This window comes from Callorhinchus milii, unplaced genomic scaffold (genome assembly GCF_018977255.1).
Source record: "Callorhinchus milii isolate IMCB2004 unplaced genomic scaffold, IMCB_Cmil_1.0 Scaffold3, whole genome shotgun sequence".
Lineage (NCBI taxonomy): Eukaryota > Metazoa > Chordata > Chondrichthyes > Chimaeriformes > Callorhinchidae > Callorhinchus > Callorhinchus milii.
The window spans coordinates 71,891,353-71,963,441 of NW_024704744.1; the positions used below are offsets into that span (position 1 = coordinate 71,891,353).

Consider the following 72,089-nt stretch of genomic DNA (forward strand, 5'->3'; position numbering starts at 1 on the left):
TGAAACCTGGTGTGGGAGAAGGCACAGTTCTGGATGGTCTGCAGCTTTCAGAAGGAACAGGTAAGCAGTCCAGTGAGAGTTGGCAAAGTCCAGCTTGGATGTGATGAAAGCATGGTTAAGGGTTTCAATGGCATGAGGGGAAAGGTAGTGGTGGAGGCGGGCAATGTTTTTGGAGGTGGGGGAAAGCTTAATGAGTCAGAGCATATAGTAAGCATTTAGAGATCTGATTACAGGGCGATTTAATGCACCATATACCCTTTTAAAGATGGTGAAGACTAGTCACATTTTAATACATATAATAATAATAATCCTTGCAATTAATATAGTGCTTTATCACATCTTCGAGACGTCTCAAAGTGCTTCACAGAATATACTGGAAAGTGAATTGATTGCGGCAGCCAATTTCAAACAGCAGTGTCCCACAAACAGTCATGGATTGAGTAACCAATTTTTTTTTTTTTTTTTGAAGGCATTATTACCCCCGGAAGCGTGATCCACCAATCGACTAATGACTGGGTTCCAACTTATTGCTAGGTAAACAGAAGCGTGTGGAGTAAGGAAACCTGCCTAACGTTTTGCCCTGCTAGGAATCAAACCTAGGTCTCTCACTTACGAGGCGAGCGTTCTCACCATTGAGCTGCAGGACTCGACATATTCGAGAAAGTCAAGTATCGCAGACATGTGATTGATGTGTGAAAAAATGGATGTTTGTAAACTCAGTCTAGGTTAGTTATGCTGTGGCTGCTGATTCACAACAACCTAAGAAAAAAACAATCCTTGCATTTGATATAACATCCTTCACACTGTGAGGATATCTCCAATCACGTTCCTGGATTCACTGTAAAATGCACTGATTGCGTATTTTGTAGTTGAACATGGAAGCCAATTTGCAGATAGCAATGCCCACAAACAGCCATGAAATGAATGACCAATTTTATCTCAGCAATTGTTGACCAGGAATAGTGCCATGGGATCTTTAATGTTGAATTAATATCTTTCAGAAGGAATGGCATCACCAACAATAAAGTGCTCTCCCAGCATTTCATTGGAGTGTCAGCTGAGACTATGGGAGTTCAAAGTCCCTATGTGGGGCATGCACCCATAATCTTTTCACCCAGACGAGAATGCTACAAACTGAGCCAAGCTGACATCTCAGTGTAAAAGGAATCCAGTAGCTCAGTGGTTAGAGCACTTGCCACGCAAGTGAGATACCTGGGTTTGATTCCCAGCAGGGCCAAACCTTGGGTAAGTTTCCTTACTCCACACGCCTGATAGTAATTCCTCAAGAAAAAAAACAATAATAATTTGGTCACTCAATCCACGACTGTTTGTGGGACACCGCTGTGTGCAATTGGCAGCCGCCTTTCGTCCACAAATATACAGTCAATTCACTTTACAGTATATTCTGTGAAGCGCTTTGAGACGTCTAGAACACACGAAAAGCGCTAGATCAAATGCAAGGATTTATTAAAACATACTGATGCATTGCACTGGTAAACTGCAAGGTTACCATTAAGATTCACTCCCCACCCCATTGCAGTCTTTTGACCATTTTGACCTCCAACCACTAAGTAAACAGTCAGCTTGGAAATGTCCCACTGCCACATTCAATACTGGTCTGTATTCATTCAGAAGAAGCCAATGATCCCAAAGCAAAGAACCAGGTCATGCCAGAATTTGTACAATCCTCCATTAAGTGACCAGCCAGAAGCTGACAAAAATCACCCAAACTTCAGGAAGCAGGTTTGAGGCCAGGACACAAACTCACGACCTTCTGGTTGGGAGTCAAGCACTCGACTGACTGAGCTACTGGGCTGCCCATTACAGTGCTCTTTAATTAAAACATTTCATGCACGCTGTACTGAACAAATACTTTGGACAGCAATAAAGTACAAATTAGAACAGCTATTTCCTGTGGTGAACATTGTTTTGACTATTGTTAACATTGAAGTGATGTTTCAAAAAAAAGTATTAGAAAACAAGCTAACATATTTAGTTTCATGAACTCTAGCAATTGTTTGTAGGATTACATACATGTCACACAAGCCCAATTGGAATGGTTTAAAATACTGAAAGACTCAGAACATCTTTGAAGCACAAACTTTGACAAAACTAAAATAGCCTCTTAAATAGGAGTCTACATTTCTCTCAAGTAAGCAAAGTCTTGCTAATGGTCTGTGAAAAATCTAGGAGTCTATTCTGATTGCTGCTAATTCTTTTACAACTTTCAGCTTGTGAACCCTCAATTCTTTCACAAGGTATCTGTGATGTGAAATGGTTTGACAAGTGGACCTGTGGGGAATTTCAACCAGTACAGTGTACAATAATTTTTGTTACTTCCTAATTAGCTGTCAATTGTTCGTCTCATTACTGACCATTAAACATTAGTCATACACATCACAGAGCATGGATTGATGTGCATGACTAATGTGCACACAATGACTGGTTTGTTAGTGAGGCCTGTAAAGACTCACCACTGAAATGCCCTCATCCATCTGTGTGTCTGTGTGTTTGTCCAAGCTTACTTTAAGGACACACTAAACTTATGGATGTGGAGAGTGCTCCCTCCCTCTGGGCTTGGGGGTGCAAACAGACTAGTAAAGGCCTCAAATGAATGTTAAATTCCTGCCATCGGTATTTTACTGGGGATGGCCAGAGGCATGTCTGTGCCAAGTATCTTGCTGGGGCACAGATGCAATGGATGGAGCCTGTTTATCCACTGCGTGTAAGGCACTACCAATTCCTGTACTTTCATTACAAGAGATATCTCTTTGGCTGCTCACTTTAATTCCTGAGTCTTGCAATGTTTCATGCAAACCATGAAAGCTCTGAGAGATTTGTTCCATTTGTTGTGGAGGAGCTTCAGATAGGAATTCATTCCCCTCAATTCCTCCCTCTCCCAGCGCCTCTCGCTGAGGTTCTGTCTCACAGATCCTCTCACTCTGATCCCAATTTCTCTCAATCTAATCCCAACCCCTCAGTGCTCTAATCCCAGCCCCTTTTACTCTGGTCCTGTCTCACACACCCTCAATCTAATCCCAGCCCCTCACTGCTCTAACCTAATATCCCAGATCCTCTCACTCTAATCCAAATACACTATGAATATATAAAATTTATATATTATATGATGCTGGTCTACATTACCAAATAAATTGATTTCCTGCAAAGTGGATGGATGGGTACATTTTTCTCTCCTCTTGCGAAATAGAATACTGAATATAAATGTTTACACACCACCTCCTTCCCTGCCTGCCATTGCCTAATTAGTTGACTCCAGATCCCCAAATGTTATTCAGTGTTCCAGTCAGGCTGGACCTGGAGTCGTGTATACAGTTTTGATCAATGCTACATGGAGGTCAATCAGGATGTAGAGGCAGGATATGGAGAGACAGACTGGTCAATAATAATAATAATAATAATCCTTGCATTTGATATAGCACTTTTCGCATCTTCTCAACACCTCAAAGCGCTTCACAGAATAGACTGTAGAGTGAATTGACGGTTTATTTGTGGGCGAAATACGGCAGCCAATTGCACACAGCAGTGTCCCCCTAACAGTCATGGATTGAAATGACCAATTTTTTTTTTTTTTTTGAGGGATTATTATCAGGAGTGGGAAGTAAGGAAACTTGCCGAAGCTTTCGCCCTGTCGGGAATCGAACCCAGGTCTCTCGCTTGCAAAATGAGTGCTCTAACCACTGAACTACAGGACTCTAACCATAGGATCAGGGATTCTTCCCACTCAGGTCTTGGTATTCCGTCAAGCTCAAACCCTAATTGATAGGGTGGTCTTAGCTGGACAAATGCAGTAAGATTGCGAAACAATGCTCTCAATGGCAAGCTATGTGTTCTAGCTGGGTAGACTCCAGCAGTACCCCAACACACTCTCTGGGATTCCCAAGCTTTGGCTTTCACCAACCTGTTTCTAATACTCTTCAGAATTAGGGAAGCAGGATATGTCCCTCCAGAGAGAGAGAGTGCACACTCCCATTCCAGGACATGGGTAAGCGGCATAAATTTGTGGAACGCTGTTGTTGAATAATGTTAGGCATGGTGATGGGTTTCTGCAACTGTCATGTACCTGGCGGTCAAACCCCTCCCGCCACCAAATTGAAAGCCTCATGGAAATTGATGAAACAGAAATGGATTTACATAATAATAATAATCCTTGCATTTGATATAGCATCTTGTCATCTTATCACAAAGCGCTTCACAGAATATACTGTAAAGTGAATTGACTGTAAATTTTGTCTTATAATGTTCTGAAATCCCAAGCCAACCTACAACCTGTTCATGCCTTTTTTGCAAGAATCAAATGCAGCCTGTTCCTTTCTGATCAGACAGATCTCCGGTGCATTTCCTATACGCACTGTAACAATGCAGTCACCTTCACAGAGATTGAATTCAACTACTGTTTCTTTGCATTTTAATTGAAAAAACATTGTTTTAATAATAATCGTTGCATTTGATATAGTACCATATTACCTTGTCAAAACATTTCCAAGTGCTTCACAGGATTTACTGTGGACTGCATTTTAGACAAATGAGGTAGCAAATTTATGCAAGGTAATGTGCTATAAACAGCATTAAAGTGAATGACTAACGTCATTTGGAGGATTATTGGCCAGGACAATGGGAGAAAGTCTCTTCTGTTTTCATCTAGTACCATGGGATATTCAACGTCCAGGCAAACTGGACTTTGGTTTAATATCTCGTTCAAAGGACTACACCTGACAATGCAACAATTCAGCGTAGACTAAGAGCCCCAATATGGAGCTTGATCTCACAATCTTCTGACTCAGATGTAAGAGCAATGGCAGCTGAGCCTGGCTGATAACTAATATCTTTAAAAATGAATGCTTCCACAATGTAACATACCGAAGTGAATAAAAAGGGGGGTACCTGGTTTGCCATTTTGGGAAAACATAAATGGATGGTGTTTACATTACATTAAAAAAAATTTGGGATACCCACTTAAAACCATAATGGGGTGAAAATTCTACACAAGCCTAAAGAGCAGGTTTCCATTACTCTCAGCCCTAACCCTCATTATAAAACTATTGGTTTAGCTAGTTCTAACCATAATACTGTAGAAAGTTGCAACAACAACAACAAAATTACATTTGTATAGTGCATTTCACATCGGAAGGACATCCCAAGTGCTGGACAGATAGAGTTCTGGACCCGAGCTGGGGGTCGGGATTCGGGAGGGTGGACGGCAGGGGGGGAAGCCGGGAGATTGAAAGCACGGTCAAAGAGGAGGGTCTTGAGATTGGTTTTGAAGGAAGCAACGGAGGGGGCGAGGCAGAGGGACTGCGGGATGGAGTTCCAGAGGGTGGGGGCAGAGTGGCAGAAGGCCCTCCCACCAATAGTGGGGTGAGTGAGGTGGCGGTGATGAAGCAGGCAGGAGCCCGCTGAGCGGAGGCAACGAGCCGGATGCTAGGGGGTTAGGAGGTTGCAGAGGCAGGGAGGAGCAAGATCATGGAAGGCTTTGAAGATGAGGACCAGGATCTTGAACTGTAACCTCTGTGTGATGGGAAGCCAGTGGAGTCAGGCTAGGATGGGAGTGACAGAGCCTGGTGTGGAAGAGGACACGGGCTACAAAGTTCTTGATGATCTGCAGCCTATAGAGGGAAGAGTTGGGGAGGCTGACACGCAAAGAGTTTGCATTATCAAGCCTCGATATAATGAAAGCGTGTAATAGGGTTTTGGCGGCCTCCGGATTGAGACAGTGGCGGAGCCGAGCGATGTTGCAGAAATGCGGGAAGGCAGAGCAGGTCATGGACAGATGTGGGGTAGAAAGGATAGTTGAGGATCAAACAAGAGCCCAAGTTTCCAGACTGGCTTAGTAAGGTGAAGAATGCAACCATGGATGGTGATGCTGTCAGTGCCTGAGATGAGGAGGTGCTGACGGAAGCCAATCAGGAGAGCCTCAGTCTTGTTGATGTTCAACTGAAGAAAGTTAGCTCTCATCCAGGACTTGATGTCTGACAGACATTCTGTCAGGACAGCAGAGGTCCTGGAGTCAAGGGTGGAGGCAGAGAGGTACAGTTGGGTGTCATCCGCATACATGTGGAAGTTGACCTCATGTCTGCGGATGATGTCACCAAGAGGGAGCATATAGATATTGAAGAGGAGGGGACCAGGGACAGAGCCCTGAGGAATGCCACACGAGGCGGTGTGGTTGCAAGAGAAGAAACCATTTGTGGAGATGAAGTGGAGGCAGTGTGTGAGGTACGATCTGAACCAGTCAAGGACAGCGCCGTGAAGGTTGAGGTGAGAGGAGATGGTGGATGAGGATAGAGTGGCCGAGGGTGTCGAAGGCAGCAGAGAGGTTAAGGAGGATGAGGAGGCAGAGGGAGCCCTGGTAACAGATGGACAGAATGTCATTTGTTACTTTGACCAGAGCTGTTTCTGTGCTGTGGGCAGCATGGAAACTCGATTGGAAGGGATCGTGAAGGGAGTGGCGGGAGAGGAAGGAGCGGAGCTGGGAAGCAACAACTCATTCCAGGACTTTGGAGAAGAAAGGGCGGTTGGAGATGGGGCGGTAATTTGAATGTAGAGATGGGTCCAGAGAGGGTTTTTTAACGAGTGATGACAGTCGTTTTTAATGGGATGGGAACAGTACCAGTGGACAGGGAGAGGTTTATGATGTCTGTGAGTAGAGGGGCAAGGAGGTGGGGCTGGGAGGTAAGGAGAGGGGTAGGGATGGGGTGTAGGGAGCAGGTGGTCAGGTTCATGCGGGTTATAGTGATGGTGAGAGAGGAGTGGGAGACAGGTTCGAAAGTGTAGAGGGAGGGATGGGTAGGGGCTGGGGTGGGAGGGGAGATCCTCATCTTCACCTACGAGGCCATTTACGGCCTTGCACCCTCCTACCCCTCCGACCTACTATCTTCCTACTTACCTGCCCGTACCTTCCGTTCCTCTGGCTCCGGTCTGCTCCACATCCCCCGCCCTAACTGCCCTACCATCGGTGGTCGGGCTTTCAGCCTCTCAGCCCCTAGGCTCTGGAACTCCATCCCCCAGTGCCTTCGCCTTGCTTCCTCCCTTTCCTCCTTCAAGGCCGGTCTCAAGACCTTTCTTTTCAACTGTGCCTTCAGCTCCCCTCTCGACCCTCTATCTCCTCCTCACTCCCTCCCTTCCCTCCCCTCACCCTGACCATTTCCCCCTGCTCGGGTCCCGACCCAACTGTCCAGTGCCTTGGGATGTCCTCCCGACGTGAAAGGTGCTTTGCAAATGCAATTGTGTTGTTGTTGTTGATGGGGAGGGTGTAGCAGACGGTATGGCAGAGGCAGCTGAGCGAATCCCTTCGACTTTGGATTTGAGGAAGTCCAGCATTGCCTCGCAGTTGAGGTGAGGATGGGCAAAGCGTGAGAGGGTGGGAGGAGAAGCCAATTGGTGATGGAGAAGAGGCGCCTGGGGTTGTCCTTGGCCTCCAAGATTGTCTTGGGAGTAGAAAGACAATGTAGCAGAAGCGAGGGGGGAGTGGTAAGATTTGATAAGGTCCAGCCAGATCTGCCGATGGACCATTGTTTGATTTTAGCTTGGTGTGTTCAGCGGCATGCACCTGTGCTTTAAGGGAGCAGAGGTGGCTGGTGTACTATGGAGATTTACGTGAATAGGAGACGGTTCGGGAAGAGAGGGGAGCAAGGGAATTGAGAGTGGAGGAGGGGGAGCTGCGGAGACGAGTGACCAAGGAGGATAGGTCATTGCGGGAGGAAGCCCAGAGGGGAAGGAGTTCAGATGACTTCAAGGTAGCCAAGGGGGTGGGTGGGGGTGGTGGTTTCCAGGGTGCTAGGAGATGGAGGTGGGTTTGGTGGAGGTAGGGAGAGGCATTGAGGGAGATGAAGTGATGGTCCGAGATCACTTTATCGATGATGGTGGGGTCCGAGATGGTAAGGCCCCGAGTGATCACCAGGTTGAAGGGAAGTCAGCAGAGGTAGATCAGGAGGGGGTGAAGTGAAGGTTGAAGTTGCCTAGGATGATGAGGGGTTCGGAGCAGAGAGAGAGGGAAGATAGGAGGGTGGAGATGTCGGGGGTGAAGGTGGGGGCGGGCTTGGCGAGGCGATAGATAATGAGAATTTTGAGGGAAAGATTGGAGGGGTGATAAAGGGTAAAGTGCTCAAAGGAGGGAAGCTTCCAGAGGAGTAAGGGGATAGGCCGAGCGGTGACCAGGAGATGAGAGCCACACTGCCACCATGGCGGTTAGATCGAGGGGTATGATGGAAGGTGTAGCCGGGTGGTGTGGCTTCTATCAGGGGTTAGGTGTCACCTGGTGTGATCCAGGTTTCAGTGAGGGCGAGAATGCAGTTCCAATTGCTTTCAGCATAACACAAGTTTTACAATTTTACTACTGTTATCTCTAAGGCAATACTGTTATTTCTATCAAGCCCAGCCCCAAGACATTGTTACCACATTTGCTAGCCTTGACTGAGGCGCAGCTTACCACTGGAAGCTGTAACCTTGAATAAGCTTACCATTTCTGATATTCCCATACCCTCTACATCTATGTCTAAAATATTATTTCTGTTAAATTAGCTTACAAACATTAGTTTGTTGCCCTGAAGCCCCAATATTCGGACAAGGCCAGCAGTGTTAAAACCCCAGCAATAAAAAGGGTGGCTTAACTCTTGCCATGTGACCATGTGTTGTGTTAGCTAGTGTGTACCACAGGATGTAACAGGGATGGATCTCTGCTGTCCATAAGGCTAAAACTGCTAACTTTAAAGTCAATATTGTATTGATTGTAACCGCACCACTGAATAGCAGCCTCAGTTGGAAGTTTCAACTCCTATGTCAAAATCCAGCATTAAAAGTACAAAGTAAAACCTAATTCACAGTACACTCCAGTTAACATTTTGTTTAATCCAGTGGTAGGTGCCTGTGAGTCGCTTAACCAGTTCAGTTACATTGATCCGCCAGTTGAGTTTTATTTATAATCGTAACCTTATTTGTTATAGCAATGTTACAAGCTTTAACTTTACCTTTGCAAATCTTTTTTTTAACCCATTGTTCACCGATTCACCGCACACCAGGATTCAACTGGGTTGCAGTAAAAGGCAGCAAGAAAACAGGGGACCTCTCTAACTCTCCAGCACTGTTTAGTTCATTGCATCATTGCGACATTGGACAAGAGCACATCTTGTGCTGTCACAATTTCATCTGACATCCCTCTTCTCATGTGATCTTGTCCTACATTGCATAAATATTACTTACACACAGCTCTTATTGGCCCAAGTACTGTATTAAACTAAAAAAAATCCCCCCCCCCCCCCCCCCCCCTCCACGTGTAGCAGCAGCACGGTCACGTTAGCTAAACGAATTACACGTGATGGACAGAGAGCTGAGGAAAATTAGAGCGAAAAGCGATTTTTTGACGTTATGCTCTTTAAGAGATTAATAATCTTGCGGTTTTCAGAATCGCCTGAAATCTTCCTGGACGTAATGAGCAGAGAAACATTTACTGATTAGTTTAATCCATCGTAATCCTATCAGATGAGCCAGGTATCAAGATAGCCTCTAAATGATTTATAGTCAAAAGGTTGCACCGAAAACACCAGCTTGTGCTCAAATGAAGAGTCTCTCTCTCTCTCTCCTCATTAACAGTCATTACAAAAAAATAGAAGCTGTTTGCTGGCCTCCTTCCTCTCTTGTTCTCTTATTATTTTGCAGTTGCAATTTTGCAATGGCAGCTTCTGAACGCAGTCATAACTTTGCAAATTGCTTGCACATATGCATATGCATATTAAGCACTTCATCAGTCGGTCAGTCAGCCGCTGAAAGCCAGCCTAGACGTAAACTGCTGAAATTAAGCTGATTTTGTGGCGACGTCAAAAATTAGGGGTTTATCCACTAATATCTGGTCCAGCAGGAAATTTGTTTCTGGTGGTGCGGCCGGATTACAGACTCTAATTACGACGGGAGATGTTTCCCCTCTCCTGGGGTTACAGTGAAAATCTGCTGCTGCACGTTAGATTTCATGTACTGTATATACACTATTGCAACGTAGTGATTTTTTTTTCTATAGCTATTTATTGCATCGAGGTATATATTTTTGGACGGGGTGTGTGGGATGGGGCGGGGTGGGGTGGGGAGGACCGAGGAGAGATAATTATATTAGCAGTTTCCTTATTCATTATTTGTAAAGTTATCCATTTGAAAGTCTTGCAGGATCCAAGGAGCAATTTGTGCATTGTTTTTTTTTTAGATCTGCAGTGTACTTACCTACAGACCTGGTCGCTTTCGTTTTAAATATTGGTTTGAGTTTGCAATCGCATGAGAAAACGATCTATTATGTTCTTGGACTACTGAGAGTCGGGAGAGGTGGTGGTGTCCGTGTCTATGAATATACTAGAAAGTGGCTAAAACAAATGACATCCCCCACTCCCTCCCCACTCCCCCTCCCTCCCCCACGACATTGAACACATTTATTTTTTTCAGCAGAGTGAAAGTAATGAATGCATTTCGTTTTCAACCGGTGAGCAGATCGGTACAAGTAACCTCTGGTTATTCATTTCCCTGTAGAAAACACGAGAGTAAAATTGCTGACAAGGGGTTGAGGACGTGGGAGAGTTTATTAAAACACAAAAATAAAATCTTGCTGCAAATTCGACGACCCCCCCACCACCACCCAAAAAAAGCGTACGATTCGTACGTTCCGGTTGAGCAAACTGTAATCATCAATAACAAACCATAAATACTGTGGTCCCCTTCAAATCACAATTATCCTAAATGAAAGTTATTATTTTGTTAATCCGAGAGAACAGCTTGTAAAGGGAGATTTGGGTCTTTCTTTAATAATGGAAGGTTGATGCCGTATTCCCTTGTAATTATCTTTATCAGAGAGACGTTCTGTAATCTGCATGTTTAGCAGAAAAGGACCAAATCAAAGGAGATCTGGTCAGAACAGTTTGTATAAGCTGTTTGTAAATCGTCTGCCTGAAACAGCTGAGCCACAGAGAATGTCACAATTCAGCTGCAATAAATGGGCCACGTTCACCAAACCTATATCACAGCAACGAACGAAAGGCATTGCATTTGATATATATATATATCAAACGAAAGGCGTTGTATTTGATATATATATATATATATATCAAATGAAAGGCGTTGCATTTGATATATATATATATATATGCATATATTTTGTTTCTTTGCAGTCTCGAGAACACATGTTTTTTTTTGGGGGGGTGGAGTACCAAACGCAATCGAGCGATTGCTATGCGTTCAACGGCGCTAAACAAAAACGTCGCGTTGATTGACTGCTGCAGAATTGTTAATAAAAGTGATTGGGGTTATTAATAAAAAAAGCAGCAGCAGCGGCAGCGGATCACGAACATTTCGAGGCAAGTACGGTATTGTCTTCATGTTTCACTGCAGGTAAACGCGTATTCGTATCCGTTGAGGTGTTTTATTTTATTTAATGTCATTTCATTTAATTTTTTTTTAGCCACTCTTAATAAAACCAACAAAACTGCACTGGGTCGCGTCTTGGCCAAAAGCGCACACTTACTTGGCTGTCTCTTGACAGAAAGCCAGATAGCTAACATGCTGAATTATACTGAATTATCTTCCTCTCTCTCCCCCCCCCCCCCCCCCTCCCCATCACTCCCCACCCCCCACCCCTCACCCTCCCGTTCTCTGCCTTTGGAGACATTTTCCGCATGATTTATTACACAGAAGCCATTTGGCGCTGTGACTCTGCTGACTTGGGGGACGAGGTGCAGAAACGAATCAAAGTTGCCCCCCTCCTTCCCTTGCAAACTGGGATTTAATTCCCCCCCCCTACTTCCCACTCCAAAAAAAAAACTAGTTTAAAGTCCTGGGTAAAGTATAGGGGTACCTTTTTGTGACGGTTAACGCAGGGGGACTACAGTGCAACACGTTACCTGGTATTTCTTTTTGTCAATTGCACAGTTTCAGGAGGTCAGATGTACCCACGATACTGCTGTCTGCAAATCCATGGAAATTCATACCGTTCTCGCCTTAACCTTGCAGAATAGTGATTGATCTGGGCTATGACTACCTCTCAAAATATGCCACACCATCCCGGCTGCACAGTGATCCAGTTCCCCTATTCCCTGACATTTCCCCTGGGTTTAAAGTGAGATTGCTCAGGAATAAACCTTTACCAGAATTACTTCATTTAGTCGCGTTTGGACTCAGGTAAACCCGAATCCCTCAAATACACCCTTTGGTGCATCTGGAGTTTTTTTTTATTATTGGGGATAGACTCGTGTTGGAATAGCCTTACATATAAACATTTTACGTGGATTTGAATTAAGTCAGACATTTATCACCGAATACAGAAGTAAAAAAAAAAATTCCACCTGAGTTTAGATGTACTCACTTTTTTTTTTGCAGCTGGGGGTCTAACACGTGTGGAAAGCCATCACCGCGCTTAAGAGTATCCAAACCAAACTGTGCTTTCTTAACATTTAGAACGACACATTCTTAAATCGTTTTTAATTTCGTGAACATCTTTTCTGAAGTGTTGGTTTAAAAAAAACACTACAGAAACCCAGCCCTCAAAGTTAAAAACAAACCAACATGCTCTCAGCTATTTAATACAAGAGTAAATCTAGACCAAGGGGGAATACACCCCCCCCCCCCACCCCACCCATGGCTGCAGAGAGCCAGAAAGCATCAGCAGAGTAAACCTGCACAGAAATTATTTGAATCGTAGAGAACATGGGTTTAAATTGAATGCTATCCCAGCAACAGAGCCATAGAGAAGTGTATGAGTTCACTCGTTTTAGATATATCAGATACTATCTCTAGAATTGTCACCTCTAAGTAAAGGTGGTTGTCAGTTTGGCTCAGTTGCAGCACTCTCCTCTGAATCAGCAAGTTGTGGTTTCAAGTCTTACATTGAACTTACATAATAGTCTGGGCTAAACTCCAATAGCACTGGAAGTATGATATCCTTCCTATGAGGCATTAGTCTGAGATCTTGTCTATCTACTCAGGTAGATGTTAAAGATTCAAAAGCATTACAGTATTTGAAAAGAGAAGGAGTTTCTCGCAATGACCTGACCAAAAACCAAGCCCCCTCCACGAAATTGATCATCGCTAATTGTGGGACCTTGCGGCGTGGAAGTTGGCTATGGCATAGTCATTATATTTATAATATATTGTATTATATAGTGCATCCTGAGACCCCCTCCTGATGTGAAGCGCGTTATATCAAATGTAAGGATTATTATTATGTTTATTTCATGTCAGGGAATTGTTTGAGTTATTTGGATTCAAATTAGGTCAATGAATGGCTGGGGAATAGACAGGTTTAATGATGAATTAGTGATGATGGTCAGCCTGGGGAAAAGCATGTGAGACACCTGTTACAGGCACCAAATTGATATATCAGGTTCAGACAACCTATTCCCACTTTTGCAAAAACATGTTCAAGATTTTCGGTGACTACATTGTGTATTATTGACTTGTAAAGTATTCATTTCTTAATTGAATGCACCACAAGAAAAAATGCTTTAGAATTGCACTAGTCTCTGGAAAGGAATTTGAAAGAATAAAATCTTGCTTAGATCTTGCATAGATCTGCTGTGCGCAATTGGCTACTGAGTTTTCCCACAAAATATACAATCAATTCACTTTGAAGCACTTTGAGATGTCTCGAAGATGTGATAAACTGCTTTATCAAATGAAAGGATTATTATTATTATTATCATTATAGTCCAGACCTTTCCCCAGGGTTTATTTGGAAAGAGCCATCCAGGCAGTCTCCACATTTGAATAACTCTGACCCCCAGAGTGTGCTCTGACTGTCCTATACCCTTCTGCAGTATTTGGGATCTCCTCTCCACGTGAAAGGCGCGATGTAAATGCAATTTGTTGCTGCTGTTTGCGAAACGTCAAAAGATTATTTTCTCTCTTAAAACCTCCTGTAACTCTGGAATACTGAGTTGCCAGAGTTGCAATTCATCATCACCAGAGTTGCAATTCACAAGAAACGATCGCAAATGTGCTCGTCCGTTTAAGTAATTCGTCTTGTAACTGAAAGCCGGATTGTGCGACTGATATAAAGAAGCAGAGTTTGATGGAGTGAATTCTGCCCCAGATTAATTAAGTTGGTGAAAGAAAAGTTATCGACGCAGATCCTTTGGATGAATTTACATTGAACACTTGCAACAGTATAGGAAGTCCTTTCAAGTGGATGTGCTTTTTCTTCGAAAAATTCACTCCCAATTTAACATAAATGTTCTAAATCGTTACATTCGGGGGGGGGGGACCCCTAATAAAATAGATCGATCTGTTGCTAGAGAGAGAGGGAGAGAGAGAGAGAGATTCGATTTACAAATAAGCAGTGCATGTATTAGAATATAAAGATACAGTGCGGATCGCAATCCCCCCCCCAAAAAAGGGATACTGTCTCATTAACAGATGCTAAAGTTAAGTGAAATCTGCTTGGTAGAGAAAAGACAGCCCACTTGGGGAAATCTTGATCCGATTTGAAAATCCTAGTGGATTGGGAGGGAGGAAGGGAGGGAGAGAGCCTGGAGGTGGGAGTTGGGTGGTGGTGGTGGGGGGGGGGGGGGGGTGGGGGAGGGGGTTAGGGAAGAGGGAGGGAGCTGATTGGATCTGGGAAGCGTCCGGCGGACTTTGGACACAGATAAAAAGCTGCAAATCCTTCGCCAGACTCCCAAGCCATCCGCTCAGCACGGCATTCCTAGAGGAAAAGGGAAAGCGTAGCACAGCCCAGCACAGCCCAGCACAGCACAGCCCAGGACAGCACAGCCCAGCACAGCCCAGCAAGCATGACCGGGCGGGAGGAGAACTGCAAGGCCAAGTGCAGACCTCTCCTGGGCAAGCTACTGACCGCCAGCAAGGAGGCTGAGAAGTGCAGCCGGCTTCCCGGGGCGGGGGGGCTGAGATCCAGGGGCTTCGCCATCACCGATCTGCTGGGACTGGACCACCCCGCCGAGCCCCGCCACCCCCCCGGGGTCGCGCCGCAGTTCGGGGCACCGGTGGGCGGTGCGCTCCCGCTGCTGTCGGCCGGCCTGGGGCTGCTGTGTGCCCGCCCGCTCAGCGCCTTCCAGCCGCCGGCCCCCGCCTTCCTGGACGTGCTGTCGGAGCTGCAGACCAAGCCCGGGGGGCTGCACCCTCACCTCCCGCTCCTGCACAGGACCAGCCTGCAGGACAAGCACCACCGACCAGCCAACTCCGGTAACCGGCTCACCGGCCCCGCCACCCCGCAAAGCGCCCGGTCACACATCACACGGCGCTTCACAGCATGTGCTGTTGTAAAGTGAATTGACTGTGTATCTTGTGGGCTGAAGGCAGCAGCTAATTGCTCACAGCAGTGTCCTACAAACAGTCATGGAGTGAATGGCTAATTTTTTGGGGGGTTGGGGGTGGGGGTGGGGGGGGGAGGGATTATTACTCTGGAAAGCCATCTGCTGATAGACTGACAGTTAGGTTCCTACTTACTGCTGGGCAAACCGAAGCGGGCGGAGTAAGGAAACTTGCTTAAGATTTCGCCGCGCCCGGGAATCGAACTCGAATCCTCTCGCTGGTGAGACGAGCTCGCTAACCGCTACCCTGCGGGACCCCACAAAGGGGGAACCCGCCACCTCACTCCCACCCCACCCCATCCCATCCCATTCACTCACTCCCTCCTCTCCAGCAGCAGCAGCTCCAAACCAGACTATTCCCATCCAATCTCCAAATCCCCACCACTCCTGGCCTTGTTCTATGCCTGTGTAAAATGAGCTATAGACCTATCGGATGGACATCATCTGGCTCTCTTACAGCTCCAGGCAGGGAACTACTCCAGACAAGCTTCGCGGCCAGCAATCTTTAACTTATCCACTTGTACAAGACGTTAATTTTTCACAGTTGACTGGACATCCCATGATTAGGGTGGACTCATTCTTAAAAAGTAATCCGAACTCATTAACTGTTTCTACCTACCGACTTTAAAAAAAAACAATCCCAAATCTTTTCCCTATCACTTTTCGTTCCCAATGTTGTATTGCAACTGCTTTAATACCAACATTGCCTTATATTCTCCACAGTGATGTCCTGAGCCACAGTGTGTGTGTGTGTGTGTGTGTGTTTGGGGAGGAGGAAGTTGGGGTTGGGTTGATGCTGTCACATGTTGTTGTTGTTGTTGTTGGGTTGGGTTGATGTTATCACAGCAGCAGCAGCAATGTACATAAGCAGTTTGTGGTCTTTACTGAAAATGCCCAACGTATCCGCAAAGTTTGGGTACCTTTTGAACCCTATTGATTTAACCCTCAACGGAGTTTAGGTGCAAACTCGGTTACAGATGACCAGCCACTGACTGGGTTCAATTTGCACTTAATAGCTGACCCGGGCATCCTAACCACGTTAACGACTCATTCGATCGTTTTTCTTCATAACTAGTTTATTTTTTAATATATATATATATTTTTTCCCTATCACTTTTCGTTCCCAATGTTGTAGTGCAACTGCTTTAACATCAACATTGCCTTATTTTCTCCACAGTGATGTCCTGAGCCACAGGGTGTGTGTATTTGGGGAGAAGATTGAGGGGGGAATAAAGCAATGAGATATATATATATATCTCATTGCTTTATCCCCCCTCAATCCAACCAAAATTTCGCAGGTGTTCCCTTTTCCAGTTCGGAAATTCCTCTTCCTTCCGATAAACGAAAACGCGAGAATTTCGTTCAGGGCTTTCTTTCCTCTGCGACTTATTTCGTTGCACAGAAATCGACATAGAAATGAACTTTTTTTTAGAGAGAGAGAGAGAGAAATTAAAATGCAGAGAAGGGCGAACATTTCGGTGTTTTCAATGCGAGAGCTGACAGCGAGCGGTCGCGTTGTATTTTTGACTGCACCTCCGAAAACCTAACATCCAGGTTTATTCTTGTTGCTCTGCACATATTTTTTTTTTTTTTTTGGAGTCGGAATTGTGGTTGTTATCAGGACCCATCGGTGGACAAAATGGGAATTCATATTGCAATACAGAGAATCGCTTGAACACGGGGCTGTGTTGTTGCAAATCACCAGATGGTACATTGCTTCTACACTCCAATAGTGCATTAAAACAACACCAAATAAAAGTCCCGAAAAGTCTCATCGACATGATCCTATTTTAGTTGGACGCCTCCACAGCCTTCGACGACCTCTCTCTTTCCATCAGTGCGAACAGACGCAGCTTTTGATGTCAAATAAGAGTCTGAAAAAAAAAAGAAGGCGATCCAATCGGGTCCACAGCCAAACGATGTGGGATGATTTGTTTTGCAGTCCCTGGTCGTGTTAAGTTCTTTTTCTCTCAGTTGAAGACGGTGGGAGGAAAAAGAATAATAATGCTAAATATTGTACAGTTTAGCTTTCGGCCCCCAAAAAAACTGATGGATTCCCTGTGAAGTGCGGCCACTGACTGCCCTTTTTCGGGGGATCCAAACCAAAACGCAGTTGCAATCGGGAGTTTTTGAGAGGCTTTTAAAAAAACGCTTTTCCTTCCCTTTCCTTTCCTTTTCCCCCTTTTTTTTTCCCAGACGACGACAATTCGTCCTGTGATCGCGGCGATCTGAAGAATTCGGCATCTTCGCAGACGAAAAGGAAAAAGAGGCGACACAGGTAAATTGGGGGGAAAAAAAATAACTCTCGGGTTATTACTGTGCGTAACGGGGGTGGGGGAAGGGGAGGGGGGAATTTTCCCCTTTTTTTTTCTGCTGATCCCCAACTCTTGGGAGTAGGTTCCACAAGCGCTGGGCAGCGTGTGATGTCTCCTCCAGGTCACACACACACACACACACTGTGCAGTGCGTTGTCCCCCCCACACACCCCCTCCCCCCCACACACCCCCTCCCCAGACAGTCAGTGAGGATACCCTTCATTGCAACCGAACCCATCCCGTCCCTCTTCTGGCCTCAGGATCCCCGGTTGGAAGCTGTCCAGTGATCACCGGGACAGTGATCGGGGACCAGGTACTCGCGGCTGATGGTTTCCCTTCCAGTCCCGTTGCACCGACACTTAAGGGAATGTAGTTTCTTTGGCTGAGCCCAAAGGTAACTCGGAACACACCAGGACCCGCTGCTGTCGACCTGGGAATAAGGCGCTGTGGCATTGAATAATCATAACATTTGGACTTCCTCCGGAGATCCACCACAGCATATAAACAGCTCTGTGATCGCGCTGCTCGTTCGTGCGGTGTTGGTCTCTTAAAAAGGTTGTTAAAGGGCTAAATTCGCATTCCACCCGTATTTACTATTTTTTTAAAACAGTCTTACTTCCCCCTCCCAGGAAGTTCGGTAGACTCCACAACGACTTGCATTGCAACAGCTCTAACCAGAGAGCTTTCAGCTCAACACATGGACATAGGCTGTGCTCATATCTTGCACGTTAATTCCTAAACCATCTCTGACAGGGGCTCAGCCCCACTGATGTTGTGTGGTTCACACCATGAAATGAGCAGCTCGAATGCAGCGATGCTTTGCTCTGGGCAGTGGTTTTACTGATGGAGTCGGTTCTTCTTTTCTAACCAATTGAAAGGTAACTGGGTTTTAATAGTTACTGTGTTCCTTAGCTTAAAACCCTCTGGGTGCCCGGCCGGTCAAGGACTTCAATCTCTTGTTACCAGTCTCTAACTCCACTTTCTAACCACTGGAGGAAGATGACAAGGGAGAAACTGTCAGACAAACTTTGTAATACAGACAGAGCAGTCAGTATGTGCAGCAGCGAGTTGGGCATTCCAGACAGTGAGGGACTATCAATGCACTGTCTATGTGGTGAGAGCAGATGAATTTGAGGATGTGTATAGTTAGGGTTGAGTTAGTCATTTGGTTTAAAGGTTGGCAATGCGGCAAGAATGGGTTGCTGTAGTATAGGAGCTGTTTTAGGAGATAGCGCAAAGATTGGGGGGGTTTCTGTGTTTAGAAAGCTATCTTAATAAGGTTAGTTTATATTAATGTGTGGCCATCAGCATTCCCCTTTGTCAACCTTCCAAGCCCTTAGTATTTTGAGTGGTTCGAGACGTTTGACCGTTCAGGTGCACACTTCATGTACCGAATAAAGCCATTTCATCATGAATCAGTTTAAAACCAGTTGCCCATTATGATTGTAGGTGTGTTTTACTGGAGAGCGATTGCTATCAGTCTGCAACAACGGGAAAGGGACATGGCTTACATTGCCCGCTTGATGTTAGGTTACCAGCTTGGTTTGAACTGATGCAAAAAATAAGCCTTAAAAAATACGGGCACCACAATCTTACGGGACAGGGATGGTTTGTGCTTTAATAAATAGGATAAAATGATGTCCCGCAGCACAATGCCAGCGTTTCTTCTGCTGGCGGGTTTTATTTGTACTTGAACAGGGCTAACGTTTGCATAACGTGCTTGATGTTTGAAAGCGTTAGTCAGCCCGGGTTTGCATGAACCTTCGTGAGTTTGAGTGGGGAACAGCAGTGTAGTAGCGGCTCAGTAGCAACAAGAACAAATTACATTTGTAAAGCGCCTTCCTTGTAAAGGACATCCCAGACGTGACAAGAGGTTGAGGTGCTTGACCGGCCGGGCACCCAGAGGGTTTTAAGCTAAGGAACACAGTAACTATTAAAACCCAGTTACCTTTCAATTGGTTGGAAAAGAAGAACCGACTCCATCAGTAAAACCACTGCCCAGAGCAAAGCATCGCTGCATTCGAGCTGCTCATTTCATGGTGTGAACCACACAACATCACTGGGGCTGAGCCCCTGTCAGAGATGGTTTAGGAATTAACGTGCAAGATATGAGCACAGCCTATGTCCATGTGTTGAGCTGAAAACTCTCTGGTTGGAGCTGTTGCAATGTAAGTCGTTGTTGTTGTGTTGTCTACTGAACATCCTCGGTCGGGAGTAAGACTTTTTCTTTAAAAAAATCTTAAATGCGTTTTAATATAGAGGTGCAGTTTGCAGCTCGCTCCTTATCCCTTATTCTTGGTGCAGATCGGTGATGTACTGAACCTCACCTGCAGGTTAATTTTAACCAGTTAACATAGACTGGTGATTCCGACTATGTATTAATATCACTGACTGAATGGGGAAAGAATAAAAAAAACTAAATTCCCACTGCTTGACCAGGATTGTTATATGGCCTATTTAATGAGACTGTGGGCAAAATGTACTGGCTTTCGATTGCCGACCTGTAGGGCACTGTCTCCTCTTGAGTTTTAGGTTAAACATCCCCCGATCCGAGGTGAAATCCACAGGCTCCACTTCATAGAAGTTGCCTTTGAGATTGGCGTGGGGTGGGGAGAAAGAGTTGGCTCTTGCGTTCAGTATGATGCATATTAAGTGTTGCCATAATCCTACATAAGTAAAGGTCAGCTGCTGCTTGTGGCCATATTATTTCTCGGTACTATAAATGAGAAATGACTTCAAACCCATTTCATATAGAAGATAAGACATGAGAACAGGTTTCTGACATTTGTTTAAAAAAATCCTGATTTTCCCGAGGAAATGCTCAACATTACTAATTGCAAACACTGTACCACTCTCTGGGCTCTTGGTTTCACCTCTTATTCAACGAGTCCGTTATTCTAATGGCTAGTTCTTTTGGTTTAATGTTGAGATGGAAATACACCTGAGTGCAAGGTGATCTAAAATAATTTGATGCTCTTGATTTTCATTAGAGCTCCACGTACATGCTTTGGGAATAAAAGGTTTCTGAAGAGTTTGATCATTGCAGTGGAATATGCCAAAAACCTAAAGATTGCTAAGAAGGCATCACCTTGCATATACTATTACCCCCCACCACCCTACCCTGGTCCCTGATATTTCCCTTCTATTTGTCCTTGTGGATTTGAGCAAGGTTTGTAGATGGGGTTGTCTCTGATTAATTTTAATCGAGGAGGAATCCAAAGCAATGCATTGGAAGGCAATACCTGCTCCTAAGCAAGTGGTTGTCAGCAGGGAGATGGGTACAAGAAAGTTTATGCCCAATAGGCAGTTACTTGCATATGAATTACAATCTTGGAACTGCTGTTTCATTTCCTTGTTCAGTGTTTGTATATCTGTTTTTTTGTTTGGTTTTTGCACATCCAAGAGCTGACATTCCTCATACATTTTAGATTATTGGCTTTTAAAATTTAAAATCCTATAGAATTTTGGAAAAAAATCTTAAATTTCAGGCTTAGTTTCCAGATTAAGGCTGAAATTTACGAATTTTCCAACAGTCAGCACAATTGTAAAACTTAAGATCCTGGTTTTAAGATTAAGAATTTGGATTGGGGCACTTAGCTCTACTTTTATCTCTTCACTCAGCAGTGCCTGATACCTCACACTGTCCTTCCTAAAAAATACATAGGTTTGTTAGTCTATGGACTTTTAATGGTGCTTGGCTTGGATTCTGATAGAATTTGATTGGGTCCATAGCTTTCCTGGGTGTCAAATACTCCATTAGGTTCTTCTTTGCAAAGAGCAGCTGAGAGACTCCAACTCTGGAGGTCAGCTGCATCCTGCCCTATTCAAACAGGGAGTGTTGGTTGAGGTATTCACTAGAAATCTGCTGGAGCTGCTCTAGGGCCAGCTCCTCCAATCTTTAGGGAATTGGATCAATAAACAACAAAAAAAATTGCATTTATATAGTGACTTTCATATCAGGAGAACACACAAAGGCGCTGACTATGCAAGTTTTTCCATCTGCAATTATGATTCAAATCTCTGCACTTCAGTACTGCTGATGAAGGTTCTTTTAAAAGTCTAAATTCGCTCAAATTCAGTTTATGATCTAGTCGGATTATTGTTCAGCATGCATTGAGACTGGTTACCCTGCTGTTATGTTGCCTAATGCCCCAAGACTAAAACATTAAAGCTGATTGCTGCCTGTTTCCACACACCCCCCCACCTACAATAAGCATGATTTCTTGGCTATTAGGTCTGAATGTCATCCTCTTTAAATTGTAGGACGGTCTTCACTGCTCACCAGTTGGAAGAGTTGGAGAAATCTTTCAATGAAGCCCATTACCCAGATGTGTATGCCAGAGAAATGTTAGCCATGAAAACTGAGCTACCTGAGGATAGAATCCAGGTAAGCCTTAAATGGGTATCCTGCACAATCCAGAATTACACATTTAACAGCTCCATTCCATACAGCTTGTGTATTCAAATGTGAATTGTGACATATGACCTGCGTTGCTAACTCGTCATTGCATAGAATGATGCAGATAGTAATGTGATCTTCAGAAGCTTAAATCAAGAGTTCTTCGCTTTGCAGAATTTAAGATGGCGCAGACTTTTAAATTCAGGCTTAATTTTTAAGCATGTTTTCAAAGAACTATGGAAAATAGACATCCAATTTTAGATGAGGTAGAAATCTTACATTTTAAAGCAATAGCCTTTGGGCCTTTGAATTAATTTAAACAACTGTGTGTGTGTGTCTCTTTCTCATCAAATCTGCTCGAATTGTCTCCAAATACCTTTCCTTTGATGGACCAGTTGGGGGAAAAAAATGACAGCATTTAATTTTATTCTTGGACATGGTTCCTGCAAACGGTCATTCAGCAGCCAATTAGTGTAGGGTTTAGGCTGTACAAAGTGCAGAAGCAGCTGTGAAATTTTATAAAATGTTGTATTTTATGCCAACTTTTGTCCTCTTCAGGTGTGGTTTCAGAACCGGAGGGCGAAGTGGAGAAAGCGGGAGAAATGCTGGGGGAGGAGCAGTGTGATGGCTGAGTATGGTCTCTATGGAGCAATGGTGAGACACTCCATCCCACTGCCTGAATCCATTCTCAACTCTGCTAAAAATGGCATGGTGGGATCCTGTGCTCCGTGGCTGCTGGGTAAGCAATTACAGACTCTCATTCATCATTTTTAACGCGAATTAACATTCATTTATTTTGCAACTTCAATGCCAGCTTAGCTCAGTTAGTAACACTCTGACCCATGGATCAAAATATTGTGGGTTTATGCCTGAATCTAGCCTGATGCTCAGTACAATACATTTGGGAGCACTGCAAAAAAAAATTGTCATTCACTTCATGGCTCTTTGTGGGACATTTCTGGGTGTAAATTGACTGTTGTAATTGCCCACAAAAAGTCACTTCACAGTAATTCCTATGAAACTTTTTGCAAGGCCTCCTGATATGAAAGGTGCTGTATCAAATGTAAGTATTATTGTCAAGGGCTGTCCTTTGGATGAGACATAAAACGGAGGTCCCATCTGCCTGTTCAGATGAATGATTAAAGATCTGTGATGCTGTTTGAAAACGGAGGTGATTCTTCTAGTATCATGGCTAACAATCTTCCAGATAAAAGTGATAATTCATTTATCTGTTTGTTTGTTTGTGGAACCTTGCTGGGTTCATGTTAATTACAAAACAATTGCTGTGTTTGACACCAGTTTTGTGTGAAGTGCCTTGAGACATTTTGCTGTTAATGGGTGCTATTAAATGAAAGGTTTTCTATTTGCCTCCACAATTAATCAAAGGGAAGTGTGTGTGTGGTGGGTGGGAACAGGGGAATAGAAATTTTGTGGAGATACTTCTTACTCAAATTTCAAAATTGTGGAAATCCATCCTTCGTTCACTCTTGCTGTTCACCTAGAATTTTAAAACCCAAGCTTTGCAATAATTAACCACTTCTTATTGACATTTCTTTTTAGTGCCTTGGGACGTCCTCCCGATGTGAAAGGCGCTATACAAATGTAATCTTGTTGTTGTTGTTCTGCTATTCATTCTTTTTCAACCTCGGGTTATGAGGCTTGGCCCTCATCTAGATTTTTGATTTTTGAAAATCTTTTTGCCTTACCCTTCCTCGATGGTATACAAATTATTGTTTAAATCTGGTATTAAATTAAAATTAATGCGAGGACAGGAGGGATGGGGTATATTGTAAATGCCTTTTGCGTAGTATCTAAACATGGGTTGCATCTTTGGTGCTTGGTCAAGTGGTTGCTGGGCAGGTAAATCACTGAGCACTACATTAATGTCATGCACTGTTCGCTATCTGCTCACTACCGTTTTACATGTCTTCAACGTCTAATTAAATTTCATCCAGCATCTAAGCAGTCTCTGCACATCTGCACCAGCTCACAGCGGTGCATTTAGATTTGTGCCAATGACAGTCCAGACTTGGGAGAGAGTGCACTGTATAAGTGAACAAGGCAGGTTTACTGTCTTCGAAGAAGCTAAAACTGACCCATCTGAAATCTTTTCAGTCCCTCTGCTGTCAGTGATACAAACACTGCATCCCGGGACCAGTTTTGATTTTTGTTTTCTGGCCTTATTTGGTTACTGGCAAGAGTTGCAAATGCAAAATTTGACCCAAGTGGGTTCTGTAATATAAAGGGAGAATTTCAGGCTGTGAATCCTTACCCAGTCAATCCACTTTACAATATATTCTGTGAAGTGCTTTGAGATAACTCAATGACATGATAAGGCAACAACAACGATTACATTTGTATAGGCACTATATCAAGTGCAAGGATGTGTGTTAGTGTGTGTTCTGGAGGGGAGAATGCAAGGCAAGTGACCAATCCAACTGCAGGGCAAAAGGACAGTCACAGGTTTATACATGAAATATTCTTTTAAAATCTCAATTGGCCTAAATCCAATGATGTATTTGTTTTAAACTGGTGCTTTGTATAATCCTTGACCTTTCTTTTGTGTGTGAATGTGACACCTTGACTCTTTGTTCAAACCACTGTTAATGTCTGAATACATGACATTGTAATGTGCAAAGCAGCTTTGTCACACAAAGGAGTATCTTAAGGCCTTTTACATCCCTATGAATGCCTCCAGATTGAATGTTTACAATGAGTGAATAAAGGTTACAATGGCTAAAAGAACAGTAGTAATCCCTGCATTTAGTACAGCGCCTTTTCATGTCAGGACACAGTATAAAGGGCTTGTGTTTTTTCCCCCCCCTGGATTCTCTATAATCAGAATACTGTGTCTTATTTCAAGTCCAGTATTTAAACCAGTGGAAGTTCATTTGAGGAATTGTGCAAGTACAATTAATATAATTATTTATATTTTGCCTAGAAATACACAATCACTCTACTTCAGAACAAAATCCTGTGAAGCGATTTGGAACGTCCTCCCGATGTGAAAGGCGCTGTACTAAATGCAAGGATTATTATTATAGTGTACTACTGGAGGAATCTTTTTTGCGTCCTTCTCTCAGCCCGTTTCTTCCTAAGATGGCCAGATCTTCTGGCATTGTGATGCTTTGAATCCATGGGTGTTGGGGTCTCCAATACCTTGTTATATGTTCTGTTATGAGTCAGGACAGTCGCACCTTGAAATTACAGCTCCTGGCTCCTTAAGTCCTAAGTTAGCTCACCAGTCTCTCTGTGTGAATTAACTGCTGCTCTTGGCAGTAAGTCTCTGTGGCAGAGGCAGTATCTCAGCTGAAGTTGATCCTGGCTTCACCCTACCTATACACTTCTGATGGGTTGCAGGTTTGAATCCTGTGGTGAGAATCTGATCTCTTGTCAAAGTGAAGATGATGGGTGTTGGTTGAAGACAGAATTAGGCTCAGCTTTGCCTTCCACTACTTAGAAACCCAGCATCTCTGTCGAGACTCACACATCAATGTGTTTGGTTAATCGCATTTCTTGTTTATTATATACTGTAGGATTATTATACTTTAGTATAGGGTTTAGTGTTTGAATCACGAGCCATACTGTTTCACTCTATTTTGTAGCTTTCAATATGGTAAGTGATTTAACAACAGTATTTAGAATTGTAGAAGCAAGCTTTTAGAACAAACTAAGGCCATTCGGCCCCAATAAGTCTTTGCTGTCAATGAGCTCTCAGGATGGACACCCGATTTCAAGAGAAATTAAATTCTGAGTTGCCGCAAGATGAGTCTGATCCTTGTTAACTACTAAAATCTCACAAAAATCCAGAGATTTATTCTTTGGGGTTAACTGTACAACCTGATTGGAATAGTGAAATTGATGTATCCAGATAATGAGTGTGTCAGTGTAGCTGATCTCAGCCAAGTTATCTGTGTGGTGTTACAAGTAGCCTTGACTACATAAGTAGGGTATGGAAGTCTGAGTGCAGGGGAAAACCAAATGGAGCAGTCATTCTTGCTGTTCAATAACTTTTGTGAGAAAATGCAAAGATGTTGGTGATGGGTGAAGATGAGGCTGGAAATAACTGTGATTCCCACCCCATGGTCGTGTAATCTGCCAACAATAACTAGTCTAAATATCTGAAAAGTGGCCACCAGAGAGTGGATGGCATTTGCAGAATTGGAGTAGAGAGAAACAATCGAATTATTACTGTAGTTATTTTCTCCCCTCTTCAGGGTGCCCCACGTGCCAGCAATTTACCAGTTGAGAGGGCAGGCCCTTGGCTCGTAGCCCTCTCTCAAAGCCGCTGGCAATATTTCCTGTGATGAGGTAAGAGCAAACTAGGATTATGCTCCCTTTTCCCCCCCTTCAAGAATGTTCTCAGGAACTTGCCACTATAGGGCAAGTTCCTGCATGATTCCCACAATCTCTTTTCTTCTTTCTGACAATTTTTCTCTTCTCATTTCCTGAAGGTTTGTTTTTTTACTAAAGTAAAGTTCCCAGGGTGTCTATGACTCTGGTATCTTGTCCAAGTTGCCATTATTTAGATATCAGCTTTCACGCTTTAGACAAATTTCTGGTAATTGTAAAATAGGACCTTTATGCTTTATGAAATGAGCTTAGGGGCAGCCGCAAACCCAATTCTGAAGGGTTTCATCCCAGAGCAAAACAGCACACTTATTTGGCAATCTCTCCCAAATTGGTTTAGATGTGGGAAATGGAAAATGGCTGCAGTTCATGGACTGGAAATCTTCTTTCTCATCCTATAATACTGGTCTCCCCTCATTATTTGTATTTTGTTCCAATGTACATTATCTTGCATTGGTTGTGAGGTTGTGGCATATTGTTGGATAAGGTAGAGAAAGCTTTTATCTGCACCCAAGCCTTACTATATGAGCTTAGGAACAGGAATGTCTGATGGTGGCTGAGTGATTTAAAACCTGGATGAATCTTACTTCAAAATAGAAGTTTCTCCCTCGGAGGAAAGGAGGATGGATAGATGATGGTGATATTTACATGTGATACAGCACTTTTCATGTCGGCTGGGCATCTCAAAGCACCTCACAGATTGCCCTGTAAAGTGTAGGTACTGTGTTTTGTGGGCAAATGAGATGATATCTGCATTTGATTCTAACTGCCTTTTCTTTAAACCTAGGAATGCACAAAAAATCTGTGGAGCCAATGGTGAAGAGCAAAAGCAATGATAATCTAAGGGAGAATTTATTGGAGACCAATAAAGAGGGATTGCAACCTGAGGAAGGCACAGTTGATGTGGTGGAAGAAGAAAACATAGCCTTAGACCTCTCCAGCACGGAAAAGTTTCAGAATAAGAACAGCGCTTTGAAACCACACAGCTCCAGACAACCTGAGGTGGAGTGTGGAGCTAGCGAACCAAAAGAGAATGAAAGTTAAACTGTCAGAATACTGATTATTTTTTTTTGGAACAGATGGGCACAATGTGGGAAAGCACACAGAGGAAATGCACTCACCTCACTTAAATAAAATTCCCACTGTGTTAAGTACAAAAGTGATGATGGCAAACCAGAACGATAACTACTTACCTCTGCAAATTAAGCTATTGGCTTGGTGGTCATCGCCTGATCTACAAATAGTGTAATACATTTAACTAGCTCCCAATACATGCACAAGGCCAGCATAGAATTAATATACAGAATTTCCCAGTAAAAGACACTTGCTCTTGTCCTGCCTTATCTTTGGTCAGGCAACCCAGCCTTCCTATGAGTGGAGGCTTCTCCTTTGAGAAGTTCCCTGTGCTACATCTGGCTGGGTGGTAGCAAATGCAAACGCCAATGGTAAAGCAATAGCCCCAGTGTTTGAAAGTATTGCATTGAGTAGGAAACCAGGGAATGCTCAGTGGAGTACCTTATTGATGTACAAATGCACTGTGCAATTGAATGGTAAGAGGCAATGACAATTCCCTAATTTCAACCAGTTTTTTTTGGGTGGTGCATAGGGAGGTCAGAGCAGAAGTGACCTGCAAGAAGGGAGGATCAGCCCTAATCAGTCATACGCATCTTCTAGTGGTCGAATTGAGGCCAGTGATCCTGATGTTGCCTCTTGCTATGTCGAGAAAATGATTAACAATCCTTTTTGATGTAGCATCTTTCACACCAGGATGATGTTCCGAAGGGCTTCACAGGATGCACTGTGAAGTGCAGTGACTATTTGTGGGTGAACCTTCACAAACTGGGAGTAGAAGACTTTCTGAGTTTTTTCCATGGAGAGTAATGTGGGCCAAAGTTTGTTGTATAATGTAGACTGGAGGGCAAACAGAGAAACTAATGCTAGAATGGAGTCCATTACATTCCGTAACGTAGTCTCAGGGTTCATCTTATTTATAAACCAGGAGAGGATTTACGGTGCATTTCAACCTTGACTTATCTTGCAATCTTGTAACGCACTCCTAACCAGCTAGTAATCTAATTGTACCAAATAACTTTGTTCACTCTGATTTTATACAGACTCTACCCAGTTCACAAAGCATAATGCTGTGTAACATGCCTAAAATTGCCCCACTTATTCATGTTTCAGTGCTCAGTGAACTGAACACAAGGCAGTAAATAGCACAATTAGATGTTGGACTTTTTGCACATTGCTAGTTTCTTTTTAAAAGATTTCTGTTGCTTTTTTAAAATTGTACTTTTGTCTTTGATTCAATTGTAGAATGAACAATTACACGTACTGTAATTGCTGAAGACTTGATAAATTCATTATTTAAAGCTTTGGTTACCTCACTTTTTATGACTGTGCTTGCTCTATGCTACCATGGGGAGTTGCACGCTGTTCTAGATTGTGAATATATTTTGGAAACGTCATGAATCTAAATATCTATTGAAGTAAATAGTTTTTATTCCGGCAAAATTGTATTCTGCTGGGAGTCATTGCAAGGATCATTTTGTTAACCAGCTTTGCAAAACGTTCTTTTTTTCAAAAAAGATTCTGGGCATCTAATGATCAGACAGGCATAGTACAAATTGGTCATTTTTACAGATGGTTTGATGACGCTTTAATATTCAAAATCGACTCCTGAGGCCTGAAATTCTTGCCAGTCTTTGCCAGTAAACTCAATTTGTCCTGAAACTTAAGATTGCTCAAAATTGTGGGAAAATTCTTAGTTTGGAGACTTTTTACTGCCTCCCCGGAAGTTCTTAATGGTGATATTTATTTATGCACATTTAGCCAATGTTGAATTCCAAATTAAGAGTGATCTTAAATTTTAAAATGTGATTACTCACTAAGACTAGGTGGAATTTTGTGGTTCCAATCTGGTTTTGGATGAACCGCAAAACTAGATGCTTTTGTGTCTTGCAATTGGCAAGCACCTCACTGACCGCACGCAAGAGGTTGTTTAATGGTCGTGAGAGGTGTCACTGAACCTGCTCCGTGGGGCAGAAGCAGTTATGGCCGGGTGTTTTTATATTGCTGGTTACTCTGGAATTGATTTCTGGAAAGAACTGATTATAAGACCCAAACTGCAAATGTCATAATTTTACAACTGACCTCAAAACTTTTTTTCAAAAAAGTGAGACCATATTTAATGAGATTGAAGTGAAACTAAGAATGTGGTTGCATGGTCTGAGCAAGTGAAGGCAGAATATGATTGCACGATTTGAATAGCAGTTGTCTTGAGTTGGGCTGACTGTCCTGTTGCAACACACTGCTCTCCTTACATGCAGCCTTGCCTACAAAGAAGGCCTAATGTAAGCATTACGTATCTTGATGAATCTTTTGGGATTACGTTTCCAATTGAGACAATGCAACACCACTGTATAAAGAACATGTCTGTAGAAAATGCAAGTCTTCCAGGATTTTCTCTTTAGGTATAGTTTTGTACAAGTGTATCTTTCTTGATATTCTATGCACAATTGTCCATTGCTGACAGAACATAGCCTGTATTGTATTTGAGGTTTAAAAAAAGTTAAGCCATATAGACTCTTAAACTGTTTGATTGTGTGGAAATATTCTTGGATATGAAAAGTATAAATTATTCTATGGCACAAAATAAAGCCGTGAAACTGGTTTGAATTTGGATCAGTTTTGGTCCAGTCAAGTTTGTCAGGAAGCACTTTTGTTGTATAGATATATGAAACATTTTACATGTAATCTATTTTCATTTCATAATTCAAATGTTTTAGGTGCTGATGTGTGAATCACAATAAACTTCAGTTTTGTGTAAAAATGTCATTTCTTGTATCTTGTTTTACCCACAAAATACATAGTCTACTTTACAGTACATTCTGTGAGGCGCTTTGAGACGTCTTTAAGACGTGATTAACCGCTTTATAAAATGCAAGTATTATTCACTATTTTCTATTTTATACATTTCTCTTACATTTCTGGTCAGCTAATTCTTGGAGCTGTGACCTATTAAAATGTCCCTCACAAGTAGGTCACAAATAGGTCAAACTTATGAATGCATATTTGATGTTGTATAAACATGAACTCAAAATATTACATTTGATGAGTTTGGTGGAAGAATCCCAGAGCTTGATCCACTCACTGAATGTAGAGAGACTCTAAACTGGAGAGCGGAGGTGAAGCTGTGGATGCTGAGACTGTCCCAAAGCAGCTGTGGAATGAGAGGGAATAGAAAAGGTAATGGAGAATGGTAAAGAGTAGGAAGAAAATAACAAGAGGAAAAGATTATACAAGTCACCTACAATTTACAGAATTTCAAAGTCTCCCTCCATCCTTATCCAAAGGCTTTGTTCCTTTTCATGACCTCCCAACAATGTTTATCCCTAATGTAAGAGAGCTCAGAGGTGTTTACCCCTGGAGAAAGTACATATAAAGATTCTCTGTAGAGTCTCGTAACGTACAACCCAAAACTATGCCACCACCAAAGGTACTGTAGTGTGTTGAAAGAGTCTGTTTATAGCAATGGCACTACTTTCACCAATGGTTCTGTTAAAGTTACAATACAATCACTCTGTAAATCACTGCCACCAACTAACTCTGTGACTGATCTCTGCTCTGTGATCTAATCTGTGTATTTCCTGTAGGATGTGGTGATTGTGAGCTGCAGTACAATGTGTATCCACTGGATGCCCTCAAGCTCCACACTTCATACCATTGCACATACTTCAAACTGAATCAAAGTCTCATAAAGCTGAATATTTCACCTCATCTCAACCTGTAAAACCAGTTTGTCTTAAATGTAAGATTGCACAGAATTGTGAATTTTTAAAATTCATCTTGAATTTGGAAGTTAACTTTCTGCCGTGCTTAAAAAAAGGATTCCAAATTAAGACTAGATTTACCAACTTTTCACAATTCCGTGCAATCTCATACTTTAAGACAAAATGATCTTGCAGGCTAAGACTAGATGAAATTTGGGGTCAATTGCACTTTTTCTTGGTCAGCTTGGGGTTAGTGGAAACCATCACCATGCTCAAACCAAACTATGCATGGAAATTCCTGTGTATTGCAATGGATTGTGCACTCTATCCCCAGAAGGATGCATCCTGCTCACTTAATTCCAGAGAATATTAGGCACAGGTTGACAAAAGCCAAGGCTTGGGGAATCCCAGAGTGTGCATTGGAATGGTGCTGGATCAGCTAAAACTGCATATTGAAAGGCACAAGCTTCCTGCTGTTTGTCCAGATAGGAGATTCAGGCTTTGGCTTGCAGATGAACAAGAGAAGATTGGGAAGAATCCCTGCCCACCAGGTGCCCTCCAAGTCCTGCCGATGAACCAGGCTAGTCTATCATCAGCAGTGCCCAGGAGTACCGTTGACTTGCCTGGCTCAAAAAACAGACTACCAAGACTGTCGGAGAGGGTTGATTCGATTCTGACAGTTTGAAGCCAGTTTAGCTCCAAGGAGACTCTCATTGAATGTTAAAGTACAGAATTTGCTATGTGGCCCAAAGTATTTTGAAAACTAGTTTGTGGAAGTATGACTAAAAATAGTGCAGTAATAATAATAATAATCCTTGCATTTGATATAGCGCTTTTCACGTCAGGAGGACGTCCCAAAGCGCTTCACAGAACACACTGTAAAATGAATTGACTGTATATTTGTGGGCGAACGCGGCAGCCAATTGCGCACAGCAATGTCCCACAAACAGTCGTAGATTAAAAATGACCAATTTAATTATTGTTTTTGGTTTTTTGGAGGGATTATTATTAGGCGTGTGGAGTAAGGAAACTTGCCCAAGGTTTTGCCCTGCCTGGAATTGAACTCAGGTCTCTCACTTGCAAAGCGAGTGCTCTAACCACTGAGCTACAGTACTCCACTCTCTGAGTGAAATAGGTATAAAAGATATGTTCCCAAAGGTTTGAAATGAACTCTTCATTAACCTGAGCCCAGGCTTAAGAGGCAGTGCAGAGAAATGAGGCTGATCCCTACTGATAAGAGGGATGAGCTAAGAGATAAACTTGGCTCTTCACCCTTCAAAGCATGGCTCAGAAGGACCTAATACAAGAAAATAAGATGTTAATGGGATTGAGAAAGTAAACCTAGCAAATTGCTTTCAGATTGCCAGGGAAGCATAGGCTCAGTGTTTTGAAGGGTAATTTAAGGACAGAGACCAGAAACTGTTTCTTTATATTGGAAGGTAATGAACAGCTGTAATGGGTCATCAGAAATGGTGGTTGGGTGGAATACTGGGTTCACTAAGAATGATTTGATACAATGAGTAGTTATGTTCTGAAAGCACATTTTTCAGATGATCCTCTCTTGTTGTCTTGCATTGTGAAATGATGCTGGATTGCCCTGACAGGCTCTGAATGGTTCATTCCATAGAAAATACTTTAAGCATATAACATTGCTGAGAGGTACCAAATTATTGTCACTATTCTTTGTAAGTGGGTTAAAGGCACCCAGACCAGAAAGTCACAGTGTGTGCTGAATTAGCTGACCTTATGTGGTGTGACCTCAGGCTCCTGGATTAACCTTGTTGAAAATAAAATTCAACAATCTCTTTTTGTTTTGAAGAATGTATACTATAACACTATGCCACTCACGAAAATAGAAATGTTTTAAAGATACTGCACTATTGTAGAATAATAATAATAATAATCCTTGCATTTGATATAGCGCTTTTCACGTCGGGAGGACGTCCCAAAGCGCTTCATAGAACACACTGTAAAGTGAATTGACTGCATATTTGGGCGAACGCGGCAGCCAATTGCGCACAGCAGTGTCCCACAAACAGTCGTAGATTGAAAATGACCAATTTATTATTGTTTTTGTTTTTTTGGAGGGATTATTATTAGGCTCTGTGTGGAGTAAGGAAACTTGCCCAAGGTTTCGCCCTCTGCCTGGAATGTTGTGTTTGCAGCCGGGAAGGATTCCACTGGAGGGTTGTCTTGTTCCAATTAATTCTCTCATTAAACTCCAAAGTGTGCCAAAGGTTTCCAGCTGCCAGTGGATACAATTCCAGCACAGATATTCACATAGTTATACAAAACACAGCTTCAACACATCCATGCTTGGTCATTCCATTTTTTTGGTCAACGGATCCCCCAAATAAAAGTGTCCACTTGCTCCATGGCTGTTTGTGAGACACTGCTGTCTGCAGAATGGCCGCTATGTTTCATCCACAAAGTACACAATCAATCCACTTCACAATATATTCCACAAAGTGCTTTGAGACATCTCAAAAACACGATAAGGCACTATACCAAATGCAAGGAACATATTATTATTATTCAGGTTTAGGAATGGTGAAAATTAAGTTTCCTGTTCCTAAGCTCTATCCAGAGACCCCATCTCTTTTTCCCTCAAACCCGCTGTAAAGTATATATATATATATAATAATAATAATAATAATAATCCTTGCATTTGATATAGCGCTTTTCACGTCGGGAGGACGTCCCAAAGCGCTTCACAGAACACACTGTAAAGTAAATTGACTGTATATTTGTGGGCGAACGCGGCAGCCAATTGCGCACAGCAATGTCCCACAAACAGTCGTAGATTGAAAATGACCAATTTATTATTGTTTTTGTTTTTTTGGAGGGATTATTATTAGGCTCTGTGTGGAGTAAGGAAACTTGCCCAAGGTTTCGCCCTCTGCCTGGAATTGAACTCAGGTCTCTCGCTTCAAAGCGAGTGCTCTAACCACTGAGCTACAGGACTCCATATATATATGGATATCAAATGAAGACAGAATTGGGCTTAGATTGTTTGTGGGACATTTCTGTATTCACCTACACACACACACCCAGTCACTACACTTTACAGCGAAGCTCTTTGAAATAAGTCGGCTTTATGTGTCAGCCTGGCTCAGCGGTAGGACTCTCATGTCTGAGTCAAAAGGTTGTGGCCTGGCCAACAGCCCTCCAAAAAAAATTGGTCGCTCACTCCAAGGCTGTTTATGGGACACTGGTGCGCACAACCGGTTACAAAAATACACAGTTAAACCACTTTTAGAGTATATCCCGTGAAGCGCTTTAAGATGTCGGGACGATGTGATAAGCGCTGTATCCAATGCAAGGGATTATTATGAGTGTATATCGCTGTAGGGCGGCATATCCAGTCCGTGCATTATCATTAATAAGTCACGAGTGGGCAATGTTACCTCACAATGTGAGGAGATGCATCACAATTTATTCACCACATTGCTCCCGAGGTGTGAAGGTGAGAGCAAAAATAAAGAACACGAGAGCCTCGTGGGTTTGCGCGGCCAAGAAATGAAGTTTGATGTCAGGTCGTTATTGTGATAGCCAATGGGAAAGTGTATTGTTGCTATTATTACCATTATTACTTCCCCGGCAGCAGCCCAGAGTTATTGGGCGCTTTGTTCGACGGTGCCGATGTCGGTGCTGCCCTTTAACGGGAAAGGGCAGCGCTTCCCCTCTGTTGAGAGTTGCACAACAGCTCAGGGCTGTGAATGCGCTTCCGCGACGCATCTGCTTCCCAGAGATAAGGTCTCCTCCTCCCATCTCAGTCACTGCAGCGGCGGCGGCGGCACAGCCGCACAGGGGGGGACATGGCAACCAGCGCCAAACTGCTCCGCATCTCCCTCCAGCACCACCACCACCACCACCACCTCCTCCTCCTTCTCCCCACTCCCACTCCCCGCGCCAACCCGAGGACTGTAGCGAGGACGAGGACCTGCGCCGCCCGGAGAGGGTATCAGCAGGTGAGGGGGCTCCAGGGCACACCTGCAGCCCCGGGCATCGCCTCTTACATGCCCGAGGCAGCCTCCTTCCCCGGGGTCAGGTCCTACTCGGATCTACTGGACTTCGCCATCAGAGATCCTGAGAGGTTCTGGGGCGCTCTGGCCCGGGAGAGGCTGCACTGGACCAAACCCTTCGAGCGGGTCCAGGACAGCGACTTCGGGAAAGGCTCGACCTCTTGGTTTCTGGGCGGACAACTCAATGTGTCAGGTACGAAACTTTCCGATCCCCATCACAGCGACGTGGCAGGTCATCTGCACTGTGCCACTCAAAGTGAAGGGAAGCATCTCTCCCTCTCCTTCTCCCTCTCCCTCTCCCTCCCTCTCTCTCTCTCACACACTACACTACACTGATCAATAATCTTTCTGGTCATAGTGTCCCATCGTATCAAATTTTTTTTTACTGTAAACTGGAACTTTGCTACTCTTGCAAAAGGCAAAAGGACTTATTGCAACACAGAAGGTCACACTTGAGAAACGAAACTAAAAATCTTAAGGGCTTCAAAAAAAACAAGACTTTTGTTTCCAAGCCGGTGACTATGAAGTTGAAACTTAAAAACAGTATATTTCAGCGTAAATGATGTGTGTGAGTCCTGTAGTTCAGTGGTGGAGAGCACTCGCTTTGCAAGCGAGAGACCTGGGTTCAATTCCAGGCAGAGGGCGAAACTTTGGGCAAGTTTCCTTACTCCACACAGAGCCTAATAATAATCCCTCCAAAACCAAAAACATTAATAAATTGGTCATTTTCAATCTACGACTGTTTGTGGGACATTGCTGTGCGCAATTGGCTGCCGCGTTCGCCCACAAATATACAGTCAATTCACTTTACAGTGTGTTCTGTGAAGCGCTTTGGGACGTCCTCCCGACGTGAAAAGCGCTATATCAAATCCAAGGATTATTATTATTATTATATATATTAGCGCAACTATTTTTGATGAAATATCTTCCATTTAAAAACAAACCAGCGTCCTATCCCACCTCCCGTTTGGAGCAGAGCTGATCCGAAGGTTTTATTCTTTTATTTTATTTTATCTTACCCGCCAGGAAGTCAGGGAAGGGCTGAAACACAACAACGAAAAGAACAAGACTACATAAGGATGAACATGATCTGTCTGGCTGTACAGGGCGTGTATCTGCAGGAGAAAGTAATAGTAGTGTTTGGCAACACACCATTCATTTACGAACAAGTTTGACCAGCTGACGTAAATTGTGTTATAGCACATAGTTAAAGCATTTATGTAATCTTGGCGAAAATGATGTACTCTTGGTGAAAGCCCAAAAAAAGTTTGGCGGAACTTTTTTTTGGCATAAAAATCGGTGGCTGCTTCTTTAACAGAAGTTGTTGCCATGAAGACAAACATTAGTCATTGTGGTCGCAGAGTGTAGGAAAAAGTGTTTAATAAACTGCGCAATCTATTTCAGTAAAGTTGCAGGGAGATGTTGTAATCACTCCTGAATGTGACAGAGCAGCTTGGACAACTCAAAGTGCTTTCACAGGATTGGCTTTAATGCAGGTATTTTTGTAGGTAAATATTTTGTGCATGCATGGGAGAGAAAGGGAATAGATGGATATGGAGGTAGGGAGGGGGAATTAAGATAGGCGGAAGCTCATGTGGCATATAAACACCAAATGACCTGTTTAGGTGCTGTAGATTCTATGTCAGTGTTTCTCAAATGTGGCCACTGTATGGAGGGCATGCATGATAGTGTAGTTCTCGTGCATGTTGAGCCCATTGCTGTGGAAGCGGCGGCTGGACTTCAGCTCCCAGGGAACGCCGTTCGGGGCAGGTAGCTGGTTTGGCGTGTAGGCTCTCTCCTTTGCTTTCTAGTAATGCTCAAAGGATGACAATTGGGAGTGGCTGATATTTATGCAGTGCCAATTATAATACCTCACTGCTGCCCTACTGTATCTGTCACCTACTGTATTTTAGTTACACAGTTTCCAATTGAGTTTGGTTTTGAGTGCGAATATTTCACCCACGCCAACTTCGGCAAAACTGGTCTGAAGATTTTAATGCTGCCGTTGTAGCCTATAGAGTTTCAGTGCCATTCTGGGAGAATGTGGTTTAACTTCATCTTAGTTAATTAACACATCATTTTGTTTTGCCCATAAAATATACAGTCAATTTACTTTATGGTATATTCTCTGAACGCTTTGAGACATCTCGCAGATGTGATAAGGCGCTATATCAAATGGAGCAAGAGAAATTCATTACAGTGGTAAATGACATCACAGGTAGGGTAAGATTTTTCCTGAGCAAAACACGGCTTCCCGTATTTGTTGCTTTATTATTATAACACTGAATATTTCCCCAAGTCGTTTCGGTCTTTACCTTTATGGCTCAGATGTATTGAGTACATTTCCCACATTGATTTCACCATTACATTGCAGCAGCATATTAATGTTTTAGGAAATCATATCAGTTGATTCATTTTATTTTTACTGCAAGGCATATAGAGGATACAAAAGCCTAGACCCAGGTGACATTTCTCCCCCAGATCTCTAGTTGGATATGAATGTAAGTTGTGATATTTGGGAAGAAGCAGCAAGGTGGATTTGTGGTTATCAAAGGCTATGTGTTTGAGAGTTGAAAGATTGATTTCACTATCACTCTCCACCCCAAAGTCAGCTTCTCTTACATGAAGGCCTGAATTAAACAATTATGTCCTGCAAGCCTGGTACTTGACACTGGATGTGTACCTCTGAAATATAATACTTTGGATGAAGAAGGGTCCGTAGATCTTTTGATCTCAGCCTTTCAGAGTACAACAACAACAACAACACAACCACTTGCGTTTATATCATGCACTTCACACAGAATAGCATCTCAGAACAATTAACAATGGTGGAGCTTGGCATTAAGACAGGGAGAATGATGGAAAGGAAATATCTTAAGGTGCGATCTGTAGCCGGGCAAAGAGGTGGCAAGGCGAAAGGATTGATACAGGGTCTTCCAGAGTTTTGAGCACAGTGGTTGAAAGCACAGTCACTGTTGGTGGACTGGAAGGGTTGAGGCATGTGAAGAAGACTGGAGCTGGCTGAGTGATGGGAGTGGGGTAATGGTACTCCTGAGGAGAAAGGTACTATATAAGTGTAATTTTGTATTGTACTGTAATGGTAGGTTTGAGAGATAGGGACGTGCTAGGGTATAGTCCTCTGGTCCTCCCATTGCAACAACCAGCTTATATGGGTCCTGGCCCATTCTTGAAATTATTTACCCTCTGTAAATAAATACTTCCTAGTGTCTGTCCTGAAAGTGTCCTTTGCATCCTTAAACCTGTGCCTTCGCCTTCTTGCTGTAACTGAAAGCATTGTGCTGAGTTTACTTTTTGAATCATACATCTATAAAATCCAATTTGAGATAGCTTGTTCAAGGCTAAAGAGCCCTACCTTATTTAATCAATCTTTATAGATCATCTCTGAATGGCATGCAGAGGATAGTTGGATATGAATGGTAATGTGTGGCACAGGCTATATGTCAAATCTTGTTGGCAGAAATGGTTGCTGTGATTGCTTTCAAAAACAGTCACTACAATTGATAATCACTGCATTGGCATTAAATGATATCTTTCTTCAAAGGTTATCATTAAACCTTCAGTATTTACGTTTATTTGTTCACAGTGAACTGCTTGGATCGACATGTAAAGGACTCCCCCAACAGAGTGGCTTTGATCTGGGAACGGGATGAACCAGGGACTGAGTTGAGGATCACATACAGGTACAATCTTCACAATGTCCATATCCACACGCTTGACTATATCTGCACAAGGCTCTGATGTGAAAGTCAAGTTTGGCCTCAATGTTGGGAATTTTTTTCACTCCAACACAGTGCTTTGGGGAGGTGCTGTGCTTCGATGAGACGTCAGCCAAGGTTCTGTCTGTTCTGTCTGCCTGTTCAGGAGGACGTTAAAGATCCCACTATTCGAAAAGAGAAGGGAGTTTCTCCCGGTGTGCTGGCCAACAATCCCCCAAATAATATTGATCGTTCATTCCTTGGCTGTTTGTGGGACATTGGTGGGCACAATTGGCTCTTGCATTTCCTTACAAAACACACCGTCATTACATTTTAAAGTAAATCCAATGAAGTGCTTTGAGACATCTCAATGACTTACATTCGGATGCACTGAATTCATCACTGTTACTACTAGAAAAGCAGGAGCTACTAAATGAGGTAAGAATACGGAGAAAAAGGGCTAAGGTTTCTTGATTGAAATGTCCAATGATGGACTTAATTTCATTTACAGCTGCGAGCAGGTCTATAGTTAAAAAAGGAATACTCTCTTTTGTAGGGAACTTCTGGAAACTACGTGCCGTATTGCCAACACCTTGAAGCGACATGGTGTGCAGAAGGGGGACACAGTTGCTATATACATGCCCGTGTCCCCTGTGGCAGTGGCTGCCATGCTTGCTTGTGCCAGAATCGGTGCTATTCACTCAGTGATCTTTGCTGGGTTCAGCAGTCAAGCGTTGTCTACAAGAATCAATGACGGTATGTGAACAAGGTGTTTTATTTAGAGGATTCCCTAGAACGTTTATTTATTATACATTTCAATAGATTTTCCATCAGAGTATTATTAAGCCCTGTGTTAAGACTTGAGCTCATAGTCTAGGCTGACTCTCCAATGCAGTGCTCGGGGAGTGCTGTATTGCCAGAGCACCTGAGTTCAGATGAGATGTTGTTTCTCCTACAACTAGGGCTACTCTTGAAGGCTTTGCATTCCATGAAATGCTCCAAACCCACCTGCAGGAAATCAGCAGGGTTGAAATATTGATCTGTTTTGCAGCAGTGTATCATTCTATTTGTCTTCATTATCCAGCACAATGCAAGACAATCATCACCTGTAATCAAAGTGTCAGAGGCGGTCGCATTATTGAGCTGAAGAAAACTGTAGATGAGGCAGTAAAGATGTGTCCAACAGTGAAACGTGTCTTTGTAGAGCAGAGAACAGAAAACAAGGTTCAGATGAATGACATTGACATACCCCTTGAAGAGGTAAGTAATATTTAAAATTATACTTGCTGTTTAAACTTAAATCACGTAATAGCATCTGATAACACTACTGGGAGGAAATGAGGTGAGGCTAGCAACTATAGGGGATGGGCACCGGTATGTAGCAGTAGAAGGGATCATTGTGATATTATTCAAGATGACAATCCTTGCACTTCAAAGTAACTAATTGTGCAAAGATCCTTGAGATGTTTTGATGTGATAAGGCATGATTGTATATCAAATATATCCTTCACAATATATCCTTTGAAGCACTTTGAGACTTCTCAATAACATGATAAGGCGCTATATTAAATATAAGGATTATTATTGTTAGGTTCAAGTATTATATGGAATAAACTAGAACAAACAACGGTATAATAAATGAAGACAGGAGATTTCTTTTCCACTGTATATTTCCCCTCTTGTACTTCCTCACCATATTATTAGATAGAACAACTTGCATTTGGATACAACAACTTGGATAGTGATGTATATAGTGCTTCATTCAATGTGATTGTTTTGAGGTGTTTATTTGTAGCTTCTTTCACCCCACAACTTTGGCTGCTCTTGAAAGGAGTCCTGACAGCTTGGTCAAATGACTCAAATAAACACGAGTTATAATAGACCACATAGAATGTTTGCCTACAAATAATAATCACAACCCTTACATTTGGTATAGCGCCTTTCACGTCAGGAGGACATCCCAAAACATTTTACAGGATATATTGTAAATTGGAATGATTCTGTATATTGTGGGCGAATACATGGTCACTATACTTTACAGAAAAATTTAGTGAAAGTCCTTTGAAACCTTTTGATGCCATAATTGTAGATTATGGATTTAGAGTAGGACTACAGAGGTCCTGCTCCTGAACCAATAACAAGAATTATTGTTATAAATTATTATAAAAATGAAAGAAAAAAATGGATAATCCTAATCCAAATACAATGATTATTAATAAGGTGGATGTATCACAACCAAATCCATAATTTGACTCAGGCTCAAGCCAACCTGACTCGAAACTGGGGCAAGTACAAGCCATTGGCAGGCAATGTGCTCCTCACTCTCTGGAACGGTAATTGTTACCCATAAATATACAAGTGAAGTCAGGAAGCTTCTTAAACATCAGCAGCAAGACAAAGCTTGAGAGGTGACTTGTGTGTTGGCTGTTTTACAGGAGATGAAGAAGGAGGAGGCAGTTTGTGATCCTGAGCCCATGGACAGTGAAGACATGCTCTTCATGCTGTACACCTCTGGAAGTACAGGACAGCCCAAGGGCCTGGTGCACACACAGGCTGGCTATCTGCTGTACACATCTATTACCCACAAGGTAGCCTAGAACAGAATTTTTTTTCTTAACAGTATCCTGGATTGCTTTCACGGGCCGGAGGGGACTTCCTCCTGAAGTGAAAGACACTATATACAAGTAAATTTGTATGTAAATTTATATTGTATTGTAGCACTTTTGCCTCTGAGTCAGACAGTTGTGGGTTCAAGCAACACCATGTCAGAATGTTGAGCTCACCTGACACTCCAATGCAATACTGGGGTTGTAAAGAGGTGTTGTACTTCAGATGAAATGTTAAACTGGGATCAACTTCTGGCTAGGGTCAGTTTTATTGCTAGTTATTTGCTCCCAACGTGTAACATAAGTTGTTTTCTTTCAGTATGTGTTTGAATACCAGCAAGGTGATGTTTTTGGCTGTGTGGCCGATATTGGATGGATTACAGGACACAGTTACGTGGTCTATGGTCCTCTCTGCAACGGTGGTACCTCTGTACTGTTTGAAAGTACTCCAGTCTACCCACATCCAGGTGAGCAAGTGAGATATTACATAGAAAATTAAGACACAGAAGTTTATGCTGTTATTGCAATTAGTACATTAACAGGAAAACTGAAAAACTTACAATATTTCCCATACGCCACCCCATCCCTTAGAACCACTGTCCTATAACGTTACCTCTTGTACAACCACACTACAGTTGTGAACCCTAAAAGAAGAACGATTCACTAGGAATTACTAAGCAAAATTCATCTGTGGTGAATTTTCAATTGTGGATTTAGAATAGGACTACAGAGGTCCTGCTCCTGAACCAATAACAAGAATTATTGTTATAAATGATTATCAAAATGAAAAAAAAGGATAATCTTCAGAAATTAACTTTCCAATATATCGATGTGTTGTAAAGTATATTGTAAATGTCAAGCATTCTCATGCTAGTAACTGGATTGGCATTAATCCAGCTCTGGGAGGCAAAAGCCTAGCATTACTGTACTGCACCTCTATTATGTTTTGTTTAATCAGGTAGATATTGGGAGACTGTTGAACGGTTAAGAATCAATCAGTTTTATGGTGCTCCAACTGCCATCCGCCTGCTGCTAAAGTATGGAGACAGCTGGGTGACGAAGTATGACCGATCATCCCTGAAGGTTCTGGGCACTGGTAAGCTTCTGCAGTTTTTACATTATCTATTCCCTTAGGTGTTAGCTTCCAGTGCTTCCATTCTCTCGGTGAGCCACATGGAGGAAGAAGCTTTCGTGAGCCGACATGACGCACGCTGGTTACAGGGAGTTGTTTTTTTTGAGCTCTGAACAACAATTAATGACTCATGTTGTCATCTATGCATTTTAATCCCAGTATGGGGTGTCAGCCTGGCTCTATTCCCTCTGTCTCTCTCTTCTGAATCAGAACGTTGTGGGTTCAAGCCCCACTTCAGGCCTTTGAACTTGTATGGTTTAAACTGATATTCCTGTGCAGGCTGGGCGACAACAACAACAACAACAACAATAAAATTACACTTGTAAAGCGCCTTTCACGTCAGGAGGATGTCCCAAGGCACTGCATTTTCAGAGCTGCTGTCATTTGGTTGAGACATTAAACTGAGCTCCCATCTGCTTATTCAGGTGGATGTAAAAGATCCCAGGGAACTATTCAAAAAGGGAATATCTCCTTGTATCCTGGCCAACAATCCTTCGGGAAAAATTGGGCATTAACTTTATGGTGGTTTGTTGAACATTTCGGCGCTCAAATTGGATGGCGTGTTCGCCTACAAATACTGTCACCTTCGCTTTAAAATAAATCCTGTGAAGTGCTTTGAGATGAGCTCCCTAAGTGAAAGGCGTGATATCAAATGTCAAGATTATTATACCAATAACACTGTGATTTGGACATTAACCCTCTGCTGATTCACCCCAGCATCTTATTTGTCTCGAGTTACTGCAAACAATTATTCCCTAGTTGGTTATACATATATCCATAGTAACCCGCAGATCAGAGTTCAGTCAAACTTTGAAATACAAGTTTTGACTTATTAAGTGGCTTCACCTGAGATTGTCACTGTTCCCCTCCCCAGAGATGCTCTTCACCAGTCTCAACGTGATGTCTAGAACATAGAGAGGAAAGTAGCGATTGATGGGAGTCGTGGGATGGGATGAGGTTGTGATATTGATGGGATCCATGAATATTTTCATGTGTTAGACTATTCCTCCCAACTTAAAATAATAGCATTGATATTGGGAAGGGGGAATGTGTACTGTAAGCCTGGGAAACTCACTTGCTGTGCGCAATTGGCTGCCGCGTTCGCCCACAAATATACAGTCAATTAACTTTAAAGTGTGTTCTGTGAAGCGCTTTGGGACGTCCTCCCGACGTGAAAAGCGCTATATCAAATGCAAGGATTATTATTATTATTATTCTTAGACAATGCATTTAAGGGCACCTTGATTTAACCAGTCCTTTTATTCTTGCAGTTGGAGAACCTATTAACTATGATGCCTGGCAGTGGTACTGGAAGGTGGTGGGAGGAGAACGATGCACCCTCATAGATACCTGGTGGCAAACGGGTGAGAACCACTGTGATATGTTTAGAAATTAAGACAGGAGCAGCTCAAGCCATACTTGCTGAAACATACACTTTGAGGGTTATCAGTGAGCTGATTAATGCCCCATCCAACCTTCACTATTGAAAGTCGAAACTCCCCCAGGTACCACAACCATCTCTGCCGCCAAAAAACCCAAACCCGTCTGCTTGAGCGCAGATGGTGGAAAACTGGCCTGACAGTTCACCGCCACTATGGCTCGAGCATCCCCACAGCTACCATCGTTCTTTGAAATGGCCTTCCACTCCAACATCATCTTGGAGGCTAAACACAACATTAAAATCCTTTTTTCCACCACCCATTACCTCTTCCGTGCCCCCACTCAGGCCTCCTCAATTTTCGTATCAAATGCCGAGTGCAAGGAGGTCATGGACTTCTTTTCATCTAAAATACTTAACATCCGCCAGGCAGCCTCATCCACCTGCCTCTTGTCACCCACCACCACACCCTCTCTGTCCCTCTCACTCTTCCCATCATCTGCTCCTACCACCACCCCCATTCTACATTCCCCATCTCTCCCTCCTCCCTCACACCCACCATCACCTCCATGAAACCCACCACCTGCTGCCTTGACCCCCTTCCCACCAACTTGCTGGTCACCCAGCTCCTCCTCCTCTGCCACTTCTGGCTGACATCATCAACCAGTCCCTCTCCTCCGGATCAGTCCCTGCCTCCCTCAAAACTGCTGTCATCACCCCCTCCTCAAAAAACCTTCCCTAGATCCCTCAAAACCCAGCCCTATTTCTAACCTGCTCTTCCTCGCAAAAGTCCTTATTGTTTCAATCAATTTCGCGCACACCTCTCCTCCCACTCTCTCTTCGAACCCCTCCAGTCCGGTTTCCGCCCTGCCCACAGTACAGAGACTGCGCTTATGAACATCACAAACGACATCCTCTCTATCTGTGACCAGGGCTCCCTCTGCCTCCTTGTCCTCCTGGACCTCTCTGCCGCGTTCGACAGAATCGATCACGTCATCCTCCTCCACCACCTTTCCTCCGTCATCCAACTCAGTGGGACCGCACTCGCCTGGTTCGAGTCCTACTTCACAAACTGCCAGCAGTATATCTGCACAAATGGCTTCTCCTCCTGCTCTCACCCGGTTACCTGCGGGTACCCCAAGGATCCATCCTTGGCCCCCTGCTCTTTCTGATCTACATGCTCCCCCTTGGGGATGTTATCCGCAGACATGGGGTACACTTCCACATGTATGCAGACGACACCCAACTCTATTTTTCCACCTCTCTTTGTGACCCCCAATCCCCTGATGTTCTGTCAGCACTGCCTGTCAGACCTCAGGGGCTGGATGAGTGCAAATTTCCTTCAGCTGAACGTTGACAAGACGGAAGTCATACTCTTTGATTCTCGTCAACGTCTAAAATCTCACGGCTCTTACCTCCTCCACCTACCTGACCTCCCCCTAAAACTCTCCAAACCCGTACGCAAACTTGGCATCATGTTCAACCCCCAATTATCCTTCCTCCCCCATATCCGGTACCTCACCAGCACCGCTTTCTTCCACCTCTGACGCATTGCCCATCTCCGCCAATACCTCTCCCCAAAAGCCGCTGAAACCCTGGTCCATGCCCTTTTCACCTCTCAGCTGGACTACTCTAATGCCCTCCTCGCCGGTCTCCCATTCACTACCATCCATAAAATCCAAATCATTCAAAACTCTGCCGCCCGCATTCTCACCTGCACCAAACTCCGCTCCCCGATTACCCCAGTCCTTGCCAGACTGCACTGGCTGCCTGTCCCAGAGAGGATCGACTTCAAGATCCTCACCCTTGTCTTCAAATCCCTCCACTCCTCTGCACCCCCCTACCTCTCTGACCTCCTCTCTCCTCAAAACAGTACCCGTTGCCTTCGTTCCTGCAGGTCTGACCTCCTCATGGTCCCCCGAGTCCTCCACTCCACCCTCGGCAGCCGTGCCTTCAGCCACTATGCCCCGAGGCTCTGGAACTCCCTTCCTCACTCCTTTTGCCTCGCTCCTTCCCTTCCTATTTTCAGGTCTCTGCTGAAGACCTTTCTTTTCGACTGCCCTTTGGTCACCTTCCTCCCCCTCCCCCTGGCTTGGCCCTGGGATCCGTTACTGTGAAGCGCTCTGAGACGCCGTCCGGTGTGGAGGGTGCTATATAAATCCAAGTTGTTGTTGTTGTTATTCATCATTAAAACTCAATATGCACAGATTTCAGACATGGCAACATTGAGTTCTGCCTGTTAGTCTCAAAGATGTCATGAATCTGTTTAAGATTATGGTACAACAAACTTCATTCATACTGTGTCTTTCATTGTAAAAGAACATCTCAAAGCTCTTTGCAAAATGAGAATAATTTGAAATGAACTGTTATTTAGACAGTTAATTTGGATCAGCAAAGTCCCACAGAACCAATGAGATATTTCGATTCAGTTCAATTATTCTGAATTGTTCGGGGATTGAATTTGAATGAGGGCGGGATACAAGCCAGGGTAGATAGGGAAGACTCCCTTCTCTTCTTGGGAATATTGGTGCAGGATCTTTTACCGTTATTTAATAGCAGATGTGGACAGAAAAAGGTTAGTTTGTTATTTCTCCTCATGGCTTTCCCAAATGAGCATTGGTGAAGGCCAGAATTGGGGAAGGTGGCTGGTGCCACAGTGTCACATCTAACGTTTATTCAGACTCGAAGAGCAGATTAACATTAATCGAACCCAAAGGACAGCCAGAAAAACCAAAAAATCTATTTTAATGGCAAGAGGTCTGACCCTTTGTTCCTAGCTGAGATCCTGGCACTGATAATGTGCTATGGCCAGTTGCCAGTGGAACATTGGAGCCACTTGCTTCAGGGAGACGTGTACATTCCTCAATCCAGGAATGATTTAAATTCAACACTACAAAGGCTTTTATTATGCGAGCATATTACCCTCGCCGAAAAAGGCATAGGAAATGCACTAAAATAAGAAATGGTGGTAGCAAACCTCAAAAATACATCCACAAATTGTATTTCATATTTACTAACGACGTCCTCTCTATCTGTGACCAGGGTGCGCCTCCTTGTCCTCCTGAATCTCTCTGCCACGTTCGACGCAGTCGACCACGCCATCCTCCTCCACCACCTCTCCTCCCCCATCCACCTTAGTGAAACCGCACTTGCATGGTTCAAGTCCTACTTAGGCAACTGCCTCCATTTTATCTCGGCAAATGGTTTCTCTGTTTGTCACCTCCCGCCTGGAGAACTCAAACGCACTCCTCGCGGGCTCCCCAGCTCCCCTATTCAAAAGATCCAGCTCATTCAGAACTCTGCCGCCCGCATTCTTACCCGAACCAAACTCCATACCCACATCTCACCAGTTCTGGCCATCGACTTCAAGATCCTCCCACTTGTGTTCGAATCCCTTCACTCTCTGATCTCCCTACTTCTCCGATGTCCTCACTCCTCATTCCACCACTCGGCGCCTCCGCTTGACTGGCTCGGAGTCAGGCTCCGTTATTGTTAAGCGCTCTGAGACGCTACCCTGTGTGGAGGGCGCTATATAATTGCAAGTTGTTGTTGTTGTACTAGCAGTACTGGAAATTTATACAAGCCAGGATCATAGAAGTATTTGCATCATTATTATCAAGATATCATCAACCGCAAAATATAAGATAGACTAAACTAAAAATTCTTAATTGCAGTTGGACTCTCTTGTGAAAATAACAGTTATAATTTTGTCATTGGCAATGTGCTTTGTGTGTAATGTTGTTTTACTGTAAAGCAGGAAATGTTGCCACATTTTTCAGACTTCAATGGAAAATGACACAAGACACGCAGTGGTTGATGAAATTCAATGCAGGGAAATGTGAGATTGTCCCCTATGGATCCCCCAAAATAGAATATTTTCTAAATGGAAAGAAACTAAGAACTGTGGAAGCGCAAAGGGATTAGCAAATCACTAAAAACAAGCTCACAGGTCCAAAACGTTATCAAAAAAGCTACTGGAATGTTGGCCTTTATCTGAAGGAGCCTTGATTATAAAGGAGAGGAAATGATGCTTCAACTATGTCAATCCTTGGTCAGACTCTACCTGGAGTACTGTGTCTGTGTTCAGTTATGGGCCTAAAGGAAATAAATAAAAAAATTGTCAGGACAGGTTGCATAAACTTGGTCTCTATTCTCTTGAGTTGAGAAGGTTGAGCTGTGTTTTGATTCAGATTTTTTAAACAATAAAAGGATTCAATAGGGTAGATACAGAGAAACTATTTCCTCTGGTGGGGGAATCCAGAAAAGGGGGCATAATCTTAAAATTAGAGCTGTGCCATTTAGGAGTGACATTTTTCAGCCAAAGGATAGTGGAAATCTGGAACTCTCTCCCCCAGAAGTCTGTAGATGTTGGATAGATATTTGTTAGGTTAGGGTATTTAGGGCAGGTAATTGGACAAGGTACAGATCAGCCATGATCTTACAGAATAGTGGAACAGTCTAGAGGGAATGAATGTCCTCCTCCTGTTTCTAGGTTTATGTGCTGCTGGCAGATGGGGGGAAGCAGACCAGGATTGCACATTGCAGATGTGGGGTTGGATGAATAATCTGGAATTTTACCTTGATTGTTTTGGGGGATTGGGGAGTATCTATTGCAAAACCTTCCTCTGGGAGATAGAATGGGTTCGGGGGAACTTAGTACAGTCCATGGAATATGCAGACCCAATGGAATGAATGATCTTTTCCTCAACCCAGGCTTTCTTTTGGTCTTAAACTAAACTAAATTGTAAAGTGGAAAATACTTCAAAATTCTGATTTTTTCCCCTCTCCAAATGGCCCTTGTGGCATTTGTTTGCAGTTCTGTGTTTTTGTTGCTTGATGGCTTAGTAAGAAAAAACAGAACGCATGGAACCCAAGAAGAAAATTCAGGTCATCAAGCCCTCTCCTTCCACAAAGCTCACCATCATTGTGGGCACCACCTCTCCACACTGAGGTCGAATTTGCAATAATCCCAATTTGGGTGAGGGAAGGAAAATAGCCAGGACAACCAGAAGAAACTCCCTACTCATCTTCGAAATGGGGGCATATGATCTTTTAATGCATATCTGGATCACAAGGTAGATGGCGACAGAAAGTAGGGCTGGTTGCTTGGGAAGCGCAAAAAAACATTACAGAGCCAATTACAATCTCCCCAGTGTTTTTTTTACACACTTTGGCTTTTGGACAATAAAAGATCCCATGACACTACTTGAAAAGAGAAGGGAGTCTCTCCTGTCCTGGTCAACAATCCCTCAGATAAACACTGGTCATTCACTTCATGACTATTTGTGGGACACCATTGTAGCTACCACATTTGCCTACAAATACACAGCCACTAGACTTTACAGTAAATCCTGCAAAGTACTTTGAGGCATCTTGGTGAGGTGATTAGGCGCTATATCAAAATGCAAAGAATATTATGGTTATTACATCTTACTTTGCCTTTATCAATAGAGACGGGTGGAGTGTGTATCGCCCCACGACCTTCAAAGAAAGGAGCAGAAATTCTGCCAGCTATGCCTATGAGACCTATGTTTGGCATCAAACCTGTTCTAATGAATGAGAAGGTGAGTCTAACTAGGGTTTAAGGAATCATTGGAATAAATAGGTGATGATGAAAATACAATAATACAACTTAAATTTATATAGCTACTTTTATTGTACTATAAATATCTCAAATTGTTTATGAGATATAATTGATTAGACATGAAATTGGGAATATTATTATATAAGCAAACAGGCAGCTAATCATTGCCAGCAATGATAAATAGCAATGTGGTGCAATGTTATGCAATGTTCAGTAATGTAACAACATCCAATTAATTTGAAGTTCCAGGTAAATTTGGATTAGGAGGGGAATATAAGTCAGGAAACAGGATTTAACCATGAAAGAGACATCATTTTTCTTTGAAATATTGATTTCCCGCCATTTCCCTTTCAATCACAATACAGGTTTTGTGAAGCAGAGGTTTCTAATATTTGTTGTGTCCGAAGAAAGGGAAGCTTGTCATACATGGGCCCATTCTAACTCACTCGTAGAAGTGAAAAATGTCACAAATAGTTTTCATGGAGAGGTGCATGGTCCTAGTTTCCTAGTATCTTGACAGAGGAGGATAATGAGCAGGGTGGGTGGCGGGGGAGGGAAGTTCACCAGTGGTGGAAAATTGGGGAAACTAAGAAAATACTGGTTTCACGCTGCAGTACAGATTGACTTACAAGTGAAAGTGATGGAATAATTCACATATATTGACTGTGCACATTGCACACTCTCCAGCTGTTCCTTTTCCACAGTGCCTTGTGTTTCTGCGTTGGGGATAAGAATAAACTGTGAAGCTCCCACTTGGTCTAGTGTTATTACTACATGGGTTTATTTTTGTCAGGGCAGTTAGAAACATAACAGGTGCTTTAAACCTACATATTTATGTGAAGCAACTTGCTCTGCTTTCCTGAACACTTTGTGTAGTTATCTGGAAGGTCTCTTGATTGGGGATTAATGTTTGAAATGTGAAGCCCCAACAGCCTTGCAAACATCAACATGCCTGAAAGTTGGCTCAAACACTAGCTCCCTAGATTATATTAGAAGAGATAAATCTCACATGGCTTTAGCTCTGGACATGCTGTTTGCTTCTGCATTTTCTCAGGTCGCAGATTAGAAATATATCAATACTGACAGTCCATGAGGGAGTAGAAGTTTGGATGAATCTCTAGCCAAATTATTAAAATATATGCAGGAATTGATTGAGATCATTCTGGAGACTGAAAGGATACTGGGAAACCGGTGATAAACCATTCCATAGATCTGAATAAATCATGTATATATACTGTATATGTATATTTGTGCCTGTACATTTGAAAATAGGAAGTAGCCTCAGTCCATCTGTTCAGTGATTGCAAATAATTATAGTAATAATAATCCTTGAGTTTGATAAAGCATTTCACATTGGGAGGATGAATCAAAATGCTTCACAGGATTTACTGTAAAATACAGGTATTGTGTATTTTGTAGGCAAATGTGACACCCAATTTATACACAGCAATGTCTCACATACAGTCATGATCTAAATAAACGGTTTTATTTTATATTTTGTATTGCTTCTAACAAATCATTAACAAATAGATAAGAATGGTTCTAAGATATGGCCTGAAAAAGGAAGTGGCCAAGACTATTTTGATTGTGCATTTGTTGGGGTCTCCGGAGTCCCACAAGTCAGAGTGATTCAGTTTTGTTATGGACTCTGGGGTCTGTCTTTCTCAAAGAATGTTCACCATGCATGCAAATGTCTTGACATCATTGTGTAAAGACTTTGTTGTGATGTTCACTTATCCAGTGATGATAGATAGAGCATTGGCACTAACTCCTTCATGTTTTTACACTCCTTTTCTCAGTACAGGAACCCTAGAGCCACCTGAACTCCCAAGAACTCTTGATAAACAAAACTGATCATTCACTTCATGGCTCTTTGTAGAACACTGCTGCGCGCATATTGTCTGCTTAGTTTGCCTCCAAAATATACAATCACTACACCTTACAGTATATCCTGTGAAATGCTTGGAGATGGTCTCTCAACTTGAAAGGTCCAGTCTCAAAATGCAAGGATTATTTAAAAATGTTGATGTATCTTCCTTTACTGACTGGCAACGCTAGGGGAGTAAATGGTTACACATGTTAATGCAATAATGCTGTTCCTTGTCATGATCAGTCATTAAACGGAGAGAGGTGCCTGTCTTTTGTTCTTTTGTTCAAACAGCTATGGGAACTGAGGTTACTAGAGCTGTTGTAAAATAAAGAGTAGTTGTTTGAGTTTGTCTTTGGTATCAATGTGACCTACATTTACATTCGCCACTTTTTCTTTTCACTTCTCTTAAAGGGGAAGTGCATCCATCTTAATTGCCACATAATCATAACGTCACCAGTTGAGTCTTTTGCTGTTTCCATAGAACAGATGTCAAAACTGTCAACTAATCCTGATAGACTGGATTAATTTGATTTATACCAATGTATTTTGACTAATGACGATAACAGGCAGATGTCCTTGTATCCTCGTGAGTGGTTCCTTTACCTGATGAGCTTTAATCAACTCTAGTTACCAATGTCCCTTCCTGTGCAGGGTGGACGTATGGATGAGAATGATACATCTGGTGCCCTGTGTATTGCACAGTCTTGGCCTGGCATTGCAAGAACCATCTATGGGGATCATCAGAAATACCTAAATTCATACTTCAAAAGGTTTCCAGGTAAGTCTGGAACAATATAGAATTTGGGAAAATGTTTCCAAATAAACCTCCTGCAGTAACAAGCTCTGGATTGCTGTGAAAGCATTGACTATATTTGCTTGAGTTGGGAGCAAGTTGATAGTCAGTGACTTTCCCTCTCTTTTCTGTTACCCTCACCCGTGGGAAGTGATGGTGGGGTGGAGTGGGAGGGTATGGGAAATATCAGGAGCTGGAGTGAGATCTGTTCACTTTGTGCTAGGCATGGTTGTGGCTGAGGGGGGAAACCTGTCAGTGGTGTTTCTCAGCTGTCAGGGGAGACACAGCAATAGGTTTTCTGTGTGAGACACTTTGAGATGGTTTCCTGAGGTGAAAGGTGCTACATAAGTTGTCGTTGTTTTCCTTTGCTGTGTTTAGAAGAGGTAGAGTGTGCGGATAGTTGAACTGTGCTTAGCAATTTCTCGAAGCAAAGAGGCTGAGATCAGGAACTCAAGAGCAAGTGGAGACATTGAACCTATATCTCTCCACTTTGGGCACCATTAACAATGTCCACCACTCCTCTGGCATCATTCACATCACCAAATGTTGAATCATATTTTTATTTTTCAAGTTGTCAAATGCAGTTTAATTCAGTGACATCGCATTTCAATATCAATTGAAGGTTACTGTAAAGTAAAAAGGATTTTCCACTTTTAGTTTATAGCAAATAAAACAAACTTTGTTGTATTAGTTATTTCCCCAGATGCACAATTTTTTAAACAAGGCAATATGGTGATGAACACATGATTGATTTGGTGATTTTTGATCTGGATAAGAACTGAGAATACACATGACCTCGTGCTAATTGACTATTCAGTTAGCACTCAGCAAGGACTGAAAAAAACTACACTCATGTTAGGAGGCAGGAGTTCAGTTCAATAGCTTTATAGATGCCATGAATCAAGAGAGTAAAGTTCAAGTGCATCATAAAAAAACAACACAAGCTTGAGAATAAATTCTTGCTCTTAACAAAAGACTACAGTAATTATTCTTTATGACAAAATTCAAGCAATTAAACAATTTATCAGTTTGAGTGCTGGATGTGGTAGAGACAGTGGGTTAAAGGGCAGTTAAAATTTTAAAAAATCCTTGTTTTAATATCCAGAGTCTTAGAAGGCAAAATCAGGGAGGTTATGTTGAACTTGTGCCAGAAAAAATAAATAAATTTGGTCACTCAATCCACAACTGTTTGTGGGACATTGCACAATTGGCTGCCGTGTTTTCCCCACAAAATACAGTTAATCCACTTTACAGTATATTCTGTGAAGCGCTTTGAGACTTCTCAATGACATGATAAGGTGCAATATCAAATGTAAGGATTATTATTATTATATAGTTATATTATTGTGTAGTTTTGGGCACCCTATTAGTGCTCTGAGATTCTTCCCTGTGGAATGATGGAGTGCTATATAAATGCAAGTTGTTATATTATAGAAAGAATATATAAAAAACAGATAAGGTGCTGCATAAATTCACTGGGATGTTGCTATGGAGGAAGATTTCAGTTACGAAGAGAGCTTGAGAAGTTAGGGCTTTTTTCACTAAGACTGAGACCTGATGGCATATCTTCAAAATTATGATAGGGAGCAACACAGACAGGATCTGAGGCTACACCTAACCAATCAACAACTCAATTGGCACCAGGGATGCTGAGGAGTGTGATGCAGTGAGGAACAATGGTAATTGCAAAGCATATTACTGAAGGTGTAGACAGGCAATTCAGTCACATCTTTGTCTATCTGTTTTCAGGCTATTACTTCACGGGGGATGGTGCATACAGGTCGAAGGATGGCTATTACCAAATCACTGGCCGCATGGATGACGTGATTAACATCAGTGGACATAGACTGGGGACAGCTGAGATAGAAAGTGCCCTGGTAAGGCCACTCCATGAGTAACCTCAGTTTTCAATGGGATAAAAAACAAGATTACATTTGTATAGCGCCTTTCACGTTGGGCGGATATGCCAAGGCGCTGGACAGTGTAAAGGATTTCAGACCCGAGCTGGGGTCGGGGGGGAGAAGGGAGGGGAGGGGGGGTGACCGATGGCATGGTCGAAGAGGAGGGTCTTGAGGTGGAACTTGAAGGAGACTAAGGAGGCGGTAAAGCAGAGTGATTGGGGGATGGAATTCCAGAGTGACTGAAGACTCTCCCACCAATGGTGGGACAAGTGGGTCGGGGGACGTGGAGCAGGCCAGAGGCGGCTGAGCGGAGGGAGTGGGCGGGTTAGTAGGGGGTTAGGAGGTCACAGAGGTACGGTGGGGTGAGGCCATGGCGGGCTTTGTAGCTGAGGACCAGAGTCTTGAACTGGATCCTCTGAGGTTAGGAAGCCAATTAAGTCGGGCGAGAATGGGGGAGATGGGGTCACGGAGTTTGGTGTGGGAGAGGACACGGGCTGCAGAGTTCTGGGTTATCTGTAGCCTGTGGAGGGAGGAGTTGGGAAGGCCGACAAGCAGGGCGTTTGCATAGTCAAGCCTGGAGGTGATGAAGGCACGAACAAGTGTTTCAGTGGCCTGAGGGGTGAGGTAGTGGCGGAGTCAGGCAATGTTACAGTGGTAACAGAGGGAAAAAGCAATTGTTGTGTACTATGCACAAAGCAAGTTGTCTACTGTACAATATAAAAGTCTTGATTCCATTTCTGCCACTGGAATCAGTCAGCCTTGTTATCATTCTCTATGTATTGAAGTAAACAGGTTGTTTCTTCTCTCTGTTTGGCTAAGTTATATTGTCTGTGACATGTTGTTCTCTGTCTTACTGTTTCTGGCTTTTTCTCCAGAATCCTTGCTTTATCTTCATTTTAGTCACTTTCTTTCCCTCGGTCCAAACACATTTCCCAGCATTTCATTATTCTTTGAAAATCTGAGCTCTGATGTACCACTGCTTAACTCATAACAAAGGGATACAACAATAACGCAGTATATCACTGTATCTTTTAGTCATCAGCAGGGCCAAGAGAAAATTGCAGGGATTTTTTTAAAAAATTGCAAAAGAATTGCAGCGAGTTGATTGGTGCTATTGAAGTATGTTTTACTGCCAACCCCCCTACATTTTTTCACTTTATTGATTAAAAACTAAACATAAAGAAATAATATATATTAGATTGTTGCAAAAAAAACATTTAAGGCTTTCTTTAATAAAAACTGGGTTGGAGGGGACGGGGGAAACCAGCGCTGGACTGAAGGGCCTGGAGATCCGCNAAAAAAAGCATTGCTCACCAAGCGTCCTGACTGTGGGGCTACAGGAGGTCACCTGGCTCTTAGGGCTCGTCACCGCACAGAGACACAGAGAGATACACACTCACAGACACAGAGAGACACACATTCACAGACAGAGAGTGAGACACACACTCACCGACACAGAGAGACACACACATACTCACAGACAGACACCCATACTCACAGACAGACACCCATACTCACAGACAGAAAGAGACACACACATACTCACAGACAGCGAGACACACATACTCACAGACAGAGAGAGATACACAACTTGCACATATAGACAGGAGAGAAACAGATACACTCACACAGAGACACTCACAAACACACACAGAGGAGAGATACAGATACACTTACACAAAGACACTCACAAACACACACAGAGGAGAGATACAGATACACTTACACAAAGACACTCACAAACACACACAGAGGAGAGACACAGAGTAAACTTCATTTTGTTACTGGTTTTTAGTGGAGGGAGCTGTTTATGGCGGATTTCGCGAAAAAAATTGTGGCCGCACTTTTCTACTGGCCCAGGTCATCAAAAAACAACCCTTCCAAGTCATAAAGCACCTAGTATTTATGTTTATCAACTGACCAAGTTTCTCAAATGTATCTTTTCATTCGACTTCAGCTACATTCCTGGCATTGCAAACACCTTGCTGAAGAATGCAATCATATTTGTGCTCTGCTTACACCCTGTGAAAAGCACCACATTTTTCTGATCAGTTTTGTTTGAACCATTCATTGCTTACAATGCAACAACTTCAAATTGAACTATCTTTGCTGACTCGGAGCTGTATTTTAACCCAAATCCAAGAAGTCAAGGGTCAGTGTTAATCAACTACACCACAGATCCAGAGTCCCCCTCTTTTCACAACCCTTTGCTCTTTCTGTTTCTCACTCTGTTCTATTTCTTATCCTTTTTCCTGCCTGTGCAGCTCTTGTGTGGAGGACTGTCTGCTCTACAGCCACACCCCTGGGTAACCAGAAAACTGCAGGAGAAAGTATTTTGGTAACATTTACATTTTAAGTTGGGTAACATGACCTGGATCTTCCTTTTCATCACCAGTGGTAAAAAGTCACTCTTATTGTCTCTAGTGCTTTCTACAGCATTTTAATGATAAGACTCCACTTTTCATAAGGGAGACAGTAGTAACACTACAAATAGGGAAATAACAACAACTTTCATTTATAGAGCACCTTCATATAGAATAGTGATTTGGAGGGAGTGATTTACAGTGGCAGGGTCCCAGAGGGAGATGGAAGACAGGGGAACAAGGGAGGTGACTATAGGCTTGGTTGAAGGAGTAGGTTTTAAGGCAGCATTTGAAGACAGATAGAGAAGGGACAAGGTGGAGAAGTCGAGGGAAGGAGCTCCAGAGGTTAGTACAACAACAGCAACAAGATTACATTTGTATAGCCCTTTCACGTCGGGAGGACGTCACAAGGCGCTGGACAGAGTACAGCATTTCAGACCCGAGCTGAGGTTGGGGGGGGTAAGGGAGGGGAGGGGAAGGGGGGTGGCCGATGGCATGGTCGAAGAGGAAGTGGAAAATACAGCTTGATTGTCACTTTCACTACCCCTTTACCTGGTCGGTTCATTAACCCTGTCAGGAAAATGGTTTGCCTGATGATGTGCACAGTAGTAATGTTCAGTCAATGTGCTGTGAGTAATGGGGTGAATCATTGGAAGTACTGCTCTGTTTCTCAATTTTAACCCGATCTTGAGATTTGTTTGTAATAGTGCTGAGTAGAGCAACCGGTCATCACAAATGCTGATTCTTACAAACTTCCCTTCTCCTCTCCCACACAACTGGACTTGACTCCTCAGTGGGAGTGTTGAATTTGGAAAGCTTAAGCCTTAAGTCAAAGAAAGCTTAAGTCAAAAATAGAACCGAAAATAATGAAAATCGTTGTAATTGATATAATGCCTATAACACGAAAACATCTCAAAGCTCTTCACGGATAATTGCTGTCAAGAGTAGTGACTATGTGTTTGTAGCAAATCAATACAATCTCAATACACAATACACTGAGGCGTCAAGACCAGTTGTGTGGGAGAGGAGAAGGGAAGTTTGTAAGAATCAGCATTGTGAGGACCGGTTGCTCTACTCAGCACTATTACAAGCAAACCTCAAGATCAAGTTGAAATTGAGAAACAGAGCAGTGCTTCCAATGATTCACCCCATTACTCACAGCACATTGACAGAACATTACTACTCTGCACGTCATCAGGCAAACCATTTTCCTGACAGGGTTAATGAACTGACCAGGTAAAGGGGTGGTGAAAGTGACAATCAAGCTGTTATTTTCTAGAATTGTAGACATTATACATGTTTAATCTGGTAAGTATATCAATATGAACATTTAACACATGTTACACATAATGAATGAATTATATTTAAGCAAACCTACCAATACACTAAAATAACGTCAAAATATACAACTTGTTTATTTTCTCATGAACAAAACATATTTTGCTGTCACCGTTAATACCAACAAATCAGTGCAAAATAAAATCACTGTTTTATGGTGTACAACACTGTGGGATTCACCAATGATAGCAATTATATAGCACCTTTCATATAGGGCAATAATGTCTCATATCGCTTTATCATGTCTTGTTTGCTAACACTACAGATATTTTATGATCAAATTGTAACGTAACGAATGCGGGGTGAAAAATGAAACATTGTATAACAGATTCGAAATGATATTACAGTAAACATGTTATGAAATATCGCATTTGTTGCGTGTTAGTGGTCAGTAAGTGATGGGAAATTTGGCGGGGATTGCCTTAAGCAGTCGAGTGGCTGATTGTGACAACACATTTCTGCTGATTTGTCTTCAGGACGAGCATCCTGATGTTCCAGAAACTGCGGTCGTTGGCTGTCCTCACCACATTAAAGGAGAAGGTGGGTGTCAGCAGCAGGAAGAGGACATTTATTTTTAAACCCATAAATACCATTCACATCTGATTCCAGGTTCAATTATAATCCAATAAGTTATGGTTCTTACTCTGGAAGCTGGTACTCTTGTGGCATGTTTGGAGACAGGGCTGCGTGTTGTCATCATGTAGTCATGTTGACTTAAACTCTTGGGCTAAAAATAAACAGTATATTAGCTCAATTGGAAATTGACCAGTATACTTACTAAAGAATCCTGTTAGAAATCTCTGAGTATTACACCTCATAATGAGAAAAAATAGGAAATCTGACAGAAACATAGCTTTTTTGGCTGCTCTCTTCATAATGAGAAAAAATGGGAAATCTGACAGAAACATAGCTTATTTGGCTGCCCTCTTCTGGATTGTGATCTGATCTCATCGTTCAGCTCTGCAAAGAGCCAATGCAGTGTTGGGACCACTTGGTGTCTCTAGTGATTCGCTGCTCTTTTCTCTTGGATTGTTAATACAAATCGGGGTAGAACCTGTGCAAAACATGCTGCAGTCTAGTTTCCGATACAGCGTTGATTGATTTTTATCCATCCATCCGTCCGTCCGTCCGTCCATCCATCCATCCATCCAAAGATACACGTCCCTGCCCTGACCTGTCTCTTCTGTATTTTCTTTCAGGTGCGTTTGCCTTTGTGGTTCTAAAGGACACCATTTCCAAGACAGAACCGGCCATTGTTGAAGATCTCAAATCTATTGTGGCAGCTAAAATAGCAAAGTATGCTGTTCCTGATCAAATTCTGGTGAGTTCTGGTGGCTTTTAGGTGCAGCTGTAACACAGTCAAACATGCTTCACTTATTACCAGGAAAGATATCATCCTCCGTTTGTTGGATTCATAATTGGTCGTTATTTTTGTTGCATGTTATTCCTGCCTCAAATAATCACCTGAAAATGAAGGTGCTTTCACCACCACAACATAAGGTGGCATTGGCTATAGAAAAAGGATGACATATCTTGACTTTAAGCAGGGTGTGATTGAAAATTGGGTTGTTTGGGGTTGAATTAAATAATGCAAGTTGTAAGAAGTCTTCCAGTTTACAAAATTCGGTAACCCATGAAGTACAGTACTCTGATTTTCCTGCACTTTGTGTCCAAGAAACAGAATATCAAAACTTCCAGTTGCTCCTTAAATAATAATAATCCTTGCATTTGATATAACGCATTATCATGTCTTCGAGATGTCTCAAAGTGCTTCACAGAATATACTGTAAAGTGAATTGACTGTATATTTTGTGAGTAAAACGAGGCAGCCAATTGCACACAGCAGTGTCCCACAAATAATCCTGGATTAAATGACCACATTATTATTTAAATCATTCCCACCCTCTCAGGCAGGCTGAAAATTGGTGAGCAACAACGGTGGAGCTGTCTGTGTAACTCTTGTCCTAATTTCAGATTGTCAAACGACTTCCCAAAACCCGATCCGGGAAGATCATGCGGCGAGTGTTGAAGAAAATAGTTACAGATCACCTAACCAACCAGGAGGACCTGAGCAGCATGGGGGACCTGAGCACCTTGGATGATCCCATGGTGATCAAAGAGATCGTTGAAGCTTATAAAATATTTAAAGAACATTGAGTTGAACCAGCCAATAAATTGGGGTGTGTGTAGCTCTATCGATCATGTTGCCTAGTATTACCTGACACATTAGCACTCTGTACTCTCTTAATGCTTAGCATTGTATTTAATATAAAAAGATTATTTTTGATCAGCCCAATGTCTGATATATGCCAGAACTTATCACCATGCTTAAGAGTATTTAAACCGGAGTGAGAGTTCCATGTGTGTCAATGTTGCATTCAGATTCAGTCCAGTTGGACCAGTTCTAACCTTAGAATTGATTCTCGAGCTGTATTCATTTTTTCACCCTCCCTCAATTTCCTGCCTGATCTTCTCCTGAAGACATCGACTGGAGTACAGTGCCCCAGTCCCCAAATACTTACTCGATGGAAATCAGACTTTTGCTGCTTTTTCCCCTCCCACAGACTGGGTATTGGGATCAGCCACACAGACTGGGTATTGGGATCAGCCACACAGACTGGGTATTGGGATTAGCCACACAGACTGGATATTGGGATCAGCCACACAGATTGGGCATTGAACCTGTAATATTTCTGCTCCCTAAGGTCAGCATTGCAGCAGGTAGTGCATTTATTCCATTAGACCATAAGATGTAGGAGACCATTCGGCCCCTCAAGCCTGCCCCGCCATTTAATAAGATCATGGCTGATCTTCTAACCCAATTCCATTTACCCGCCCTATCCCCATATTCCTTAATCCCACTATCCTTTAGAAATCTATCAACCTCAGTCTTAAATATGTTCAAGGACTGAGCATCCACAGCCTTCTGTATAGGCCAGTTAGTCTCACATCCGTGATAGGAAAAATTTTAGAATCGTTGATTAAGGATGTGGTAGTGCGGTACTTAGGGGAGCACAATATAATTAGGCCAAGTCAACATGGCTTTACAAAAGGGAAGTCATGTTTGACAAATCTCATAGAGTTTTTTGAGGATGTTTCCAGTAAACTAGATAAGGGTGAATCAGTGGATGTGGTCTATTTGGACTTTCAGAAGGCATTCGATAACGTGCCGCATAATAGGTTAGTCCAAAAGATAAGGGCCCATGGAATTGGGGGGAGCATATTAATGTGGATTGCGGAATGATTAATGGGTAGGAAACAAAGAGTAGGGATAAACGGGTCCTTTTCAGATTGGCGGGATGTGACTAGTGGAGTGCCAAAAGGATCAATCCTTGGGCCTCAGCTATTTACCATCTACATCAACAATCTAGATGAGGGCATCAAAGTTAATTCGCGGATGACACAAAACTAGGAGGAAGTGTCAACACAGAGGACTACATTTAAAAAAATGCAGCGAGACATAGATAGGTGATTGGGCAGATAGGTGGCAGATGAAGTATAATGTAAGGAAGTGCAAAGTCATCCACCTAGGTAGCAAAAACAGTAGAGCGGGTTATTTTTTAGAAGGGAGAGATTGGAATGTGTTAACGTCCAGAGGGACTTGGGTGTCCTTGTACACAAATCACAGAAAGGTAGTTTGCAGGTGCAGCAAACAATTAGGAAGGCGAATGGTATGTTAGCATTCATTATGAAAGGATTAGAGTATAAGAGTAGGGAAGTCTTGCTGCAACTGTATAGGGCCCTGGTGAGACCACACCTGGAATACTGTGTCCAGTTTTGGTCTCCTCATTTAAGGAAGGACGTACTTGCCTTGGAGGGGGTGCAGCATGGATTTACTAGGTTAGTGCCAGGGATGAAGGGGTTGAGTTATGAGCATAGGCTGACCAATTTGGGCCTATATTCTCTAGAATATAGAAGAATTAGAGGGGATCTTATAGAAACCTGTAAGATCATCAAAGGGCATGATAGAGCAGATAGTGGAAGATTGTTTCCCCTGGTTGGAGAAACTAAAACCAGGGGTCACAACCTTAAAATCAGAGGCCAGCCCTTTCGCACTGAGTTGAGGAAGAACTTCTTCACTCAAAGGGTGGTGAATGCATGGAACTCACTACCCCAAAGGGCTGTTGACGCTCAGTCCTTGAACATATTCAAGACTGAGATAGATAGATTTCTTATTGCAAAAGGGATTAAGGGATATGGGGATAAGGCAGGCTTAGGTTATTAGCTGGAGTTAGATTAGAAGATCAGCCATGATTGAATGGTGGGGCAGGCTCGAAGGGCCGAATGGCCTACTCCTGCTCCTCCATGTTATGTTATGTTTCTGGGGTAGAGAATTCCACAAATTCACTACCCTCTGAGTGAAGAAATGTTTCCTCAACTCAGTTTGAAAAGGCTGACCCTTAATCTTGAGACTATGACCCCTAGTTTTAGATTCTCCAACCAGGGGAAACAGTCTCACGGCATCTACCCTATCAAGAATCTTATAGGTTTCTATAAAATCACTTCTAATTCTTCTATATTCGTGAGAATATAGGCCTAGTTTACTCAACCTATCCTCATAGGTCAATCCTTTATCCCAGGAACCAATCTAGTGAATCTACGCTGCACACCCCTCTAAGGCGAGTATGTCCTTTCTTAAATAAGGAGACAACAATTGCACACAATATTGTGCAAACTATATTCAATATTCTATTCACTCAACCTTCAGAGCTCAAAGTTGTGTTTACATGGTTTAACTTTCTGTAACTTTGGCTCTGTTCTCTAGAACTCCACAACTCTCTCTGCTTTTAAAACCCATCTTTAACGTACCTCTGTAACTGCGCCTTCAGTGATCAAAATGATATGAGTTTATAAAATTATAAGATTGATTTGGATGAAGAAGGCATTTCAGTCCATCTGATCGCATCCCTCCCAAATACCAATCCCACCATCCGCATTATAGCATCAAGCTGCTTTTTAAATGAATCCAGTGGCCTGGCCTCAAAACCCTTCCTGGCAAATTGTTCCAGTTTTTAATTACCCTCTGGGTAAAGAAAACCTTCTTGCTATCTGTCCTGAAATTACTCTTTGCAATGCTGAACTTATGTCCTCTTGTTCTAACATTTTGTTGCATCCTAAAGAATTATTACATTTCCAATCCTATTTAAAATTTTACAGAATTGTATGAGATCGCTTGATCATTTTCTCTCGTAGCTGCAGGACCCCTGTTTTTCTAATAGTTGCTTATAGCTCATTCCACTAACATTGTGGAAATCATTCTCTCCTGTGCACTGCATCTGGAGCCTTGGCCGTCCCCCTATGTTGCAGTGACCAGAACTGCATGCAGTTCTCCAGGTGTGGCCTGACCAGTGAAATATGATTATAACATCTGAAGAATTAAAGTCAACTGCTTTAGCAATACAGCCCAACAACCTGTTTGCCTTGTTTATTGATCTGCTCACTTGAGAATGAAGAATATTGGGACCTTCTTCCGGTCGCTTCTACAATATAAATTTACATTTATGTGGTACCTTTCATGTCAGGCACCTGTTCTCCCTCCTCCTTGCTCTTTGCACCATGGCACAACACAGCCTTGAGGCAAGTCAACACTTTGTTTTTGAGCCTGAAAGACTATTTTTGTAATTGAGCTGCCAAATAATAGTCCATTGATTTAAAAATAGTAGTTCCAATTTTCTCCACTGGTGCCAACATCATATGATGTGGAAATATGCACTCTTGTGTTTATTTTTTGTGACTTTTACTCATAAGAATAGCAAACCTCAGAACAAAAGCCATGGCAATTGTCATGCTTTAGACTTGTAGCCCACCATTCCAGATGTGAGAACATCAGGGGCAGTTGACTTGCCTCCGGGCCTCTATAAATACTGCTCGTACACACTAGGTGGTACTGTACACACCCAAACCTTACTGTTACAAAGTGGATCCATTTACATTTAATACTGCTGCTTTAGAGGCAATGGTGGCTTTTAACTACAAATATTTTAATCAACATATTTATGAAATATTAAAGTCAAATTTGCAGTGCCTGTGATATTTACGACATTAAATGGGCCAGAGGTGAACCCCCTTCAAGCTAGTTTTATGCTGTTGGATTACAGTCTTTGACAGGAGGTTAGTGTTTTTTGGTGACTATTTTGACTGAAAGGCCAATATTCACAAACAGGCAGTCAGAGGCTGTGAGTCACCAGCCCAAATTCCAAATCTGAGTTAATCATTAAGAATGGTGTCAGGTGGTGAATGGTTGGATGGGGTGGGGTGGAACGGGTGTGGGGGAGTGTCACTTCCAGCCTATTCAGTGTAATAAATAATGCAGGACTTTGACACCATTGTTTTTTAAAGTAAATGCCAAAAAATAGAAAACAATTTGCTACGTTTCATTTCTGTCTGTCAGCAGTTGTGGGCTGGGATAGCATTCCGTGTCACTGCCTAGAAGTACAGTATAAGAAGATTATGATTTTTAAAATGTTTAATCCATGAACACTGAATAAATAAATTTTCAATTGCTTTTTCGAACATTTCTTTAATTCTACTATCCAAGGCTTTAGAAATTTAAGGAAACAATTTTTTTTATAACATTAGATAACAGGAGTGATTATTATGTTTCAGAGGCATAGGGTTAAACCCAAAGTATTCCCATTTGACTCGGAGGAGAACTGGCTTGTTCTTAATGAGTGGATTGAGCACATAATCACTTGTTAAGCCTCAGTTCCAGGAGATAGGAACTATCTGGTCTTTCTAAATCAAGATAATAAAGATCTGTCTCCAAATGGATTTTTTTCCTGGGGTGGGTGGGGGAGAAATTCCACCTGGATCTAGGCTTACACATTTTTCTTAGATTTTGGAGAATTCTTAACATCTGCCTTAATTGTAAAGCTAGCAAGTTTTTCTGCAGTATGTCGGCCTGGCTCAGTGGTTGCACTCTCGCCTCGGAGTCTTGGAATTACATAGTCTAAGATGACACTCCAAAGCAGTGCTGGGATTGTGTTACATTGTCGGAGGTGTTGTCCTTCGGATGAGACATTAAACCAAGGTCCCGCTTGCCTGTTCAAAGAACCCATTGCACTATTCAAAAAAAGAGGGAATTTATCCCGATGTTCCAGCCAGCAATCTCCCAAATAAAAAAAATAGTCATTCACTCCATGGCTGTAAGCAAACTGGCTGCTGCTTTTCATCCACAAAATACAGTCAATCCACTTTACACTAAATTCTGTGAAGTGCTCTGAGATATTTCAACGACGTGGTAAGTGCTATATCAGATGCCTCAGCTACCTTGTCTGGTAACTGTGCCTGCATTTGGATTATCTATATCTTTAATTTTCACCTGATTTGGATTTGGGTTATCTGTCCCTTTGAATTTGGCTAATCTGCTGTTTGGAAGAAGAAAATTACCTTTTTGCTGAACCTGAGCACTGCTTTGCCCTTTACATATTCGGTGTTGCCATATTGAAAATTAATATCCCGAAACAATTTCCCATGTTGGACAGTTAAAGGAAATGCTAAGCACATTTGCTTTCAATCCCTCCACACTATTAAAGAAACATTTTCTTACGTAATTTGGATTATCCAAATGTCATTTGTCTGATGCCTCTTCACCAAGCAATGAGGGAGGCCTGCACTATTATGCCTACAAATACACAGTCACTGCACTTCACAGTAAAAATTCTGTGAAGTTGTTTGAGACGTTTCAACAACTTGATCAGATGCTATATAAAATGCAACTATTATTATTAATACTCTTGGTAAATATTCTTAATGGGTAAATAACCATTGCTAAATATTTATTAATCAATAGGTAAAAACCAAATAAACTGCTATGTAATAATTAATATATTGAAAAAACTATGATCACAGACCCTTAGTCCTTCCTGGAAAATATTATAGTTAAATGCAACTGTGAATTCTCCGAATTGAACGTATTTGGAGTGCTCCATGAGACTCAGGAACTGTCAGTAGCTTAAATAACCAATGTAATTTCTTTTCAAAATCCATTACTTTATATCATTGCTAGTGTTTACAAAGCTTTAAGCTCTTTACCATTTAATCTGTTGCATATAGAGTGTTAACCTGGTATTTCGGTTTGGCAAGTGGCCACCTCGAGGCAAATAGCATAGAGAAAGCAGAAAGCACTGCTTAACCTAATGAAATGGAGCAAAGCTTATAATTGCATTCATTTCCATTGCGAACACTTATATCCTGCTGGTACATTCGATGGTTTGATATTTCATAGATGCCATAATACAGTAGAATTTTAAAAAAAATTAGAAGTTCCTAAAGCGTTGAACCACGGATTGTAGAATTGTACAACACGTTAACGACACATCTCGCCCATTATTATGTGTCGGTATTATCTGGATTTGACAGAGACGGGACACCCGATCTGTGAAGCCAGCCCGCACATCTGACTTCAGGCTCACGGAATACTCTTATGGAGTCTCACACTGTCATACCGAGTTGCAGAGAGAGCAGTAAAGCACTCAGTAAACAGTGGGCTTGTTACTGCAGAGTAACAAGCAGGATGACCAAATAATTTTCTGTGCAGTTCAATTTTCTATGTTAAATCCAGTCATGCAGAAGAACAGAAATAAAAAATATATAAGAGGGACCAAACAGATATTATGTACAACTTTGCCTGGGTTTAAACAGCAGGACAAAGGCCTCAGTGAGTGGATTGTACATGTATACAGAAATAGTAGCATTAGACTGAATTGTCTTTTCCCCTTTTCATGCTTACTTATGATCTTGTATCAAGAAATAAGATGAGTTGGGTGATTCAGGGGGCATAAGAAATAAAAGGTGAGAAGATGAATTTGCTGAGATCTAAGTTGCAGGCCACCAGACAGATTAGTCCAGTTCAGCAGCTAGACCCAGTTTAGGAGAAGGGTCTGCCATCAGAGAGAGCCATCAGGGCTATCATCCAGTCCTCACATGGTCCCATGGCATTAATTGTGAATATAGGGGAGCTAATCCCGGCCAACAATCCATCAAATCAAAACAGGTCACTACTCACTTCATAAGTGTTTGTGGGCCACTGCTGTGTGCAAATTGGCTATTGCATATGCTCATAAAATACACTCATGCCAATTTACAGTAAATCCTGTGAAGCACATTGAAATGTCTTGATGACCTGATAAGGCACTGTGTAAAGTGCAAAGACTTTATCATTATTCACACAATCAGTAAGTGAACTGGGAGGTGATATTTAACTGCAGCATCTGCAAAGACATGTAATGATTCACTGATTGCTGGGAAGCAATTGTAGCTGGAAAACATTGAGTCTAGCCACTTATCTCTCCTTGTCATGTCCCCCTTTTCTATTAAGTACAGCACGGAAACAGGCCAATTCGTCCAACCAGTCTGTGCCAGTGTTTATATTCCACATAATTCAACCTTTGTTCATTAGTCAATGCCTCCCCTCACTCCCCTGTCCCCACTATTGCTGGGAAGCAATTGTAGCTGGAAAACATTGAGTCTAGCCACTTATCTCTCCCTCGTCATAATAATAATAATAATAATAATCCTTGCATTTGATATAGCGCTTTTCACGTCGGGAGGACGTCCCAAAGCGCTTCACAGAATAGACTGTAAAGTGAATTGACTGTATATTTGTGGGCGAACGCGGCAGCCAATTGCGCACAGCAATGTCCCACAAACAGTCGTAGATTGAAAATGACCAATTTATTATTGTTTTTGGATTTTGGAGGGATTATTATTAGGCGTGTGGAGTAAGGAAACTTGCCCAAGGTTTCGCCCTCTGCCTGGAATTGAACTCAGGTCTCTCACTTGCAAAGCGAGTGCTCTAACCACTGAGCTACAGGACTCCACGTCATGTCCCGCTTTTCTCTTATATTCTCTGCTTACTGTAAACAAGGCAAACAGAATGTTGGGCTGTGGTGCCAAATCAGTTAAGCTTAGAGCCCAAGAAGTTTGGCTCAGTCTGTACAATACAGACAGCACCTAGAGTACTCTGCGATTCTGGTCACTGTGACATAAGTAGATTTATTCCATTGTACATAACATTTCTGAGAGAGCCAAATTTGGCAAACTGTTGAATTTAGGATTTAACCTTGAAGCCTATTTCTTCTGCAGTTTGTCCTTACGGAACAGCAGCTTCAAAATTAAAGACTGTATTTAAGATTTTGACAAATTCTGGACACTCTGAAATACTACATAAATTAAGTTAATCTAGATCCAGGTGGAATTTCTACCCAAACACGCGGGGACGGGGGAGTGAGGGGAGGCATTGACCAATGAACAAAGGACGAATTGTGTGGAGTATAAACCCTGGCACGGACTGGTTGGACTGATTGGCCTGTTTCCGTGCTGTACCTTAATAATAATAATTCTTGCATTTGGTATAGCGCTTTTCATGTCTTCAAGGCGTCTCAAAGCGCTTCACAGAATAAACTGTAAAGTGAATTGACTGTACATTTGTGGGCGAAAATGCGGCAGCCAATTGCGCACAGCAGTGTCCCACAAACAGTCGTGGTTTGTATACTGTAATCAAAGGTCATCTACAATTTAAATCCTCTGGATAACTTCATAAGAGTCACAGGTTGTCAAAAATGCGGGATTTCATAAACTGGAAGTAAAACATGAAGACTACAAACAAATTAAATCCTGTTACAATGCAGGACTTGAAGCCTGGAATACCTTGAAGCTCTTATATGCTGTATAACATTCTACGATCTTACTTTGCACTGATGAGGCACAGTAAAATTTCACCAGTAAAAGTGAACAGCTTAGGGAATGAGGAATGGGAACACTGTGGCATGGTAAGGAGACCTGTAGTGCTTGAGCTGCCACATAACTGCCATCTGCCTGCCTTCTGCTAGTCACGACCCTCCTGCGTGTGCCAGCAGGCACTTTCTGTTTTATGTCTGTTACGTGTTCATTACTTAAAGGGGCTTCATCGCTTTGCTGGGGAGTATCCAAACCAAACTGAGAATTCCATGCATCCCACCCACACGTGGAAATCCCTGTGTATTGGAATGGAATGTGCACTCTCTCCTTGGAGGGAACGCATTCTGTTCTGCTCTTTCTGGAGAGTTAAGCAAAGGTTGGCAAGAATCAAGGCTTGGGGACCCCTGGAGTGTGCATTGGGGTATTGCTGGAGTCTAATCAACTAAAACCGCATAGTTTACAATTGAAAACATTGTCTGGCAACCTTGCACTGCTTATCCAGCTTGGACCATCCTACCCATTAGGGCCTTAGCTTGCAGGGTTAATAGCAGCTGAATGGGATGATTCCCTGCCTCCAAATTTGTGTGCTGCCATCAGCAGTGCCATGCAGTATTGTGGACTTGCCTGGCTCAGGGTCAGGACTACTGAGATCACCACAGAAGGCTAACTCAGTTATAATAATAATAATAATCCTTGCATTTGATATAGCGCTTTTCACGTCTTCCAGACGACCCAAAGCACTTCACAGAATATACTGTAAAGTGAATTGACTGTATATTTGTGGGCGAACGCGGCAGCCAATTGCGCACAGCAGTGTCCCACAAACAGTCATGGATTGAAAATGACCAATTTATTATTGTTTTTTTTGGCAGGATTATTATTAGGTGTGTGGAGTAAGGAAACTTGCCCAAGGTTTTACCCTGCCTGGAATTGAACTCAGGTCTCTCACTTGCAAAGCGAGTGCTCTAACCACTGAGCTACAGGACTCCACAGTTCTGTTACCTTGGAGCAGTTCAGCTACAAGGAGACCCCACTTACCATTCCTCCCCTCCCATCACCCAAGGAACAACAAAATACAACACAATTACATTTGTATAGCACCTTTCACGTTGGGAGGATGTCCCAAGGTATTGGACAATCTGTGTTTCGGACCTGAGCTGTGGGTCGGTATCGGGGAGGGTGGAGGGTGGGTGGGGGTGGGAAGGAGGTTGACTGAAAGCATGGTCGAAGAGGAGGGTCTTGAGATAAGTATTGAGGGAGGGACTGCGGGATGGGGTTCCAGAAGTGGGGGCTGAGTGGCTGACGGCCCAGCTGCCAATGTTGGGGTGGGCAAGGCAGGGGACGTGAAGCAGGCTGAAGCCCGCTGAGTGGAGGGAGAGAGCTGGATGGAAGGGGGTTAGGAGGTCACAGAAGTAGGTAGGAGCAAGGCCATGGAGGGCTTTGGAAGTGAGGACCAGGATCTTGAACTGTATCCTCTGTGTGATGGGAAGCCAGTAGGGCCGGGCGAGGATGGGAGTGATAGGGTCGCGAAGCCTGGCGCGGAAGACGACATGGGCTGCAGAGTTCTGGGTGATCTGCAGCCTATGGAGTGAGGAGATGGGGAGGCTGACAAGCAGGGAGTTTGCGTAGTCGAGCCTGATTGTTTTTGAATGCGTGTATGAGGGTCTCTGCAGTCTGCAGTGAGAGACAGTGGCGGAGCTGGGCGATGTTGCTGAGGTGGGGGAAGGCAGAGCGGGTTATGGCACGGATGTGGAGAAGCAAGTTTCAGGGTCAAACAAGACGCCAAGGTTCTGGACTGGCTTCGCAAGGTGAAGTGTGCAACCATGGATGGTGATGCTGTCAGCGCCTGAGGTGAGGAGGCGCTGACGGGAGCCAATCAGGAGAGCCTCGGTCTTGGTGACGTTCAACTGAGGAAAGTTAGCTCTCATCCAGGACTTGATGTCTGATAGTTACTTGGAAGGCTAAGGGGGTGAATGATTCACTCCATTCTCCAAACCCACCAACTTACCGATTTCAGTGATATGGCTGTAGGAAAATGTTGCAGCACAGTAACACATAATGGGCGAGATGTGTCGTTAACGTGTTGTACAATTATCCTCAATGTCTATGGCCAAGGAAAGGAAAACAAACAGCCAGACGTCCTGCTCCTTATCACTCTATAGTGACCTCTGCTGGGAATTCTGTGCGAGGTGCACGTGAGGGGGACACAGATACACCCTTGACTGTATAATTTCTGCTGGGCTGTAATAGACAAGGCTCATGCACCACCCATAAGCACTATATAGGAAGGCATAATTGTGACTGTGGAACTTTCCTGTAACCAAGCCACCAACTCTTTGGGACAGGAAAAGGGAAAACAACAACAACAACAACAACAACAACAAGATTCCATTTATAGAGCGCCTTTCACGTCGGGAGGACGTCCCAAGGCGCTGGACAGTGTACAGTATTTCAAACCCGAGCTGGGGTCAGGGGGGAGAAGGGAGGGGAGGGGAAGGGGGGTGACCGATGGCATGGTCGAATTGATAAATGTTCAATTAATTAATTGCACAGTATTTAAGTATTTCTTGATGTAGGGAATCCGGTTCATAACTTATTTTGCGCTGTGTTATACATAGGAAAGTATTTTAAACAAATAGCTCCCTCCAGGCTGTATCGTCCCTTTTAAAGTCTGGGCTTAACTCATTGTTATTTCTCTGCATTTAGTGTTTTCAGATCACATTTTCAGTGATCTCTATTGTACCACATCTTTGCTCTGCACTAACAAGCTGATCATCTCTGAGAGGCCAGCATCTCCGTGCTGGGCAGGGCTGGCAGTGGGTGGTGTGTGGGGGTCAAGGCTGGCAGTGGACGGATGGTGTGTGAGGCAGGGCTGGCAGTGGGTGGTGTGTGGGGGTCAAGGCTGGCAGTGGGCAGTGTAAGGGCAGGGCTGGCAGTGGGTGGTGTGTGGGGGTCAAGGCTGGCAGTGGGCAGCGTAAGGGCAGGGCTGGCAGTGGGTGGTGTGTGGGGGTCAAGGCTGGAAGTGGACGGATGGTGTGTGAGGCAGGGCCAGCAGTGGGTGGTGTGTGGGGGTCAAGGCTGGCAGTGGGCAGTGTAAGGGCAGGGCTGGCAGTGGGTGGTGTGTGGGGGTCAAGGCTGGCAGTGGGCAGCGTAAGGGCAGGGCTGGCAGTGGGTGGTGTGTGGGGGTCAAGGCTGGCAGTGGGCAGTGTAAGGGCAGGGCTGGCAGTGGGTGGTGTGTGGGGGTCAAGGCTGGCAGTGGGCAGCGTAAGGGCAGGGCTGGCAGTGGGTGGTGTGTGGGGGTCAAGGCTGGCAGTGGGCAGTGTAAGGGCAGGGCTGGCAGTGGGTGGTGTGTGGGGGTCAAGGCTGGCAGTGGACGGACGGTGTGTGAGGCAGGGCCGGCAGTGGGTGGTGTGTGGGGGTCAAGGCTGGCAGTGGACGGACGGTGTGTGAGGCAGGGCTGGCAGTGGGTGGTGTGTGGGGGTCAAGGCTGGCAGTGGGCAGTGTAAGGGCAGGGCTGGCAGTGGGTGGTGTGTGGGGGTCAAGGCTGGCAGTGGGCAGC

General features: G+C 43.1%; 2 protein-coding genes across 2 annotated transcripts; both read left to right on the top strand.

Annotated features, from left to right (window-relative positions):
- The first annotated feature begins 14,771 nt into the window (after window positions 1-14,771).
- vsx1 (visual system homeobox 1 homolog, chx10-like) lies at window positions 14,772-27,416 on the top strand. Its single transcript, XM_042333134.1, has 5 exons — window positions 14,772-15,180; window positions 17,505-17,586; window positions 21,887-22,010; window positions 22,581-22,761; window positions 27,160-27,416. Exons 1-5 carry the CDS (start codon window positions 14,772-14,774, stop codon window positions 27,414-27,416), a joined length of 1,053 nt encoding a protein of 350 aa, XP_042189068.1.
- A 7,520-nt stretch (window positions 27,417-34,936) lies between these two features.
- LOC103179202 (acyl-CoA synthetase short chain family member 1) lies at window positions 34,937-60,140 on the top strand. The gene is made up of 14 exons (XM_007894341.2): window positions 34,937-35,362; window positions 38,774-38,870; window positions 39,442-39,641; window positions 39,970-40,145; window positions 41,321-41,473; window positions 41,811-41,958; window positions 42,450-42,587; window positions 43,895-43,987; window positions 49,453-49,565; window positions 52,107-52,233; window positions 53,998-54,125; window positions 58,327-58,390; window positions 59,050-59,171; window positions 59,825-60,140. Exons 1-14 carry the CDS (start codon window positions 34,963-34,965, stop codon window positions 60,005-60,007), a joined length of 2,142 nt encoding a protein of 713 aa, XP_007892532.1. The 5' UTR covers window positions 34,937-34,962; the 3' UTR covers window positions 60,008-60,140.
- The last annotated feature ends 11,949 nt before the right edge of the window (window positions 60,141-72,089 follow it).

Coding starts and splice junctions, on each gene's coding strand:
- vsx1 (XM_042333134.1), top strand. CDS start 14,772: ATGACCGGGCGGGAGGAGAACTGCAAGGCCAAGTGCAGACCTCTCCTG. Junction 22,011..22,580: donor TACCTGAGGATAGAATCCAG/GTAAGCCTTAAA, acceptor TGTCCTCTTCAG/GTGTGGTTTCAGAACCGGAG. Junction 22,762..27,159: donor CTGTGCTCCGTGGCTGCTGG/GTAAGCAATTAC, acceptor CTTTAAACCTAG/GAATGCACAAAAAATCTGTG.
- LOC103179202 (XM_007894341.2), top strand. CDS start 34,963: ATGGCAACCAGCGCCAAACTGCTCCGCATCTCCCTCCAGCACCACCAC. Junction 41,474..41,810: donor ACACATCTATTACCCACAAG/GTAGCCTAGAAC, acceptor GTTTTCTTTCAG/TATGTGTTTGAATACCAGCA. Junction 43,988..49,452: donor AGATACCTGGTGGCAAACGG/GTGAGAACCACT, acceptor CTTTATCAATAG/AGACGGGTGGAGTGTGTATC.